This window comes from Dioscorea cayenensis, chromosome 7, assembly GCF_009730915.1.
Source record: "Dioscorea cayenensis subsp. rotundata cultivar TDr96_F1 chromosome 7, TDr96_F1_v2_PseudoChromosome.rev07_lg8_w22 25.fasta, whole genome shotgun sequence".
NCBI classification, from domain to species: Eukaryota; Viridiplantae; Streptophyta; class Magnoliopsida; order Dioscoreales; family Dioscoreaceae; genus Dioscorea; species Dioscorea cayenensis.
In genome coordinates this window covers 24,104,915-24,177,003 of record NC_052477.1, presented here as the reverse complement: position 1 = coordinate 24,177,003, position 72,089 = coordinate 24,104,915, and the positions used below count along the sequence as shown (strand labels likewise).

Sequence of the window (72,089 nt, the reverse complement as noted above, 5' to 3'; positions counted from 1 at the left end):
GATGTATTGGTCCACATATATCTCCTTGTATTCTTTCTAAAAATTTAGGAGATTCACCATCCACCTTACTTTTAGAAGGTCTGGTTATAAGTTTTCCCATTGAGCATGCTAAACATGCATATTCATTATTTGTTAGGATTTTATAATCCTTCAGTGGGTGTCCATGGACATTAGTAATAATCAGACACATCATAATAGCACCCGGTTGCCCAAGTCTTTCATACCATAGTTTAAATATTTTTGGATCATTAACCTTCCTGGTTAAGACCGTATGTGATTGCATCACTTTAATACGTGCACAATATAATCCTAAAGATATACAGGGAAAGCTTTCAAGTACATGTTTTTGGCAAGAAACAACTTGAGTAATATAAAGATATTCTTTTCCCTCCTTATCAACCATCTCTAAATGGTATCCATTGAGATATATATCTTTAAAACTTAAAAGGGTTCTTCTGGATTTTGGAGAATACAGAGCATTTATAATTTGCAAAGGTGTCCTATTTGGCAACACCAGTGTTGCTCTACTGGAACCTTCAATTAGATTAGATGACCCAGCTATTGTGGCTATAAAAGTCTTTTTCATTGATAAGGATGCAACATATATTTGCTTTTGCAATATAGTGTGCGTTGTTCCACAGTCAACAATGCATTCATCATCATCCATATTTTATCTATATAAAAAGCATAACAAAGGAATATTACTTTAATGAAAAGTATAACATATTCAATAAAAATAAAAGCATACTAAATATATTATAAATCTAATCTATGAGAAAGTCTAACACATCTAAGTGTGTATTCTGAATTATATCATCAACAAAGTTAGTTTCTGTGGAGTTGTTTGCAAAATTTGTCTCAACACCTTTACCCTTTTTGTCTTTAAGTGAATCTTGGTAAAGTTGGATAAATGCTTGGGGGTTCTACAAATTTTAGACCAATGCCCCTCAAGTCGACAATGGTGACATGTATCTCTTTTCTTATTTAATCTATCATTATGGTTTGTTGTTTTTGTTGATGCACATTTATTTTACCATTGTGTGGTCCAAAATAATTCCGGCCCCAGCATGACCACGCCTGCTATGACCACCACGATAACCTCTTCCACCTCAATTTTTATAACCATCATTACGATGATGCCATTTTCCTTGCCCATAATTGGTTTCAAGCAAAGGTGTTGATCCGGATTGTCGGGTTTAATGATTTAGCATCAACAATTCATTATTTTGTTACGCCACAAGGAGACAATAAATCAATTCAAAGAATTTAGTAAAATTATTTTCTCTATATTGTTGTTGTAATATAACATCTTGAGCATGAAACGTTGTAAATGATTTTTCAAGCATCATATTTTCTGTCACCGTTTCTCCACAGAAACGTAACACCGAAACTATTTTAAATAGCTCGGAATTATATTCTTGCACACTTTTAAAATCTTAAAACCTAATATTTGCCCAATCATTATGTGTTTTTCGCAAATAAACCATTTTCAGATGTTCAAATCTCTCTTTAGGGAAAACCACAATTCCTGTGGATTTTCAATAGTCAAGTATTCATTTTTCAGGCCATTATCAAGATGATGCCGTATAAATATCAATGTTTTTGATTTATTATCAATTGACTCATTATTTGCAGCCTTAATTGTTTTCCCAGGTTTTTTGGCATTTAGATGGAGCTTAACATCAAGGTTCCATGATATATAATTGCTTCGAGAGATATTAAGAACCTCGAATTCTCTTCTTGCAATATTCGTCATAATATCGAATTCTAAAGGAAATAATATAACAATAATTTAATAAACAATTAAAATAAAATACTAAAATAATGGAAACAACAAATAATAAATTTAATATAATCAATATAAAGCTAAAGCATGTATGAAGTAAATCAAAAGAAGATATATATATATATATATATCAAAAGCAAATTTGTGCTGATAACATTTTAAAAACTAAAGAAATTTATGACATATAAATAAGCAATAAATAAATAAATAAATAAAGTAAAATAAATACCCAAATTACCTAAACAAAATAAATAAGAAATAATATAGTGAGAAGATGAGTAATAATATTCAAGATAGTTGTATATACAAACACATATCGGAACCCCTATATATAGGATTCATGGTGTACATTGTTAATGTAACGAAAGGGATATTAATGGGGGAGAAACACATCCACATTTAATTCTTAATGCATCTATTCATAACAATTATAGGATTTTTTTTCTTGAAAGGTAATAATTCATACAAATTAATTATAGATAGCCCAACTGTTTTATGACTAATATAATTACATCACAACTCCACCTACTTGTTTTTATTCTTATCATATATATATATATATATAATTTTTTTTAAGTATATCACATGATAACAAATAGTTACAAAATACCATAATAATTAAACTGACTACCAAACTGATACCCATCATCATTGTTTCCAAATCGAATAATCTTACAACTTGCTCAACATAGCAATTGTCCTCGACTTCTCCACATGAGCCTTGATCTCACTGCCACGTAAGTTCTCCGCCAGCTCTAACCTCCGCAAGAAATCCCTCTTCACTCTCTTAGCCAAGTGTGGCACAGCCTCCTAGCAATGAAAGTGAGGCTGGGTGGGGCGGGGAATAAGATTCCCATCCCCATCCCTACTCTCCATAGGGCTGGGATTTTCCATCCCAAAATTCCCAGCGGGGGAGAAATCCCCCTTGTCACTCCCCCGAGAGGAATCCCCACCCCGCCAAGAACATTGATAAAAAAAATGCTATATACAATTGAAAATAATAATAATAATAATAATAATGTATGATGACATAAAATAAAAATTCTCACCCAATTTGTTTACAACATACACATCATATATAAAATAAAAATTCACACAAAATATTTCTCCTACAAGTTATAATATAATGTATGATTAAAGAACAATATTAAGGCATAAGTTAACTAATACAAATAACATAAAGCTTAAAACTAAATTAAAATTACAACTCCATTAACAAAATATATAATGCAAAACTAGCACAATAATTTCATATTTCTATCAATTTTTTCCTTCTTTCTTAAAATCATTTAGGTTGAGAATCCGATTCCACTACCATTAGCATCTTTACAAGAGAACCTCTCCTTCCATAATAAATTTCAAAAAATAATTTAATCCTCTTTTAAAGAATTTAGGTTAACTCACATTTACCTAGGGATTAGCTATGGAATAAAACAAGATGGCAATGGTCCCTACCTAAACCATCAGTAATGTTTAAGATCACGAATGTTACCTACAGAATCTAATCTCTTGCCAAATAAAAATCCCAAAAATAACAATACCTAGGGATTAGCTGCGAACAAAAAACAATGACTACTCTACTTAGCTATTCCCTAGGTAATTTTAAAGGAGCTCAATCATGCTTTGCTATTACGTAGTTATTCCCTAGCTAATTACCAAGGGGAAAAAAATATTGGTTAAATTCCGTTAGTAATTACTAGTTTCTTGTGTATTCATATTAAATATGAAAGTTATATTTACTAGAACATTATTAATAAAATATCACAAATATTTTTTAAAAAAACCAAATATTTGATGATTTTATATATAATAATATTATATTAATGTTGAAATATTTTTTTAAATAAATACAATAAAAATAGATAATATATTTTTCTTGGTGGAGAATCTCCGCAGGGAACCCAGCTGGGAGCGGGGCGGGGAGAGCACTCCTCATCTCCACCCAGCCCCGCTAGGCAAGAAAGGATTTTTCCCCACTCCCCGCCCCATCGGGGGAATGTTTTGGGGAACCCTCACCCCAACAGGGCGCGTCCCCACTGGAAGTGGGGATTCCATGCCTCACTTCCATTCCTATCGCCTTCTTCCCTTGCTGTTGCTCCTTTTTCAATGCCGGCAATTCCCCTCTAATGTGGAGTATGTTCACCTCAATATCTTATCTCGCGCTTTCTTGGGATCTCGCTTATCGATTTTGCCTCAAATATGGTTCATTTTGCTGTGTTTTTAATTCTAATTCTTTTGATACAAGTCGTATGTTATTTGATTAGTGAGCTGATGGAATTATTGGTGTAAATCCTTGTTGATGCTAGTTGAAGCTTAGATCGTTGATGATCTTTGTGTTTTTGAGTTGTTGTGAAGGATTTAGTTTTTTTGTTTTGGATCTGGTTTGCAGATCGTGAAAAATTTTGATGTGATCTGTTCAATTTTACTTTTATCTGGCTTGGATCATAGATCTATTGACTATTTACTAGGAATTTATGTTATTTTTTTCTCTATTTGAAATGTAAATCATCAAAAAAAAAATTCTTCTTCATGGTGATTCGTAGCATACATTGAATTCTTTGTTTAGATGAAATATAGTGATGAATTCATCCTCAAATTGAGTTGAATATTGACTCAATTTAGCAAATTTTTAAAAATAAAACATGATGTTTTGCTAGTGGGTTTTTGCTTTGTCAAGGTAATATTTTGATGCATGGATGCAGATTTGATGGTTTATCTGTCTTAAAAATGATATGTTTGGTAATACTTCAATATCATACTAGATTACTGAGTGTCATTCTTGGGAATATATTGGTTTTGATTCTACTCTTATCCTATCATTAAGCATCTCTGAATTTTTTTAAGACCACTTTAAGGTTACATTTTATAAACAATTGTCCATATGGCTAATTACTATCTTGTTGATTGCATGGTTAAACTATCAATTCCTTGATGAAATGGAGTATGATGTTGTGTGAATGGGACAAGTTAAAGGAGATAAACAAATGCGTTATCCAGGCAACAAGTTTGCCTCAAGCTTCATCTAATTGTAGATCTAAAGTATACAAGGAAATAATTTTTCTCTATTGAACTAGGGTCTAATTCAAGCTGGGCTCAAAAAGTTAGCTTTGAATTTAATATTTTCATCCCTCTGTCCATGTTCAAGGATACTATTTTAGCACTTATTTGTTTCAAGTATGGATCAACTATATGTAGCAGAAAATTTTAGTTTTAATTTAGAGTTTACAAGCATAAACCACTATAAAATATTTCTTCATTAAGCATGTGCTTAACCAAAGATTTGACTAAACTCAGCAATGCATGACTGCCCCAAAGTTAAGGCATTAGACTCAGTATATATATATATATATATGTAATGCAAATCTAGCTTGCACCATGAAAATATTAGAGAAGTTCAGAAAGGTTGGATTAAGAGTTTCATATATTTATATGTATGTATGTATGTGTTTGGTGAAGATGATGAAAATAGATGAACCTTTGAGGAAACTCATCTTAGTTTCTCTCTTACCTCTCACTCAAAAGTTCTATCTTTATATAGACTATATGGTATAACTTCACATCACTTGAAGAATGAGATATATGTATATATATATATATTATCTATTTATTTAATGTTTGAATATGTATATATCATCTAACTTCACATCAGTTTTTTTAAATTAATTAATCAGTACATATTGGTCTTTTGTAGTTATATACCTTTCAATATGCTCCTAATTATTGATTTTGTCTTCTAAAATATATCTGAATGTCTTGCATTAGATTAATTTCTTTATGTGCCAATAGACATATATTAAAAGTTCAAAATAGCTTAGGATTTTTAAATTATAATATTTTAGTAGTTTTATTTTAGATAACTATAACTAGAAGTATTTCCAAGTTTTTAATTATTATTCTTAAAGATGTGGCATATTGATCACACTAATTATGATTCATGTTCCACTTAATGTTTGAGTAAGTATGATTAGTTATATAATTAGATCTCTTTTTTATTCAATGTGTTCTTTCAAAATTGAGATTCAATGTTTCAAGGAGAAGGAGAACGTTAGCTTCAAAAACCATGTCATTCTGGTCTTTTTTTTAAAAACTAAATCTTTTTTTTATTCAATGTGTTCTTTCAAGATTGAGATTCAATTCAATTCCCATTCAATTCATTGGTGTGTAATTGTAATTGTAATTGTAAGTGTATGTGTGATTTATAATGGCAGGTACTGGATGGTTTGCTGGGGACCTACTGCCGACTGTACCTTCCCCCTCTTTTGATCAGTTATCCAGCTCATTGCTTGTGCTAGGTGACCTAACCAAACCAAGTTAAGCTCATCATTTAATTCTATGTTATATATATATATATATATGGATGAAAGAAATAGTACATGCTTTTTTTGGGTACCTAAAGTTTGGTTGGAAATGTACAATAATTGTAGTAACATCTACTACATAAATGACCAGTTGAACAAGAGGACCTGGACATAACATCTTTAGAGTGTCCTGCGCCACCACCGTCTTCATTCCCTCTTTCCACAACTACCAAATATGGTCCTTTCTGGTTCTCGACATGACCACCAATACTGCTTGGTATTGATAATCACTAAATAGAGAGTTTAGATAAAGTAGAACAAGTTTCTTATAGAAAACAACTTGTAATTCTCACACACTTGATCTTGAAAATTCACAGAAGCTCAAGTAACCAGTAAAACAGTGAAACAGACATCAATGTTACAAAAACAATGATACCAGATTGTATTTAACTCTGATTCTTCTCAAACTCAATACATATGAAGTTAAGCTCAAGTACAACAACTCTCTTATAGAAACTTTGGATCAAAACACACTCAAAAAAGCAGGAAAATTCATACATCAACCAATACTCAAAGAAAAAACATAACATTCTTACATAAGAACTCATGATATATCACTGTGAAAGTTTAGTGACCGAATTGAACTGAACCTGCTCAGTCACACCACACGCGTCAGATGCTCCTCAGCTGCACCGCTTGAGTTGTTTCCATGCCTCGAACTTAATACAAAGCCCTTGATCATCAAATCTCAGCCATTCAGAACAAACACAATCCACATCTCTTTAAATGCCTCAAACTTAAACCTCTTATCATGATGGATGAGATCTTGGCCACACGATCTTTGGCTAACCCCGTTGCTGAGATTGTTTTTCCCTGCCTCAAACTATGTACTCTCTTGATCTTCAAATCCTGACCATCCATCACATTCCCACCGATTCTTTAACTGACTTAACAGACTTTTAAACATGGGAAAAGACTGACATACCCTCTACTTCTTATCAAATGACACCAAGACACACTGAGCTGCAGCTTCACTGCTTCTTCTCTGCAATTGTACTTGATCTTCAATCAATTTCAACAAAATCTCCCCTTGATTGAAGATGACAAACACCCATTTCACCTCTGAACTGTTTGTGATTTTGGACACTGAGACATTTGGTAAATATATCTGCAACTTGTATATCAGTTGAGCAATAATTCAACTGAATTTTCTTCCTTACTATAAGTTCTTGAACATGATGATATTTAACATCCATGTGCTTTGTCCTTCCATGAAGAGCTGGATTCTTAGCTATAGCAATGCAAGACTTATTGTCACACCAAATCTGAGTTGCTGCTTCACAAATTAATCCATAATCATATAAAATTTTCTCCATCCATAAACTCTGACAGCAAGCTGAACTTAATGATATGTATTCAGCTTCAGTAGATGATAAGGCCACAATTTCCTGCTTCTTCGAAGCCCAGCAAACAGCACCTGAGCCTAGATTAAAGACATAACCTGATGTGCTTTTCCTGTCCTCCTCAGCACTTTCTTAGCAGCTCCCAGATGAATTCTTGTAGGATTTTGCATGTATCTAGATAATTGATTTACAACAAATACCAAATCAGGTCTAGTATGAGTCAAGTATAGCAATTTGCCAACTAATCTTCTATAATTAGTTGCATCTGTGCCTTCTGCTTCTTGAGTGAGTTGCAATTTTGTACACTGACTCATTGGCACATTCACTACCTTACATCCCTGCATATTAAACTGCTTTAACATCTCTTTTGCATACCTCTTCTGTGAAACATGTATACCTTGACTGCTTTGATATATTTCTAGCCCCAGAAACTATTTAATTAGACCCAAATCTGACATCTCAAACTCCTGTTTCATTGTTGCTTTGAATTCTTCCACCATCTCCATTGATGATCCTAAGCAAATTAAATCATCAACATACACAAATATCAACAGCATCTCTCCTTCATTATTTATCTTCCTATACAAGGTATGTTCTGTCTCACTTCTGCTGAAATTCTGTGACTCAAACCATCCATCTAACCTTGCATACCAGGCTCTTGGGGCTTGCTTTAAACCATACAAAGCTTTAAATAATTTATACACTTGATCTTCTTTTCCCTGCATTTCAAATCCCTTGGGTTGTGAAACATACACTTCTTCTTCAAGTGTTCCATTCAAAAAGGCTGATTTAACATCCAACTGAAAAATTGGCCAGCCTCTTTGTGCTCCAAGTGCTAAAATCATCCTCATTGTCTCCATTCTTGCCACAGGAGCAAAGACCTCTTCATAGTCAATCCCAAATTCTTGAGCATAGCCTTTAGCAACTAGCCTGGCTTTATACTTGTCAATCTCACCATTAGGTTTTAATTTGGTCTTGTATATCCACTTTACTCCAATTGCATTCTTTCCTGCTGGTAATTCACAAAGCTTCCAGGTTTTATTTTTCTGAATTGCATCAATTTCAACTGACATTACTTGTCTCCAATGATCTGATTTCTCAGCTTCTTCATAACAGCTTAGATCAGTCACATTTAATGCAAATGAACAACTCTCATACAAATCTTTCAGTGTTCTAACTTTCTGAGTTGGAGACTCATCGATACTAGAATCTGATTCTGGATCTTTCTGAATTGCAGAATTACCATTCCCATTGTTTCTATCAATTCCAGCACTTGATTCAGGTTGATTTCTAGTTGCTTGAGTTTCTACAACTGAATCTAATCTTCTCTTCTGTAAAATTATCATCTTTGATGTTTGATCATCCAATGCTGTCCACTGCCAGAATTCTGACTCCACAAACCTCACATCTCTGCTGATCAAAACTCTCCCTGAATCTGGCAAATAAATTCTGTAGGCTTTTTCATTTAAACAATAACCAATGAAAATCCCTTTTACTGCCCTATCATCCAGCTTCTGTAATTTTTGTATAGGCACATGTACCATAGCTACACAACCAAATACTCTTAAATGAGAAACTTTGGGCTTTAATTCAAACCAAGCTTCATAAGGTGTTCTTCCCCAAACTGCAAAAGTTGGTGATACATTGGACAGATACACTGCTGTTAAAATTGCCTCAGCCCAAAAACTTTTGGGTAAGTTACTAGTCTTGAGCATACTTCTTGCCTTCTCCACCAAAGTCCTATTTTTCCTTTCAGCTACACCATTCTACTGAGGAGAATAAGGAGCAGTTAATTCATGCTTTATACTCCTCTGATCATAGAAATCCTGAAACTCTTTTGACATAAATTCTCCACCTCTATCTGTTCTGAGAATCCTCAACTGATTCCCTGATTGTCTTTCCACCATTGTGACAAATTTTTTAAAACAACTGAGTACTTCATACTTGAATTTCAGAATATACACCCAGCACATCCTTGAAAAATCATCAATGAAAAGCAAAAAATATTTACCTCCACCATTAGATTATGTCTGCATAGGACCACATACATCAGCATGTACAAGATGAAGTCTTCTTCTAGCTCTCCAAGACTTGCCAGACTGAAATGGACACCTTGTTAGCTTTCCAAATATACATTCTTCACAATGATTTTTCTTTTCAACTTCAGGTAAACCCAGAACCATCTCCTGCTGAGCAAGCAGCTTTAATCCCTGAAAATTCAGGTGCCCATACCTCCTATGCCACAACATTGCCAATTCTTCATTTTTGGCTAAATTGATCTGCTCTTGACTTGAAAACTCCACAGGAAACAGATTATTAGTATTCTTCTGAATTTTGAATAAGATTCTGCCAGTTCTCCCATCTCTAATGACACAGCCATCTTCTTTACTGAAATTAACATCATAACCTCCCTCAATTAGCTGTCCTACACTCAATAGATTATGTGCCAACAAAGGTACATAATGCACACCATCAATCAATCTCAATTGCCCATCAAACATTTTTATTGCAACTGAACCTCTGCCACACACATTTAATTCTTTATTATCACCCAGTCTGACCTTGTGTTGCAATGTTTCATCAAGACTATGAAATAACTCTCTTCTTCCAGTCATATGACTAGATGTTCCACTATCCAACAACCATATAGATGAGTTCTCTACACCTTGCCCATCATGAACCATAAACAAATGCCCATACTCACCTTCATTTACAACATTAGATGAACTGCCTGCTTCATTTGTATTTCTATTCTGTGCAGACCAACAATGAGACTGATAATGACCAAATTTCTTACATTTAAAGCATTGAATATTCTGCAATCCTCCTCTACTGAATCCCCTTCCAAACTTCCTCTGACCTCTTCCAAATCTGCCAAAAGCTCTTGCACCACCTCTACTGAATTCTCCTGAATTATGTTATACTTGCATACTTGCTCTTTGATCACCATATCTTAAACTCTCACCAGCTCTTCCTCTACCTCTAGTCCTTCCAAACCTACCTCTTCCTCTACCTCTAGTCCTTCCAAACCTACCTCTTCCTCTCCAATTAGTTCCACCACTTCTAGAACCTTCCTGCATCACAAAAGCTTCATGCCTCTCTGGCCTTTCAGTGAATTGATTAAATCTGGCCTCATGAGCTTGAAGAGAGCCACTCAATTCATCAAGAGTCACCTTTGACATATCCCTTACCTCTTCAATTGAAGTTACTACATGTACAAATCTTGATGACAGGCTTCTCATCACCTTCAAAACTACTTCAGAATCCTTTAATTCACTTCCCATACCTCTGATCTGATTTACCACAGCTAAAACTCTTGTAATATAATGCTGAACTGTTTCATCTTCTTTCATCTGTAAAAGATCAAACCTTTGCCTCAAAGTTTGCTGCCTAATTGACACCATCCTTGATGTCCCCTGATTCTCATTCTTGATATGATCCCAGGCCTCCTTTGCAGAATCAAATCTCACAATTCTATGCAATATAGTCTCATCCACAGCTTGATGTAATAAAAAAAGAGCCTTTGCATCATCTTCACTTTCTTTCTCAGTTGGTTTTTCTACACTAATGCCTTCCTCAATCACTTTCCAAAGCCTTTGGGATCTAAAAAAGGTCTTCATTCTATAGCTCCAATGCTCATACCCATCTCCTCTGAAAATAGGTAGAAGTGTGTGAGATATATCAGGTGTTGGAGCAGATGATGAGCTTGAAGCCATTGACTGAGTAGTTTTTACTTCTTCCTTACTCATCAAGCCTTCTCAAACCACCTCACACAGCCACACAATTCAACAAAAATATAAGAACCACCAGCAGCAAGAAAAACAACATCAAACCACAATCTCTACTTCTCCATCACCTGCTCACAACAACCACCACTTGAAACCCAGATCTCTCACCATAAAGCTCTGATACCATTGATAATCACTATATAGAGAGTTTAGATCAAATAGAATAAGGTTCTTATAGAAAACAACTTGTAATTCTCACACACTTGATCTTGAAAATTCACAGAAGCTCAAGTAACCAGTAAAACAGTGAAACAGACATCAATGTTACAAAAACAATGATACCAGATTGTATATAACTCTGATTCTTCTCAAACTCAATACATATGAAGTTAAGATCAAGTACAACAACTCTCTTATAGAAACTTTGGATCAAAACACACTCAAAGAAGCAGGAAAATTCATACATCAACCAATACTCAAAGAAAAAACATAACATTCTTACATAAGAACTCATGATATATCACTGTGAAAGTTTAGTGACCGAATTGAACTGAACCTCGCCGATCACACCACACGCGTCAGATGCTCCTCAGCTGCACCGCTTGAGTCGTTTCCATGCCTTGAACTTAATACAAAGCCCTTGATCATCAAATCTCAGCCATTCAGAACAAACACAATCCACATCTCTTTAAATGCCTCAAACTTAAACCTCTTATCATGATGGATGAGATCTTGGCCACACGATCTTTGGCTAACCCCGTTGCTGAGATTGTTTTTCCCTGCCTCAAACTATGTACTCTCTTGATCTTCAAATCCTGACCATCCATCACATTCCCACCGATTCTTCAACTGACTTAACAGACTTTCAAACATGGGAAAAGACTGACATACCCTCTACTTCTTATCAAATGACACCAAGACACACTGAGCTGCAGCTTCACTGCTTCTTTTCTGCAATTGTACTTGATCTTCAATCAATTTCAACAGGTACCTTGCAAACACTGCCTTTGTCCATGGCCAAGTTTATATTTAATACACAAATATCTTTACTGTATTATTACATTTATTATATATATATTTACTAATTACTAATTACTAATCCAACTTCTTTCGGTTGTCAGACTGAAGGCGTGACACATTCAAGACCAACAAAGATGGTGCTCTACTTCACCGGCACCACCAACATCCTCTACGTACACTTTCGGCAGACACGCTATCATTGTGTAAGTAGACTTGTCAAACCATGTTTTCTTTTTGTAATTATTAACTAAGCCATTATATGTGTGTGTGTGTGTGTGTGTGTGTGTGTGTGTGTGTGTGTATACATATATATACATACATATATGTCAATCAAATGCAAATGAAAATAAAAAAAATAAGAAAAACTTTGGGTTAACTACGCTTAAGCGACTTCTAAGGCAGCTTTTGCTATGGAGTGGGATGGAGAAAACTAGGATGAGGAAATGATGTAGGAGATTTCCCATCCCACTATACTTTTTAGCACCAATCCCAGCCCCACCTCCTCAAAAATTACCAGCATTCACAGCTTTAATAATAATTCTGCACCGCCGGAGCTGTAGGTCGGCATTTAGCTCCTTTCCTTTGTTTCATTCTTCTTATCAGTGCCATCTTTTTAATGCCAAATAACTCACCAACCAACAAATAAAAAACCTTCTAATGGACTGAAAAAAGTCTATAAGTATGTTTTTTATTTTATTTTTGTTATTATATGGAAATCTTATGATAGCTAGTCCAGAACTGAACTGATGTGCAAAGCTTAGTAGTAAATTTTGCCAAGCTTCAGGTGTAAATGTATATTTCAGATGGAAATGCTATGTCATCAATTTATCAAGTAGCCTTTTTTTTCTAAATTATTTCATTTTGTATTCTGTAGCAAGCCTTGTCACATGGAGATGTATGCTGTTGAAAATTATTGGACAAAATATCATCCTTTCATTATTGGGGTTCTTGTAAATCAGGGAAGTAGGTAAGGAATGACATTTTTTGGGAATGGATATTGATATCATTTATATGGCAGAGGTAACATTGGGTTTACGAGGGTTTCCTTTCTTCTTTGTTCTTTGAAAAAAATACTATTTATATGCAAGTATACCCTTATACATGTCTCCAGAACTTGTCTGAGAATAGACATACAATCACACAGCAAATCTATGGTCCTTGAAGTTATTTTGTATGTCAAATTTCTTTGTTATCAACACATTATTGGGTCCTCTTTGTTGCAGTGTATCTTTCCCTGTGATATGTATATATGACCAGCTAACTTAGAGTATATTCCTTCACTATTTGTAAAAGTGCTTCTTTTAATTTGCATCTTTAGAGTAATTGTCGGGAGAGATTTTGTACTATACGCTATGATCAAATGTAAAGCTATGAAATTTTGAGATTTCTAATTTTTTAGAATTTTCTATGCTAGAAGTTTGCATGTTTCTTTTTATTAAAATAGATATCCATCAGGGTATCTCTTGTATATGTAGTCTTATGGCATTGTCTTTTGTGGTACATGGTCAGGTATGAACTATATGTTGGTCAGCCGCCATGTTACACGAATTTGGTGTATGCACTCATCAGACACATAGTGAAGGTGACAGTCACTTTTGTTTGTTTGTTTGTTTTTCTTTTTTTTTGACTGCTCTATGGTATTTCAGCATAAATAATAATAATATAATTTGTTATGCCAGATAACAGGATCCAGTAAAATATCCTGACAATATGAATCCAAATTTTAGAAGCTTCTTGAAGGGATTGTTTAACAACATTTTTTATTTGTCTGTGTGGAACTTGCCTGATTATACTATTTATTGTTTTAGCTATATTTAGTATCAATATCTATCTGACAGTGATGATGAATGTCATCACAGGTATCTCAAAGTAGACTGAGTTGGCTTGCATTACTAGAACACTCATTTGTAAAAGAAAACCCAGATGATGTGGAGGCTAGGGTCATTTTCTTCTTCTAATGCACAGATTAGTTATTTCTAATCTTAAAATTTTTTCAAATGCTGCTATTACTTATCTGTGAAGGTTGTAGTTGAAATTATAGTTGATTGGCACTTCAAATCAAAGCTTGAAGCAGTAACATGTTTTCTCGTTTATTATGTCTCACTATTTCTGTTATGATGAGATGTAGACTTTTAATTCTATTTTAATTTTTTAAGACAAAACTTATCTGTGCCTTATGCTTCATCCATGGAGCTTAAGTAATTCTCTCTTGCAACAACAACAACTCGGAAAGAACTAGGGATGGCAGTGGGAATGGAAACATTCAGACATAGACATTTGCATTCAAAGAGCTGGCTTCAGCTACAAAAACTTTCAGCATGATTACTTGCTCAGTGAAGGAGGATTTGGAAGAGTTTATAAAGGTCAACTTCAAAGCACTAGGTAGGTAAATGAGTCTTGAATTATTATGCTATCCAATGAAAGAAGCTCTACTTATATGATTGTGCATCTTCAGCTTGTTGTTGTTAAACAGCTTGACAAAAATGGCTTGCAAGGTAATAGAGAATTTCTTGAAAGGTTTTGATGCTTAGTCTTCTGCATCATTCAAACCTTGTTAATCTTATTGGTTATTGTGCTGATGGAGATCAGAGACTATTGGTGTATGAGTTTATGGGCAGGAGACCTCTGTAGAGGCTAATAACCTGGTGAAATATCAACCGACACAGGAGTTTTATGAAAGGAGAGAAGGAAATGCAGGTGTGTTGCAGGTATTCACTATATGTTTGATGAAATGCCAGTCAATGGCGTTTCACACAGTCAAAAGTTAGAAAAAACAGATTATAGAGGAGATAATTCTAATATTCCAACACACACTGAGCACTCAGCTCTACCATCCTTTTTTATAATAAAAAAAGGTGCAAACCCAAAAGTACAATACCAACATCCCATTGGCCAGACATACAGACTTGTGCTTATTGGTCATGCTGAAACCTTAAACCCATTCTCATTGGTTGGACCAAACACTGAGAGATATGGAGAGTAATAAATGCTCTCCTTACAAAACATCTCAGTCAAAGTAGCTGAGATTAAGACAACTCTAAACCACACTTGTCTTCACCTTTGCACGTCAACAGCACCATGCGCCAACTCCACACCGTGCATCCCTTCTCCCTGCCACCGCTGTTGTGCCCATGCTTCTGATTACTTCTCAACATCCCTCCTTGATCGAAGCATGCACAGCCCAAGTCAATCTCTAAGGTAGCCATGTTTCTCGGCTGGTAGCGGCTTTGTAAAAATATCTGCAAGCTGATCATCTATGGAGCAATGGTGAAGGGATATTGCTTCTTCTGCAACCAAACCACGAATGAAGTGGAACTATACATCGATGTGTTTGGTTCTTCCATGGTGCGTGGGGTTCTTCGTGACTGTAATGGCAGATAGGTTGTCACACCAGAGGTTTGTAGGCTTTATCATTTCATGCCCACAGTCCTGTAAGATCCTCCTCAACCATACTATCTGGCATGCAGCAGCAGTTGAGGTAATGTACTCAGCCTCGATTGTCGACAACGCAACAATCTCTTGTTTTTTTGATCCCCAACCGATTGAACTCATGCCCAAACGAAAAAACAGCCCTGAAGTGCTTTTTAGGTCTTACATGGAACCACCCCAGTCGCTATCTAAGAAAGCTTCAAGAATACCTTCATCACCCCGAGAATACCAAAGACCAAGTTCTTTGGTACCAGCGAGGTATCTTACCACACGTTTGGCTACTGTGAAGTGATTCTTATTTGGTTGACTCATGTACCTGGACAAATAATTTACAGTGAAACAGATATCAGGACGAGTATGAGTAACATACAATAGTATTCCTATTAGGCTTCTGTACTGTCCTGGTTCTGAATACTCCTCACAAGCTTCCTCTTGGGTCTTCTAGTTCATACACATGGGGGTCACAGCAGGCTTACAGTGACTCATATTCATTTGTCTTAAGACCCCTTCAATGTAACTCCTCTGCCTGATAAACATACCTTTCTCATCTTGCTTCACTTCTAATCCAAGGAAGTGATTTACTAACCCAAGATCAGTCATTTTGAAAGTCTGCATCATGTCTGTTCTGAAATCTTGTAGCATTGTGGAGGAGGAACTTGTATAAATAATATCATCAACATACAAGCTAATCATTAAACATTCTCCACTGTTGTTCACCTTCTTGTAAAGTGTATGCTCACATTCACTCCTGTTGAACCCATGCTCTTTGAAGTACTGATCTATCCTTGAATACTAGGCCCGCAGTGCTTGTTTCAGCCCGTATAGGGCTTTCTTCAGTTTGTACACCCGATGTTCCTCTCCTTCTATAATATATCGTTCAGGTTGGGCCACGAACACCTCCTCCTGGATGTCACCATTCAGGAAAGCTGATTTGACGTCAAAATGAAATACATTCCAACCTGCATGAGCTGCGAGAGCGAGGACCACCCTTATTGTCTCTAAGCGAGCCACAGGTGAGAAAATTTCATCATAGTCAATGCCCGGCATCTGTGAATAGCCCTTAGCTACCAACCTTGCCTTTAGCTTCTGAATTTCGCCTTCAGAATTGGATTTTGTTTTAAATATTCACTTGAGACCGATAGCTTTCTTTCCTTCAGGAAGATCACTCAACTCCCATGTTTTGTTGCTAACAATGGACTCAATCTCATCATCTATTGCTTCTCGCCACTCTTTTCTTTTCACTGCTTCCTTGAAGTCAACAGGGTCTGCAGCAAACATAGCAAACGTACATAAATTATAGACGTCTGATAATAACTTAGTTTTCCTGGCTGGTGACCCGTCTGTTGGAGCAATACGAGTACTTGGAACTCCTGGAATTGTCACAGGTCCCACGATCCTTGCCTCGCTGCTTGCTTCTCCTTGTATTTTTTGTTGATTCTCAGAGTCATCTGGGACCATTCTCTCGGTGTATATCTCCACCTCTTGATGATCACCATGTCTTTCCTGCCAATCCCACCGAGATTCCTCATGGAATATGACATCCCTGCTAATAAGAATTTTACAAGTGACAGGGTTATATAGTCGATAAGCCTTAGATTCAGAAGAATAACCTACAAACACACATTTCTCAGATTTTTCATCCAGTTTGTGAGGTTTATGTGAGGTCATGAGCGCAAATGCAGTGCACCCGAACACCCTTAGATGATTCACCCTTGGTTTGAAACCATGCCAGACTTCGAATGGAGTCTTGTTGTGGAGAGCTTGAGTGGGTGATCTGTTAATCAAATACACAGCGGTAGAGGTTGCCTCTCCCCAGAATTTGGTGGGCATCCTCCCACTTTTAAGTAGGTTGCGTGCCATCTCCACAACGGTCCGTTTTTTCCGTTCCACCACGCCATTTTGTTGTGGTGTGTGTGGTGTGGTGAATTCTCTCTTGATTCCCAGATCATCGCAGTATTTTTGAAAAATAAGAGAAGAGAATTCACCACCTCTATCACTTCTAATTGTTCTGAGCTTCTTTCCAGCTTGTCTCTCCACCAGGACATAGAATTTCTTGAAGCTCTCGAATGTATCTAACTTGTTTTTATGAAAATACACCCAACACCACCTGTTGTAATCATCAACAAGTAAGAAGAAATACTTGTTACCTCCCAAGGATTCTTCATTCATAGAACCACACAGGTCCATGTGCACCAGCTGGAGATGAGTTGTACCTTTTCGAGAGACTCCGCTAGTGAAGCTTGTCCTTGATTGCTTTGTTAAGGCACAGTCTTCACAAGGTGAGTCTGCCTTTATCTCTGGTATACCAATAACCAGCTTCTTATGAGCCATAGATACCACACTTCTATAATTTAGGTGCCCAAATCAAAGATGCCAGAGTTCAGCTGGTGATTGCTTCTTCACAGTGACATTCAGCCTTCCAATGTTGTTGATGTCCAAAGGGAACATGTTGTTCCTTGTTCTTTGGATTGTAACAACATGATTCACTGTCTGTTTGTCACTTATAATGAACTTATCTTTATCAAATTTAACAGAGTATCCCCTAGATAATAGCTGGCCAACACTGAGAAGGTTGTGGGCCAAACCTGGGATAAATTGCACGTTTTGCAGCTACATTTGTTCTCCTGAAGGAGAGTTCACTCCCACGACTCCTACTCCTTGCACCATCATCTCCTTGTCATTCCCAAGCCTTACACCCATTTTGTGCGTCTCATCCAAGCTGATGAACAAATCCTTCTCACCTGTCATGTGGTTCGAGCATCCGCTGTCTACAAGCCATACGTGAGATGCTGCTGGTTCTGAGGAGCTGCTGACCATGAAAATGTTACTAGACTCCTCTTCTTTCACGACCAGGTTGGCTTCCTTATCGGGTTGCTTGTTTCTTAACCAGCAATCAGCTTTTACATGCCCAAGTCTTTTGCAATGAAAACACTGAACTTGACCTTTGTTTTCAGTGCACCTTCCTCGACCACCCCGAGCTCTCCCTCTCCCACGAGTGAGCGATCTCCCGCGGCCTCTTCCATCTCCCCACGAGCTTCCCAAATTTCCTCCTTTGCTGTGAGAAGAGTTAGTGAATTCAAACTTCATCAAAAGAGCTTTTTCTCCTACCTTCCCGGCAACCCGATTGACTCTAACCTCATGAGATTGTAATGTGCCTCAAAGATCATCAAGAGAAAGCGTAGAGATCTCCTTTGACTCCTCTATCGCCACTGCAACCCAATCAAACTTTGGTGCTAAGCTTTGTAAGACTTTAGACACAACCTCCGGCTCTTTGAGCTTGTGGCTGAGGGCCTTGACTTGGTTTGAGATGGAGACCACCCGAGAGACATACTCCTGGACTCCTTCATCACCTCTCATTTGGAGGGTTTCGAAGTCTTTTCGGAGAGCTTGTATCCTCACCGCCATCACCTTAGAGGTCCCCTGGCACTGCTTCCTCAGAGTTTCCCACGCTTCATGAGCGGATTTGGCTTCCGATATTCGATCTAAATTCGGGCCATCCACAACCTGTTGTATTATGCTAAGAGCCTTAGCATCCCTCTTCTTATTCTCTCTCTCCACAGCCTCGTCCTTCGACTCAGCAACCCCCTTCTCCACGAGATCCTAGAGTTCTAGAGACCTGAAGACCGTCTTCATCCGGAGACTCCACCTGCCATATTCTGGCCTCGTGAACACCAGAACCAATGGCTGAGAAAGGGTAACTGGAGACCCTGTTGCTGCCGGGGTGCTGCTCGACACCATTACTGGCTCTGATGCCAGAATGTAGAGGCTAATAACCCGGTGAAATATCAACCGACACAAGTGTTTTATGAAAGGAGAGGAGGAAATGCAGGTGTGTTGCAGGTATTCACTATATATTTGATGAAATGCCAGTCAATGGCGTTTCACACAGTCAAAAGTTAGAAAAAATAGATTATAGAGGAGATAATTCTAATATTCCAACACACACTGAGCACTCAGCTGTACCATCCTTTTTTATAATAAAAAAAGGTGCAAACCCAAAAGTACAATACCAACATCCCATTGGCCAGACATACAGACTTGTGTCTATTGGCCATGCTGAAACCTTAAACCCATTCTCATTGGTTGGACCAAACACTGAGAGATATGGAGAGTAATAAATGCTCTCCTTACAAAACATCTCAGTCAAAGTAGCTGAGATTAAGACAACTCCAAACCACACTTGTCTTCACCTTTGCACGTCAACAGCACCATGCGCCAACTTTACACCATGCATCCCTTCTCCCTGCCACCGCTACTATGCCCATGCTTCTAATTACTTCTCAACAACCTCTAGAAGACCATTTGCTTGGTATTTTATCTTCTTTTATTTATGCATAAATAATTCATGTTTGTAATTTCATAGCTGAGATTTCAACACATTGGATTGGAAGATAATAATTCATGTTTGCAATTTCATAGTTGAGATTTCAACACATTGTATTGGCAGATATTCCTCGGGATTAAAAACTATTAAGCTAGCACACAAGAGTGAAAATTGCTCATGGTTCTACAAAAAGTCTCAAGTATTTTCCGAATAAAGTCAGTCCACATGATATCTTTATGTATATACTTTGTTGTTGTGAGAGACCAATAATATGTGTGTATGCACATATGTTTGTGTGTTTGCTTATAATATGTATAATAATTATTAAAACAAGTTGTTCTTTAGTTTATCTTTTTTAAAATTTTATGGTGTGAGATTAATAAATTAAAATATTAATGTTGTTTTTCATGTTGTCTTAAATATATATATATATATATTTGTTTATCTATATTAGAAACAGATTTGATTAGCTATTAAAGCATCTACTTAATTTACTAGGTCAATAGCGGCAAATTTTTCCTCCACTATAGGATATTAAACAAGAATTTATAGCGGTAAAATTTTTTGCCACTATAGAAATACTAAACAAATCTATAGGATTTATAGCGACAAAAATGTTCCGCCGCTATAAAATTTATAGTGGCAAAAATTTTTGCCACTAAAGGTCCTTGTGCAACTCCAATCCTAACAGATGAAATAGCAGCAAAAGTGTAGATTTGTTGCAAAAAAGATATAGCGACTAGGGATTTAGTGGCTAATTGGCTATCCACCGCTATAAGGGTATTAAGACCAAAATGGGACCTATAGCGGTAGATTTTTTTCACCGTTATAAGTCTTCTTTCTTGTAGTGTACTGAGACTAGTATGTGAGTTTTATCCTTAAAAGACGTGTTTACTGGTTTGAAAAATCTAATAATTAAAACCTATAAAGATTATGCTTATGCCAAACTTGAGAAGAGCATTTTACAAATAGATAGTAAGGATATTAAGACAGAAAGGTTAGAGTTAATTAACACTAATGTATGGGATCTGTTTCTACAAAATAATTATGTGGGAATCTCTACTATTGACCTTTATCGATGATGTAAACAAGAAGACGTGGATTTATATTATCAAACAATAGTATGTAGTGATGGAAGGCTTTTACTGAACATGTGACAAGGTTGAAGATTTAGGACCTCAAATTTAACAATGATAATAAATATCACTATAGAGGTTTGGAGATTATTTGTTTGAGGAATTAAGGATCAAGATGAACCCGAAAAATCCTCAACAAAATGGGATGGCAAAGAGACCAGGCAGAAATAGAAGTAGAGTTGCATTTTAGATGGTTTGGTGGTATGACTTCAGTTATTGCTCGTGAGGTTATGGGCATGACAAAATTATCAAGAGCAAAGATGTGATTTTCAATGAGGCATGTATATACAAGCATAGAATGCAGGGGTAATTTTGTTGGTTGAGTACTAACATTTCTCTCATTTCAATTTGAGAACTAACTTTCAATTTGATTGCACTAATATGACATTTGGTGCTTTCTAGCGAGGATGCATTGATGTGGATGTTGGAATACTGACATGATGCCTTCCATGTGTGCAAATGACGTGGACCATTGGTACCCACGCAAGTATTTTGGTATCTACGTCAATGCATCCTCACCTAAAAAGCCCTAAATATCATGTTGGTGCAATCAAATTGAAATCTAGTGCTTATTTTGATACAAATTAAAAGTTGGTACTCAAAATGAAATTAGATTAAAGGTTATTACTCAACTAAAAAAATTACCCTAGAATGTAGAGAAAGAACAATATTTAAGAAATGAGCAATGAGGTATTGACTTTGTAGAATTAAAATATGGAAGATTGCCATGTATTGAAGCAAATTCTAAACTTAACCTAAAACACTAGAAGACTTTAGAGATTGTGTACCTACTAACAGTAGCTGAGGAAGAAGCAAGGGGATGCTCAAGTACCCTCTTGGGGTTAGAGAGCAGCACCCCTGCTCCCTTTATTTAATCACTGGGTTTCAATCAATGTTGTTAAACACATATTAGCCTGGCCGGTTCGACTAGAAAAATCAAGAACTGCCTATGACTCATCTTTGAAGTAACTTCGCCAGATTAACGGGTTGAAAAATAAATAAATTTTCAAAAAAAAAGTTCCCTTGACAAGAGGAAGTGAGGTAGAAGGATGAGCAGGCTGGTGTTGAGAGGAAGTCAAGTAGAAGGACGAGCAAACGGCCGGAGCGGCGGTGAGAGAAAGTTAGGAAGAAAGACGAGCGAGCGCGTGGCTGAAAAAGAGGAAGTCAGGGAGAACCAGAGAGGAAGAGACTCCAGAGAGAGAGAGAGAGATAGATCATGGACCTGTTTGATTTTGATTTTGATTTTTTTTATGTTTTTAGAATAATTTTGTAAAACTATAACTATTTTTTAGAACAAGTTCTGGAAATAAAAAAAAACAAAGAACATGTTTGAATGAAAGTTTTTTGAAAACAGATCTAAAAAAACTCGTTTGGAAAAGTTTTTAAAAACAAAAAATACAAAACTTGTTTGATTCAGATGTTTTATGTAATTGATATTAGTGCATTTTTACAATAAATTAATAACCATATTACTTTAAATAACTAATATAATAATATATTTTTGTAAAAATAAGCCTAAAATGAATACAAATAGAATTCAATATGCCATTATAATTCATATGTTCAATGTTCAATAACATTTTTTGGAAATAAAAAGCACAAGTTCAATGTTCCGAATTATTATAATGTAGCCAAAGAAAGTATAAGTTTAATGTTCATAATTATTATAATGTAGCCACATTGAGTGTGCAATATGATCACAATGTATCTCCATTTCAATCACACTTTCCTCGGATAATCTTGATAAGTAATCCTCATCGGAACTTAAGTTCCTAGAACCCTCTGCTTCAAGATAAGACACTATTTGTGTAGAATGTTGGAATCGATCCATAATCACTCTTTGTCTAAGATTGTGGCTTTCGATGTATAAAAACATTGCAACCTTCTCTTCCAACATCAATCTCTTGAATCTTGCAAATAACTTTTACTACTTAATTCATCACATAAATTAATAAAACATCATTTTATCTATTCGCAACAATTCATAACAAGGAATTCCCGATCCTTGTAAAAACCCATGAATAAATTCTTGACCTGTAAGTGCATATGTACGAACTGGAACCTTATTAAGGAAGTTTATTTCATATTCGCTAATCATACTGATTGCAAGTAACTCTGCTATTGTAGATTCATCTTCACTTGAATCAGATGAGGATATAGACCCCTCACAACTAGTTTTACTTTATGATGCCATTATGTACAAAATCTATGAAGCATAACTGAATATAAAACATGAAATGGATGTAAAAGTAAAGATTGCACAAATTGATTCAAAATAATACATCATGATAAATAGTAAATAAAAGATATGCAATTCATAGTTTGTGTACAATATTCAAGAAGACAAAATTACTATCAATCAAAAAGAGATAAAGTAACACAAAACAATACCACAACTTAATAAATATCACTAACCTAATATGACATGGACTACACTAACCTATCCAACCATGCCTTCTTCCTTTCTAAAGGAATAGACATAAAAATTTGTCTCTAAGTTACATCAGTAAATTTCTCCATTGCCTTTACATAAACATCATCAGGGACACCATCAATCTGATCAAGAGTAGACATACATTTGGGAATGGAATAATTAAATGATGTATCTTCAATTTCACTAGCTTCTATTCCCTTTGCCCTTAACCTCTCAGGCTTAGCAAGTTGAACTTTTGCCCTTATCTTAGATGCCTCAGCCCATGCAAAAACATCTCCCATTTGATAAATCCTACAATCTTTCTTTTTCTTTCACTCAAAAAATTCAATTGCGCGTTTTCCATTTGGTGGGGCATGCTCAATAATTTGTGGGGGCATCATCATCATTCCCATCAAGATTAATATGAACGCCACTATTAATATACTCATTTTCAAGTTCAAGCTCATCTGCAGAATTGGGTGGATCTTGTGTAGATGCATGATGAAGTACACCCATAGCAGTGCTTGTATTGAAAATTATACCCAATACTTTATAATACTCTAGCCCTTGCTTCTTATATTTTGCCGCCTCAGGATGTGGCTATATAATATGTTCAATGAATTAGTTTTAGTATATATTTGCTATCTAGAAAAATTAACAAGTCTTGAAATAGTTATGTACCAATAAGTAGTTCTTCCAAACCTCCTCATTTGCAGTGGCTGTATTGGTTTCAGTATCCCAACCAAACCCAGTATGTTGTAACAATAAAGAAAATTCTCAATTCTTAAGACGCAATCTGTTAAACTTATGCTTTATTTGTTTTAAAGTGAAACTACACCTCACAGTGGTATTCAACCTTTCTAAAATAAATTTCCAAATTTTAGGACAAAACGTTCCATTGTTCATATTTCCTTTTGTAATTTCTTCCACCATGATATCTATGTAGGATTTAACCACATTTTTTTACCACAAAGAATTCTCTTGTTCCTTTGTCATTTTGCTAATTGCCATCTATAATGTATGTCATATAAGTAATAAAAGATTATGATAGTAAAAGATTACAAAATAGGTAATCTACCTAATTAAGAAACTTGATTTAACTATTTTTATCGTAAAAACAAGAGAGAAAAAAACTCTGAAAAAAGGATGACGTTATAGAAAAAACCTGTCAAAGGTGTAGCCTAGGGGAAGTACGCTGGAGGTGCTGGAATTGGAACCGGAAGAAACCTGCCAAAGATGGAGCAGAGGGGATGGTGGCGGCCAATATAGATGTATAAGAGAAGGGCTTGCTTTGAAAACCCTATAGATAAGTCTTACTTTTATTTTGGGTTGTTTTTAAAAACAAAAGTTTGAAAACAACCCAAAGTTGTTTTCAGTTTTTTTATTTTTAAAAACACCTTTTTTTTGTATTTTTTTTAGTTTTTTAAAACAATTTTTAAAAAAATTAGAATCTAAATAAGTTTTTCTTTTATTTTTTTGTTTTTAAAAACAGAAAATTGTTTTCTTTCTGAAAACAATAATCCCCATCTTGTTTTTTTATTATTTTTGTTTTTGTGAGTCCTGATGTAAGTTTAATGCTAAGTTTGGATTGAGGGCCGACGAGGGAAAATAAAATAAAGCAAGGGTTTTGGAGGGTCAGAGTCGGCCCTTCCCTCGTTTGGATAGATATTTTTAATTTCACGAAAAGAAAGGAAGGGTTAACTCTGGCCATCCAAAACCCTCCGAAACCCCATTTTTTCTGGGCCCCCAATTTGGGGTGCCGGGGAGGAAGAACCTCCTAAAAATTTTAATTTTTTTAAAAGACTTTAATACCCTTTATTTTTTAAATTAATTACATAATTCCACTTCATAAGTTTCTTCTTTTACTTTTTTTCAATCTAATTTTATTTTAATCAAGCATTCACATAACACTCATGACAGATCCTTATTTTTATATATATATATATTTTAATTTCTTTATTTGTTTATTTATTTGTTTATGTTGTATTTTTTATTTGTCAATTCATCCTTAGAAGAATTTATCTCAATAGAATTATTTGATATCCAAATTTCATTCAAAGTACAAATAAAATTAAAATTTTCTTTGAGTGAGAAAAAACTAATAGTTATCTAATTCAACATAATTATTATGCTATGAATTAAAAAAATTAGAATAGATTTACTAACAATATGATAAAGTGATCTTGTGATGATCTAATAGAGTTGTATGAGAAATTGATCTTTAAATAATGTATGCTATACTTCCAAAGAAAAATAAATGCTGGTAATTGAGAAGAGGCAAAATTAATCAAAATCAAAATAATAATGATAATTATAATAATTATAATATTTATTAAAAAACTATACTTAAAATGTGAATTTATTTGAGATGTGTTTAAATAGAAATAAGTAATTTTTTATTTAATAATAAGGGTATAATTGGTAAATATATTATTATATATTCTTTCTTTTTCTTTCCTTTTCCTTCCGTAACCAAATAAGGTTTATCAGAAAACTCTCATTTCTTTTTCCTCCAAAAAATTTGTCTATCCAAACAAGGGTTGAACACGTCCTTTTTTTCCCTTATTTTCTCTCCCCTTCCTTCCCCTTACTTTTCCTTCGACTTTTGAATTCAAACACTATGCACGGGTGAGAAGAGATCCCCTTTTTTTAAGCATTTTATATTTTTTTAAAAATCAATGATAAATGATAGTATATAATAAAAATAAAATTTTAAATATTAAATTTATATTTTAGATATTTTAAAATCAAAGAAAATATATAAATTTTAAATTTTAAATCTCATAGTAAATTAATTATGTTTTTTAATTATTAAAATATAAGTTATATTATTTTTTGTCATTATTAATTATTATTTTATATTTTTAAAATATTTTATTATTGATCCCGATAAACTCCGGTTTGACCCCATCGACCCTTGACGCCTGAGCTTGGTCAGCTCTGATTACCTAGGTTTCCATAAGATTAGTGCTTGTACATTTCCATAATTTAATAAGATTATTATGTATTATTATTAAAAAACTATTGTTTTCTAAGAAAAACAATGATTAATTTGTATGTGTAAGTGAAAGATATTATCTCCATATATATATATATATATCATAATAACATCCACATAATTATAATATTTTACAGCGGTAGGTATATTATGTATATATATTTTTAAAATGTGAATTACTATAATCTCATGTCTGAATTAATATAAAATTTTTTAACATTTAGAGCCTGTTTGGCTATAAAATAAAAAAAATATGGCATAATTTTATTATGTAGAAAATACAAGTGATTATTACAAAAAATTGTGGCATTTTTTATTCTTACAGAATGAGTGTTTGGCTAACAAAATAAAAAAAATTACAGAGATTGGGCGATCGACGACCGGACTGTCGATGGACCGGTGGCCGATCGACGGATGTCGGTCGGACCACCGGTGGACCATCGGCCGATGGGTTGACCACCAGTGGCCAGTCGTAGGAGGCCAGCCGATAGACATAAATATGCGACGACGGCCTTTTGGTCTTGCTTCTATTTCTACCATTACTACAACAAGAAAAAAAAATGTTATTTGTGAAGCATAAATTTGCAACATGTAAAAATGTTGTAAATTTGGGACACATATTACAATAATATGTGACAAAAAACAAAAAACATCTCATGAAGAATCAAATTACATCACAAAAAAATGATCATTCAAGAACGTTGCAAAATGTGTTACAATATTTTGGGACTCAAAGGCATGCTAGACAAATATTATAAAATATTTTACGTGCAATTAAAAGATGCCGCTTACTTGAAATGATTTGTGATGTTTTTATTATATGCTCAAACTCGCCATCTCGATGAGACGCAAATACCTAATACTAGGATCCGATGTCAATAAATTAAATGACCATTTGCACTAATAAATATATTATGTATGGGAAAATGTTGTATAATTTTAAATATAAATTTATTTTTTATTTAATAAATCAATATTAATTGAAATTCTAAAAGAGGCGTTTGATTATTTAAAAAATTTATAAATAATAATCAAAATAAATAAACAGAATTGATGTGACTATCCCGCATTATCAACCGCACGATAATGAATCCTTATCCCGAGGTAGTGGTATGCCCATTTGTCCAACTCTACTTTCTTTCTCGTGAATCCCTCTCTCTCTCTCTCTCTCTCCTGCTTCTTGAATCCCATTTGCCAAACCCTAGCCCTAATCCCGTCTCTTCTCCTGTTTCGATTCTCAACCGATTCATACCTCAAGGCTTGCATTCCGAGTTCGATTTTGACCTTCACTCCGGCATCTACGTTCTTGTCTCGAGGTAGTGGTATGCTCATTTGCCCATCTCTTCTTTCTTTCTCGTGAATCCCTCTCTCTCTCTCTCTCTCTCTCTCTCTCTCTCTCCCGCCTCTCCATTTGCCAAACCCTAACCCTAATCCCGTCTCTTCTCCTGCTTCGATTCTCAACCGATTCATAGCTCAGGGCTTGCATTCTGAGTTCTATTTTGCGCTTTGAATCCCGTTGCAATCTCATATTTCAGAGTCCATCGCCGACGAAGTGGGGGGTACGAATTATGCTGAATAAGAAGAGATTCGGCAAGTACCTTAAGACCTTCACTCCGGCATCTACATTCTTGTCCCGTTGGTTGACCGGATCGCATATGTCCACACTCTCAAGGAAGAGGCCATCCCAATTCCTAACCAGTTTGCGATCACCTAGGACGATGCCAGCACCCACATCGACGAAGTCCTCTATGTGAAGATCTTATGCTTCTGTGTTTCGTTTCATCTTGTTTAGTGTTTTTGCTGTTATTTGTTTTGTCAATCAGTGTGGTGATTTTTATTTTATTTTTTTAATTTGGTGGTAGTTGTAGATTGTTGATCCAATCCTCACATCATATGGAGTTGAGAACCATATATATGCAGTGATTCAGTCGGCACAGATGGGAGTGAACTGGGGAAGATCACGCTGGACAAGACTTTTGAGAGAGGGGACACACTCCGAGAACAATGTGGTAAGATTTTCAAGTATAGTATAATGAGAAGTATTTTCTAGTATTGTTTTATTTGATATTATTCGTATTTGACTTACTAATTGCAGTTTAGGTTTTTTTTTTCTCTCTTTTAAGTATATATATATATCTATATGATGGTTCTCCATTTGTTGAGTTGAGCATTCCTGTAACTTGTGTTTCTGATCTTTTTCTGAATTAAGAATGCTCATTAAATGCAGCAGAACCATTTGCAATGATAGAGAAGGTAAGTGTTAGCAGCCTGTGTTGTTGTATTGTGTGCAGATAATGACAATAGGGTTTGATTTGATGTACCAACCTGTTCTAGTTCACTTTTCAATAATCTAATGAATTGGTTTTGGGTTGGATCCTTGATAAACCTAAATTAGGGCAAGGGAATCCTAAGGAGAGCTTTAAATGATACTTACCGCATTGATTTATATTGAGGCTTTTTTTAAAAAATATTACTTTTTTTTAATTAATTACTAGAATAGGCATTTTTAGAATTATTTACCAAACTAGGCATTTTTATTTTTTTAATATTAAATTTAAAAATTTTTTAATATCTGTGGGTTCCACTGGTTTTTTAATATTAATTTTTTTTTAAATCGTCAGGTTCCACTAGTTTTTTAATATTAAAATTTATATTTTTAAAACTGAGATAAGTCCTACTAGTTTTTTTTAATTAAAAACAATTTTACACTAAATCCCTTATCATTTCATAAAATTTTTTACAATTAGTTTTATTCTCACTTCTACTTTCATCAATAGTCCATGCAACCCTTGGTCGGTGTTCCTTTCAACTAAAGTAGCCTTTTTTGTTCAGTGTGACAAGAATATGAATTTTGCTAGCTTAAATATAAAATAACTAAAATAAATTTGCAAGAAAATAAAGAAACTAAAATGACTCAAATTTTAGAGGAGAACTTCTCTATATTTATGGATCTTTCATACAATAATGCTTGTGTTTTCACAAAAGGGGCTTGGACGGTTTGTATAGGCCTCCACCTAACAAATGGATATTTATGATCAATTTGATCCAATGGCTCTTATGAATGGGGTAGGTGCCATTACCACCAATAATTCAGCCCATCAACCCCCCAATAATACTCTCCACCTACCCTAATAATTACATATTTAACTATGAGATGATTTTTAGGCCTCCACCTAACAAATGGATGGTTATGATCAATTTGATCCAATGGCTGTTGTGAAGGATGGTTATGATCAATTTGATCCAATGGCTGTTGTGAATGGGGTAGGTGTCATTTGCCACCAATAATTCATCCCATCAACCCCTCAATAATACTCTCCACCTACCCTAACAATTACATATTTGACTATTCTAATATTGGAGATAATTTTAATTTTTATGTATATAAAAAATTTTAACCACAACAATTTTTATCTTTTAAATTTTTGACCGAATATTACCCATAATTTTTATCTGTTAGGATTAGTGAAAGTAGAAGTGGGAATAAAACTAGTTGTAAAAAATTTTATGAAATAATAAGGGTTTTAGTGTAAAATTGTTTTTAATTAAAAAAAATAGTAGGACCCATCCAGTTTTAAAAATATAAATTTTAATATTAAAAACTAGTGGGACCTGCCGATTTAAAAAAAATTAATATTAAAAAACCAGTGGAACCCACAGTTATTAAAAAAATTTAAAATTAAAAAAATAAAAATGCCTAGTTTGGTAAATAATTCTAAAAATGGCTATTCTAGTAATTAATTAAAAATAATAATATTTAAAAAAAAAAAGCCTTTATATTGATGTGTCACAATCAATCACGGTTCTTGATAATTATCTAAATTCTTGGTTTTTGTTTAAGAGGAAAAATATGCTTTAAGAGCAGCCTATATTGTATGATTTTTAATTATTGAGAATGGTTTAGAATGGGCTATATGCATTATAACATATTTACACCAACTTATTCAGTGGGATAAGCATAATGAAAATTGGTACCATTTTAAAAAAATATTTTTAAGAAAAATATTTATAAAAATTTATTATTTTGGCTTGATATTTTACAAATTAATTTATATAGTATAAAAAATTATATTTTTAGAAATTATTTATGAAAATCATTGCTTGACCCTTGATTTTTATAAACTATGATATAACACATATATATATTGAAAAAATATTTGTAAAAATCTATTGTATGAGCTATTAACTTTTTACTTGATCTAAAAAAAATTATGACTATGTCTCTATATTGCCCCTCTTCTGCTTTTATTTTTTTTTAAATTGAATGGATCTAATTTTTTTTAGTTCCAAATGGTGCAATTTTTATGAGATATTTTTTACCCATACAATACTAGTCTATGTTATTAAATTTATTTAATAATATAATCAAGTAAACTAATATGAAAAATAAAGTTTTATAAAAAAATTTTACAAAATGGATTTAAAAAAATGATAAAAAAGTGTTATAATAATTTTATGCTAACCAAATATTTTTGTTTACAACTTTTTATCCAAACATGTTTTTGTTTTCAAAAAAATTAAAAATAAAATAAAACCAAAGCAAAAACAAAACAAAACAAAATCGAAAAAAAAAAAAAGAAACAACCCCTTAAATATCATCCAAAAGCATCGTTCTCCTTCATCCCTCATAGTCATACTCGATGCCGCTCAAGCCCTCTTTGTTTGCACGAGTGGCTACCCTGAGGAGTGGAGACATCGCCCTAATCACAGTCATCTCTTCATTTGCTCAAGCGACAACTCCAAGGAGAAGAGACATCAGAACTGTAATCATAGCCATCTGCTCCAAGTTTTGTGGTTATTTTTTCCCCCTATTTCAATGCTATTTCTGCTCTTTTTTCCCCTGTTTGTAGTCTAATTTTGGTTTGGTTGATGGAATTGATTTGGTTGACTTGCAGAGAAGAGGAGGGCTGAGGCTGCAAGGATCCTGGAGAAGCATCGTGATAGGATTGCAGTGAGACATTATATGAATTTGATTGAATTGCAATCTTTTTTTATATATATAATTTTGTGACGGATTTCATATTGTTCGGTTGTGTTTCTTGTGAAATATGTAGGTTATTTGTTGAGTTTTGTTTCTAATAGTTGAGTTAGCAAAAAAAAAAAATTAATTAATTAATGAGCTTGTTTCTTTTTTGAAATGCACTTAGTTGATGTTTGTACTTTGTTGTCTATCTTTTTGCTTTTTAAATTCCACTATGATTCATATTTTATCCTGTTTGATGATGTTTGATACCTGAAAATTCAAAGCATTAATTTCTACAAGTACTCCTAAAATTTGTAAATCACCACCAAGCTTTCCAGAACTAATGATTGATTTTGTAAAACTCTTTGATAAGCATAGTCTCATGGCAATTAAATATGATGTGATATCCTCAAGCAAAATTCTTTCCTAATTTGGTTTCGTGTTTGTTCATGCTAATATGCATGGTTGCATGACAATCAGGGATATGGACAGCTGTTTACAGTGGTTGATCAATGCTTAGTAACTTAGTTAAGTTCTTTTTTTTTATAAATTGATAAGATACTCAGCTATGTTTGAAATGGAATTTAAAAGGACAAAGACATAATAGTAGAGGAATGATACGAAAACAGAAAACATCTTAGATTTACAAACAGCGTGATTTAATTTGTAACTTTAATAGGTTTAAGATAAATCAAGAATGAAATTGTCTATAATGAAGTGGTAATAATTTAAATTTGCTCTGTCATATATGCATACCCAAGAGATCACAAACTAATATAAATCAAGCAGAATATGGCCTTCCAAGTACAAATTTGTGATTATTTAACCAAGAAACTTTTGAGGTGTTAACAATTTAAAGATATGAAGTCATTATTTCATATTTACAATTTGAGGGCAAACACAAGTCTGAAAGATTTTTCTTACCAAAGCGTGTATGGTGAAGATTACATAGATAGGAATATACTTGCTTAGGCGTATTTATATATAGACAATTAAGGAATGGATATGTCACAAATTCTTAGGTACAAATCAACACCAAACTACACTCTGTGAAATCTTTTGATGCAAGTGTATCTTTCTGTGAAACTATTTATGAATTTGTTTTCCATATGAGCCTTGATGGGAACAAAACAATGGGTTAGAAGAATATTTTAGGTATGAAAAATGGAAAAATATACTAGTAGATAATAACTTGTTGGAGAATGGGGATAAATGTCTTTTGATTTTAAAGTAGTGTGTTGTTCCTTATTTGCTCACTAGAACATGCAATTAACGGTATGATCATTGTGAACCATTGATCATGCAAATCTTTTAACCTTGCATCATAATCCGACTTGTTTGGTTATTATAATCACATTGGTAGGTCTTCCATTGGATAAGCTAGCCTATTTCTCTTAATTTTGAGGCATTTAATCTTGGTGTGTAATAATATATATATAAAATAGTTAGTACACTTAATTATGATTAAGTGTCACATCATTTGACTAAATAAGTGCACTTTTAAATTGATTAAGTTAAATATTGTGACTAAAGTAAAAGAATTCAATGGCTCTGGACAACTACTTTTTTGAATGTTGCTATAATTGTTTTTTTATTATGTTTTCCTCAGAAAAATAAACACCTGCTGTTTATTCGGGATGAATTCCTGATGGAGTTCAACCTGTTTCAAGATGCTGCAAAAAATATGGCTTATAACTCAATTCACCAATGTATTTAGAATTTTATTTAATTTAAATAGAAAGATTGAAATATGTCTGTTCTATCACTACATTCTTTAAAAAGGTGAGATCATCTAAGGACCATGTTTACAAAATAATTGCCATGGTCACTGTGATATATTAGCAACTTGCATTACTTCTTGCAATAGTTTGTATATATCTTCCTGCTATGTTGGTGATATAAAGACATTGAAATTCAGAATCATAAAGTTGTTTATTTTGCAAGTTTTGTGTGAAAACACAAGTTTGTAATTCTATTAGAGCAAATCCCTTGTTGGTTGTCTTCATTGCCAAGCTTGTGAAGTAATTTAGATTTTTAGGGTCAGTTTTATTTGGATTACCAAGTGTTTTCGTGCTGATGAAACATTTGGCTTTTGTTGGTAGGGTTAATGAATTCCAGATCAGCTACTACCTCTGTATGGTTTTACAACTTCACTAGCCATCTTTTATTGGTTTACCTACTTTATGATAAAATTACTTATGACATTTTCTATTGGACAGAAAACAAGAAGCAGTCTTTTTTTTCCCGTGTTTTGTATACCATTAGTCAAATGCAGTAATTTTCTTCTATGATATTTATGATTGTGCATTAATTGATGATCTTGATTATAGTTCTGTAGAGTTGGCAAATGGAATAAAATTAATCCTTATAATAAGATTCATTTTTTAACATAGTGATTGTGCCTTAATTGATGATTATTCCTAAATAAAAATCATATTTCAAATAATCATTGTGCGGGTTGTGACATGAAAGGAGAGACAGGTTATTATTGACAGCGAGAGGGATGGCGAGTTTATTGGTGCTGATACAAATACATTACATCATGGAAAAATACATTATATCATTGTGGGCATCCATTAGTTGTTTCATCACTATCTCGTTTGTGTCTAACGGAGTCTAAATCTTTAAAAAAAAATGTGCTTTTGAAATGTTATAGCTGTTAGATGTATTTTAGATGTGTATGCATACCTGTATGTGTGTATATGTGTATATGTATACATATATATATCATATACTTGTATTGTTGTTTGTCTATATGTAGACCTAAAGGGTTGTCCATCAATGCAAGGCATCTGATCCACTCTCTCTCTCTCTCTCTCTCTCTCTCTCTCTCTCTCTATCAATAGCATCCAACAAAAGTACATTTTTTTTTTATCATTTTTTCATATCCTTTTAATTTGATTTTGAATTTCAAAATTCTTGCCATTAACCCGTTCATTTTGTCATATTATATCCTCTTAGACCAAATATGCAAGTTCTGAGTAACCTATTCATTGTGGAAGTAGTAGCAGATTGAGAGCAGCAGAAGGTAGTGCATGTTTTAATTCTTGATTTGTTTCTATAATAGTACCAAACATTCACCTAATCCTGTGTCATTTGATATGTTTTTATAATTTATTTAAAGAAATTTTTTTAAAAAAAAAGCTAAAGTAAAAACTTATATACCTACATTATGTTAGGGTGCAAGACAAAAGTACTAACATGATGGCAGTACATGTTTTAATTCTTGATCACACTTCATTATGGAACATGACATAAGTGCTTCCAAATGCTCACATGTTTGGCCTAGTGCTTGTTAATTCATTGGTTAATTGATTCAAACATGTAGAATATTACTTGAAAACAATAAAGTATTGGTCAAAAGAAAATCTTATAACAATGGGAGGTTCTGGAGAAACTTCCGCTTATACTGATTTAAGTTGCACAATATGCATGTAGTTAAGTTCATAAATTTTGTCATTGGATTGTAAGTTTCACTTAAATGGAAACAAAAAATAATCTCTTCTTATCTTTGGTTAATTTTATCAATTAACGATTTTCGATCTGTGAACTATTTGATTTCGGAGGAAGCCCAAGCTAAAATTTATAAAAAGTAATTTTCTGGGTTCAAAGTTTGATGTAAACCCTGTTTATGATGTTTGCTTTCTTCTATATCTTAGTCAACCAATATTTTTCTGAGCTTGGTATCATGCTTTGGAAGGATGCTTGTCATCCTGAATTTTTTAAAGAAATTAAATAACAAATTTGAAATTCGACTCATGTGTACCTTTGTGTTGGGATGACATACTAATGAATGGGGTTAGAGTGAAGGCAATGTAAATTCTTAAGGCTCTCTGCCCATTATGGTTGTAGTGGATTATGTTTTCATGGCCGTTCAAGAGATCATTTTAGTTAAGCATGCTTGTTTCCATTTACCATTCATAATGTTCATTAATTATATCTTTGGACCTTATTTGTTATTCTTTCTTCTTCTTCCTTTTTTTGTTTTTTATTTTTTTTTATTTTTTATTTATTTTTTATTGAAAGTTAACCATGCAGGTTTTCATTATGGCCATGTATTTAGTTTCTGCCATGCCGAAAATCCTAGGACTAAATATTCAGAGCCCACAAATATTCAATAATTGATGTAGGACCATGTAGATTCCAAATGACAGTTTCATGAATGTTTGATAACTTCAATCCAATCTAAAAGCTTTAGCTATTATTTCAATTATGCTAGATTAAATATTCAAGCCAAAATGTATTTGATTAACCTATAAGGGACTAATTATGCCCATTGTCACTAATAGTGAAAATATAGCTCATGATTGCTATAAGTTCAGCATCATTCTCAACCACTGTAAAAAAATGAACCAAAACTAGAGGTGACAGAAAATTTGAGTTTCATGAATGTTAGATGGCATTTATCATCTAAAAGCTTTAGGTACCGTTTAAAAGAACCAAGATTAAATACTCAGACCAACATATTTAATTAACATATATAGGACCAATTACAATCATCATCTCTACTAGTAAATAAACAGTTCATGATCACAGGAAACTCAGTTGATCATGCATCTTTATTGCTTTTGGAATTGAACATATTGATTTTGTTTTCATTTCAAGATATTAATTCATGGAAATAATTGTGCCCTATATTGGTTTGGCATAGAAATGAAAGCTTGTTTTTTTCTCTATACCCCTGCCTAAGCTTGAAGCTGCTCACTTTTCTTGGTTTGAAATTTCTCTTCTTTATTTTACTTCAAATCATATAGAGAAAAATTGTATATTGTTTCTGTTGATTTGATTTTTCTTCTTATCTTTCGTTATATATTTTTGGGAGAGAATTGAACAGTATAGAAATGGAAGTCTTTGTTTTGCTGCTTCTCAAAACATTTTTCTGAAGATGAATGAAAGCACGACACAACTCTAATAGACTAATTCATTGCATAACTGTGGATGAATGCGCTTGTCCAATAATAAGTACACACTTTTAGATTCATCTGTTTTGATCTTATTTTTACTGTCATTTCTGCACATGTTTACTATGGATAAGCTCTGCATGTTGACCAACATTGTCAGTGTTTTACAAGTGTTCTTGATTTCTTACTCTTAATCTCTGTTTTTTAACTTTTTGGCAAGTTTTAATTATTGAAGAACATTTATCAGACCATGCATCTAAATTACTATAAAACAGAGTTTTTTGCACTAAATTTAGACTCCTTTTCCCTTCAAATATCTTTTGGAAAATAAACAGAAAAACTGAGTTCTTAGCATCAGCTTTGTCCAAATTGAGAGAGCTTAAGGTTTCTCACGAATCATGTCAAAACTAATGGTGCTGTGTGTGATGAAAGTGCATTTAGATAGACTAGATATGATGTCAAACAGCTTTCAAAGTGGTTGAAAGATTAATATTTGACACAGCAAAAAAGATGTGCTTACATATCATCACCAAAATAGGAAAATAAAATCAATAAGATTTAATTCTCATTTCTCACTAATAACACATGCCAATGCTATAAATATTTGAAACTTGATCAAAGAAAAGGGGTTAATAATATTGTGATACATCATTAAGAGACACAATTGGCGTTCCATGATGTTTTTCTCATTTCTACAAAAATATTTAACACTGTGCATGTTGAGAATTTCATATATGAGCATCTAATAGTTCTTTTAAGTATATAAATGGTTGCCATGAGCATATTCACTATTATTCTCACCTTTTAAAAAAAAAAACATTTAAGAATATGCATGTTAAGATTTCATGTTTCAACATTTAATGGTTCTTTATTCAACTGTAATTACAATTGTGGTTCATTATTTGACCATGTATATGTAGTTCATTTGAGCAGATGGTGGAGATCCCCTTCTTTGCAATCTTTGTCCAAGGGCTTTCCATCCAGGTACAATTATTACTATTTCTTTGAGAAAGGTATACAGCTTGATTCTTACAAGGAGCAAAAGTTATTCGTGTGTTTAAAAAATTAGGCTTTTATCTATGGCTGTTTTTACCATTTTGTTTTGTAAGGATCAGAGGCTTTAATTATAGGCTGTGAGGTTTGCTGTTCCTTCCTTTGTTTATATTTTCTTAAACATAACATTTAAACAGAGCTTGTATAGAAACCCAATTTTTAAAAAAACAATGTCAAAATATGTGATGTGCTGATATTCACATGCTTTTCTTTAAAAAAGGCCTACTCAAAGTTCTATATGCAACATTTCCTTAATGTTAGTGACTTTTTTAAGAAATATTTTACATTGAGTGTGAGATTCGTAATGGATGGATAACATGGTAATCTATTTTTAAATGCACCTATCCATCTGTTTTCAGTTATGATTGCACATCATCATCTTATGTTTTTTATATGTTTATGCTCTAGTATTATATTTTAAACACTTTTTTAATCACAGATTTTCTTGTTGTCAAGTATTCCACAAGGATACTGGTATTGCCGATATCGTCATAATCTTCATCAACGAGAGAAGTGTTTGGATAGTAATACTAATGCAATTGCAATTGCTGCTGGGAGGGTTGCTTGAGATTATCCTATATATATAGAGCAAATATTTAAAAGATGCATTCATATTGTCCAAACACAAGAGAATGATGTTGGAGGCTGCGTCTTCTGCAGGTCAGAAATCCATTTTGCTTAGTTTGAATGAGCTTACCATAGGATTACCTCCACGTATTAGCTGATTTATGTGTTCCTAAACTGTAATGTTACTCTTCCACTTGTAATTCTCTGATTGTTAATCCCTGTGGCTTTTATTATTGTTATGGTTATTGTTATTATTTGCCTCACCTACAATAGATGCCATACCCCTTATGATCTTTCAGATGTCAGGATTATAGCAAATCAAGATTTAGCCACAAACTGTGATGCTATGTGACCAAGTATGCTTTCTGTTATTTTAATTTTACTTAAAGTGACACATGCAAAATTTATTATATGTGTTCTGCTTTCTTGTGATTTCTTACTTTAATAACTGATTCAGTGTGAGGAGTATCATGTTGGGTGTCTAAAGGATCACAACATGGCTGACTTACAGGTAAGAATATTTATGCTGTTGGCTTTATTTTGAATCTTCCTGTTTCCTTGATGAGCATTTAAGAACCATAAATTACTACTAAAATACCTATAATATTAACCACACTTGACATCTTAATCTCAATTAAATAACTGATTCTGATGAGTAATTATAAACTCATCTCTTCTCAACATTATTTGTAATAATATTCAATCCATGATCCATCACAGTTTGTGAATATACATACAATCGGGGCAAGATCTATACAAAGATAATTCATTTATTTATTTATTTATGTATAAAAAAAATACCAAATATTGGCCACAAGGTAGTGCCTTTTGTATCTAGGAATGTCAGTATGCATGTTTGGTCGAGGTCTCTATACAAACACGATTCATTTATTTACTTATGTATAAAAAAATGAGAAAACAAATATTGGCCATAAGCTAGTGTACTTGTTATACAGAAAATTTTAGTGTGCAAGTTAGGAAAACAAAAATAGAGAACACAAGAGAGAGGAGCTCACAGACTCATCATGGTGCAGATCTCATTCAAGCGCATGTTTGCCTGTGACTTAGAATTCTTCCTTCCTACTAGGGTGGCGCCTCCGGCTAATATTTTCTTTTGCTCTTGGAGTTGAAGTACCATGTCTTCAATACTATTTTTCACGATAAGTCTAATGACCCTCACTTCCTCATTCTGCCCAAGCCGATGAACCCGGCTAATTGCTTGCTCCTCAATAGAAGGGGTCAACCAGGGATCTATTAAATATACTCTTGACGCTGCTGTGAGATTTATTCCAGCACAAGCAGCTTTAAGTGTAGCAAGTAGTATTGTTGATGAATTAGAACCATTCTTTCCAAACTCTTGAATTACTTCAGTCTTCTTCTTTATGCTCATGGAGGCATCCAAATGCAATACTCTAAAACCTGCAGCTTTTAGTGGCTTCTCAAGCAAGATCAGCATCTTTCTAAATTGAGAAAATACAACTGATTTTATTGAAGGGTTTGCTTCCTTGGATGCCATAAAGAGCTGCAACAGTTTCTTGATTTTTGCGGAAAGATTTGGTTTGGAATTGATCAACGTTTGCAAATCATCCTCAACATTGGAATTGATCAGTTTTTTCAAATCATCCTCTTTCACTGTTGGTTGTGGAACATCGTAAACCCGTGATCTAGATAATGGACGCCGACAGATTGGACAGGGAGTATAGATTGGAAAGAGAAAACGCTCTTCTTTCACAATTTTTAAAATGCAGCTTTCGCAGAAAACATGATTACAGTGTGTCCGAACAATTTTCTCAGGCTGACACAGACATATTGGGCAATCAAAGTCATCTTCATCTTTAATCACCGAACGATATTTCCTTATTAATTCCATCTTCTTTGAGACATATTCTGTATAAAATTCAATTTTTCTCATTAAAATAGACTAGTGGGACTCATTCAATAATGTATTATGATTTAAAATGCTGTAACATGCATGGATCAATTCAACATCTATATATATATATATAATGGTAGTTAACAAATATATCAAATACAATACAAGCAATGTAGGGTCATAAATAAAGTTTGAAAACAATTATCAATATTAATTACCTTCAATATTACTGGCCAGGAGACGAGATGAGCTTTTTGAGCATAATGCTGGATGATTACAAATCTGCCGCAGTTGTGATATGAAAGAAAGAGCAATCTGATAGTTGTGGCGCAAGGTGCCTTCAACAACAAACGATTTAATGATGATTTGTGATTGTCTCTCCATTTCGTCATAGCATTTACGTTCTTCGGCAGAGAGCTCCACAAAACATGTTTTAACAACTTTTGGTGGCATTGTAGCCAATCTTTGGCCATCACGGCATGATGTATCTTTCATTTTTCCCAATGTTATATCCTTCCTATCAAGGACAGAGAATAGAAGAGTTAAGAAAAATATGTAAGAGCATATCATAATGCTAATAACATTACTGTGATATCTTGCCCTCGATTTGATATTAAGAAGCTTTATGAGAAAAATTCGGGTAAATTTTTTAGTAAGTCACTAAACTTTGGCTTATTTTCACTTTGATTACTCAACTTTAATTTGATTTGAACCGGTAATAAATCAAGGATTTCAATCCCCACTTGATTACATGCCTGTCTAAAAATCTAAATCAGTCCTCCCATTGACACATTATTAAGTCTATTAGAGATGTCCACGTCATCGAAAAAAAGCCACATCATTCATTTGTAGGTTGAAATATCTTGATTTACTACCAAGTGAAATGAAATTAAAATTGAATGACCAAATTGATACAAATTGAAGTTCGGTGATCAAAGTGAAAATGAGCCAAAGTTTAATGACTTACTAAAAAATTTATCCAAAAAATTCACTAACATAAACAAGGGTGGAAATAATCCTGAGATTTTTAATGGTTGTGCATGTTTAATATAATTTAAGTAATATAATGGCACTTTGCTTGCGTACCATAAACTAGGCATGCGCATAAGTGGTTACTGGTCATGATTAATGATCATGTCAATTTTACAAGGATATGTTAATAAAAATTATATATAAAAACGGAAAAGTTATTAAATTTATAAAAAAAATTAGTAATTACAAAAACAATGCCACTTACGTGGTTTTTAAGTACAGCATGGCAAATATATGACAGTTGTTTTAATATAATAATAATAATAATAATAATATTATTATTATTATTAAAGTCAATGAGTAATAATGTAGCCCCCTTCATCGAACGGAATTCATTTACAATAATTTCAAAACTGAAAATTTGTGAAATGCGCTACCTTTGCATGTCTAACATCGGAAAATCTATGCATATAGTAATTGATATTGTAAACTTTGTGAAGATTCTTAATTTTTTATTATTTTTAATTTTTTTTGTGGAGTCATGTATTAAATGATTCATTTGTCGAGTTATTCAGTAAATATGCTAGGTTAATAAAAATGTTTTAAACATTTATTTTATAAGTATAAACTATGTTTTAATTATATATATAATATTCATTAAATTTGAAGAAAAAAAATAATTGTTAATCAACTTTTGTTTATATTAATTATGATATCAATAATTAAAAATTTTAATAGCACATATTTGTTTGCATAATAAATTTGTTTGCATAATAAATGTTCATCGGATCTTTCAAAATCAAGATATGTCAACAATTTTTATTGTATGGAGTTATTTAATCGTAGTGGTAGAGTTTTTATCGGATGTATATATAAAATATTACTTCAAAATTCTCAAACTTATAAAAACCCCCCATGCAAAGAGGGAATTTGTCTTGTGTGATATATAATCAAATGCAAATATAGAGAAAGAAATTTTCACAATAATAACAAGACGATGAATACCCTTATTTAACCTATTTTAATTAAATATAGATTTAAAACATACCTTTGATATTATAGGTTTCTAGTGTCGAATAAAAGCCTCACGCCTCTAAATCGCAAGTTGGAATTTAGTCCTCTCTTTTCCCAAAAATAGAAACTAGAGAGATCGAGGAATTAATATTACAAGAGAAAATTGAGGAATTAATCTCAAGAGGAGAGAATTGTTTTTGTAAGGTTAAAAAGGAGTCATATTTATATAAACTTCATGATAAACATTGAAGTCCTAATACAAATATGAATACTAAAGCAACTAAAATAATTTTTGTTTTCCAAGCCCTTATAATTTTAATTAATTATTTAATTTTAATCCAAATTTAAACTTACGATAAAATTTTAGCCCAATTTACAATTTTAATTCCCATGGAGTAAAATTTTAAATTTACAATTTATTAATTGAAATTTTTACATTAAAAAATCATTAATATGTACGGATGTTTTATTTGAAGGTGGTTTAAAATCTACTTATAATTTTTCTAATGCTATAAAATGTAAATAATGCAAAAATGAATATAGTTTAATATTATTTTCATAATCTCTTTATAATTATAAAATCATTCTAATTATATCATAGATTAAAAATTTTATCATAAACCATAGTGTAATTGTTAAATATATAAAATAGAATTTCATATTAATGATATTTTACTTTTATTGTAGAATAATAAACAAGAAAATTGTCTTTTGATTAAATAAAAACTTAAAAATCTAATTTGTTAAAATATCATTATTTTCTCCGTGATAAAAAAACAAAAGCCATCTATAAGTAAACCGATTTTAAAGATTCTTTGTTTTATCTTTTATTTTACATTCAGATTTTAATTTTAAAATATCATTTTAAAATAAATAAAAGTATTTTTAAAAATAATCTGAAAATAAAATATTTTTATATTTTTTGAAATATTTTTTAATTTAATAAAATTTGATAAAATGCCTATTTGTGATATTTGTCTTCTCATGGGTAAAAATAAAATTCATTTCTAATATTTGACTAAAGTGCCACTACTCTACTCCTTCGCCAAAGCTAGTATTTAATTGACAAGAGCGGATGGATGACTTATCCGAAAAGAATGCCTTAAAAATAGTAAGAAAGAGATGAAATGAATAGAAATTGGAGGACTGATTATGAATTGGGGTATTTTACTTTCCCGCCAAAAAAAGCTCCACATATATCCTAGAAACTTGAGTATTTTACTTTCCCGCCATTTCAAAAATTAATTCTAAGTTCAAATCATATTATTATTATTCTTGTAATTGGATTTTTCATTAACATAAAATTACCCCACCATTACAAACATAAAACCTTTGACTACAAATAAAAAATAAGTTGAGAATTTACATGAAATTAATCTTACCAAATCAAAAGTCTCATTCTTAATTTGAGATTTTTGATGATGAGACCAACTATCTGATGTATAATATAACCTGGTGAAATTTGCGATTACATCCGAATAATTAAATAGTAGCATATTGAAGTCCTCACGAATTTCAGTTCAGCACCAAATTTTTTTTTTATTTGAATGAAACAAAGTAATAGTTTTAAAGTCTACACCCCTGAGAAATAGAGAAATTGCTTTGTTACTCCTAATTAAGAGGGGGCTAAGTAATTTAATTTTCTCTCATTAGATCACAAATTGGATTGGATTGGATTGGATGAGTTTATTTTTAAAAATCAAGAGGACTTTAAGATATTTAAAATTAAAAGATAACAAGGAACAAATGTACAAATTGGTCTTCTCTGTGACCCTCCCATTTTCTATGTGATAATAAAACACCTTATATGACACCATTTTAGGCTGCCATCAATTAAACGCATTAATCATAATTATCAAAATTTAAGATCTTAAGCTAATTAAATAACTGGTTCTGCTGCATAATTTTAAATTCACCTCTTCTTGACACTATTTGTAAATTGTAATTTAATCCATCATTGCTTGTAATTATATGATCAAGACAATATCAAAATCTTGGAGGCATGTCTCTTGGCTGCTCTGTTCTTACCACAGTTAGTGGTAGTTGTACTTTTTGCTTTATCTAATATTAGTAGTTTATCCACATTTAAAAAAAAATAAAAAAAAAAAATAAATCTTGGAGGCAATATTCCCAAGATTCAGATGAGGTGCTATGTGAGCTTGAGAACTCACAGCGGTAGGAGAATACTTTATCCATGGTGAAAAGGCTGAAGGTGCTGGAGCTTTGACAAACATATTCCAGTATGTTCAAAATAATGCCACATTTCATCATATAAATAGGTATCTGTTAGGAAATTTTTAATGTTTAAGTGGTTACTCTAAATCTTTTTAAAAAAATATTTAGAATGTACAAAAAAAGATTTTTTAATGCAATAAAAAAATGTTAATAATGTGCATGTATATCATTTCTTGTTATTTTATAGTTTTTTTTATTAAGCAGTCATTTTTAATGATGTAAAATTTTGTCATAAAGATTAATACTAAGCTTTATATGATAAAATAAAATTTTATATGAATGGTTTTTTTTTTAACTTGCTCTCACATCATTGATGTATGTGAGTTTGAGATCCAATATCACTGATCGCTACCACATCTACTGTCGTTTCTCGCTATTTATGTAAGTAAGCGCTTACATCTACTTTTTCAAATCCAATATCACCTATAAATTAATTCCTTTAATTCCTCTAACGATGACTCAAACCCCCACCTCTCTCTAAGCCACACAAGGAACCATGCTAATGCCGTTAACCATTTGAAACAAGTAGGTTTAGCATATCATTAATTCATTTGTAGATTTATTTTAATTATAAAATATTAAAATAAAAATTACCCTTTCATAAAATAAAAATTTAAAATTAAATTTGACATATATCATAAATTTTATTTACTAAAAAAAAAAAATCTTCAAGAACCATACATGTTTCATTAAAAAATGTTAATAAGTCAAAACTTTTATGATTATTTATTTTTTCATCAAGAATCTGCCTATTTATTTATTTATTTATTTATTTATTTATTTATTTATTTATTTTGTATGATTATGTAATACTAAAAATTGTCAATTAAAATATCACAACGTGGATAAACTTCCGATAAAACATCATCAATCATTCAGAGGAAAGAAGTCTCAACGTTTAACCTAAACTGCTTCTCTCTTGAATCATGTTTACTGTGCATTTAACACTTGCGAATCAAGGTTTCCATAGAATTGTACATCGAATTTTTAGCACAGATTTTAACAAGACACACAATCGAATTATAAAATCTCAACGTTTTATTTTGTTCTATAAATCTTAAAGTGGAAAACAGTCCCTATTGATTAATTGAGAGATCCTTGTTCATGCTAGATTGCCCACGCTATTAATGTCTTTATTCTTCTTAGCAACAATCATGCATATCAGAAAATATTTAACTATTATATTATAATTGTCACGATTAAAATAAATATGATCTTGAAACCATGATACAAGTAAAACGGCATGCACCCCTTAATAATCTATACATATATTTAAAGTAGATGTATAAGTTGGCTTGAGAGCATTTCAAAGAATAATTATGATTTTTAAAAAAATATATATATATTATTGCACTTAGTTAAATATTTATTTGCATTAATTATGAAATTAGTAATATAAAAGTTTAATTGCTTTCATTAATTTTGCATTAAATACTCTATAAAATCTTTCAAACCAATTATAGTGATTGAAAAATATTTGTTTTGTGATAAATGTATGTCTATGGGAGTTATCAAATCATTTTTTTTTTTTTTTGTCAATTTGCAAGACACAATTGAAACCCGCCATTTATCTTGGATTATATCTAAGTAAAATAGAAAAAATTAAAGATATCAACATATAAAATATTAAATAATGCAAGAAAATAAAATTTCAGAAACTAGATGTATTTATAAAAAATGATCATTGATTTAATTTTTTTAATTAGCTATAGAAGAGGGTGTGATATCTATTATTGAGTAATTAAATTTTATTTACCTTTTCATTTCTATTCTATTTTTTATTTTTATTTTTTTGAATAGTTCTTCTGCTGGGTATTACTTCATTTGCATTTGCTTTATTTATTTTCTTTTAAAAATTCTCTCCATGATATTATAATTTCATTAATTAAACTATTTTATTTTAAATTATGTCTATATATAATATTGTCTTATAACCATGAAAATTATAAAGAAAAAAGAAAATCAAAACCGAAGCGAAACAAGAGAATTTGCCAAGTTGATATTAAAGGAATAGCCATAACAGATACATGCATTAATGCGGTCTAAAACACATAGGCTTTATGAAGCAATCTCAAAGTCAGAAATGCAAGAGTAGAATAGTTTAGTACACCAAGCATGTCAAGGTGTCTTATCAGTAAAGGTATTTTAACAATAAAAATCAATAAATTACTACAAATTTAAGTAAAACCTGACCAATTCAAACTTCTAGATATGTAATTCATGCAAAGCCTGCTTTCTAAATTTCTCATCGAATAGAAGACGTATGAAGTGTGTGTGTGTGTGTGTATATGTAAAAAAGAACACTAGCCTAAGTAGAAAATATATCAATATTGAAAGGTCTACTTTTTATCATTTATCAGTATATATCATTGTTATGTGCAGTCTACTTTAACTAGCAATATTGCAGACAAAATGACTAACATAACTGATGCAGGATTATTAGTCATTCCAATAATAAGAACCAAGTTCATGTACTGGACAATCTCAATCTTAGATATGTAGAGATAGGACCAAGTGCTTATGGAGTGCAGGAAATGAGAATGCTTAACATAAGCTGACCTCTTTTGGTTAAGATTAATCTTGTCATCTGCAGCACATCCAGAAACCAAGACATCCAAAATTTTAGCAACCTTAGAACATCCATCCTGCAGACACATATCAGGATTTAATGAAATGCAAGTGATAAAAAGATGAGATGCTACCATAAAAAAATGAATTTAATGTGCATGGCCAAAGAGTACCATCTGAGTTCACACCAGAAACAAATGCCAAAAAAAATTCCATTCTTTAGTTCCAAATTGAACCCCCAAGCATCATTATGTCTGTGAAATACATCACATGAATTTTCTCTAGATGATCTCCTTCAAAATCTAGAATAATAATCAATAAAAACATAGTACCTGATTGAGCAAAGGAATATCAACTTAAAACACCCAGAAATTCTTTCCATGCTGTCTTGGTTTTCTTCAGCTCCTTGTTTCAAGTTAGAACAAATCTTTATTTTTGTCTCTCTTATCTGGTTTGATAAAAAAATGACTTCTGTAACAAAAAATATTTCCAACATAACACAGATATCCTAAACCACAAAGACTAGAATAAAATTGTGAAGAATGCTAAACAAAGCACAGGAGCATTCTTGATATTGGTTCATAGAAAAATAGTGGTGCACCATTATTCGTCTATTTCTGATTAGGTTACCTCTTCTTCCAAACACTCAGAAATACTTTTATTGACAATAGAACTGATCTTCCCTTTATCCTCTTCAGTTTGCAGACAAAACAAAAAAAACCATGATAAATCCTAAGTATGAGCTTTCAAAGGTATAACCCATATATACACCAAGCATTAGACAGTGTAACTGTTAAGAAGTCATAATGATGAAGATTCACAATAAATAAAAGAGTTCATACAAGAAAGAAACAAGATTTAGAAAAAAGGAAATGACCTTTGCAGGTGGAATAATAAAAGAAATTGGATATGTTAAATGTTAAGCATTTATTTTGGTTATCATTCTTAGCGCCAAGAGACAATGAACCAGAAGAAATCAAAACAGCTGATGTAGATCCAGTAGGAGCATTCTGCAACATGAAAGTAAAAAAGAAACTATTTGCTGCCGGGACTATAAATATTTGAAGCAGTAATGAATGAATGAAGTCATACCTATGGAAGCTTATCTTTGGAAGGTGAATTGACATAGAATGCTTCTGATCCACTCCAAAATTGAACTCACTTAGATGGCATATTATTAGGCATACCCAGGAACTAATGTGGATGATTAATAACAGCCATTTCCCATTATAGAGCCATCAGGTTCAGAGAAAAATTTCAACTGAGTATGGTCCTGGACATTAGAATGAATGGACATAATGCGAGTTCATGCATGAGTAACTGAAAATAAGGCTTCGTATTGCACTTTCAGTACTGGATATTCAGCACTTTATGAGATTTAACTTGGTGGCATAGCTTTTGGTCTAACTTTCATTCAATAAACAAAACAAGTGCTTCATTTTCTCCAAAATCTGAACATTTACATGATTGCAGAAGGTACAATAGTAAAGATTAAACATCATGAAAAAACAATTCTTTGTTGAATTCAACACAAGAAACTCTTTCGCGTAGATCAATGTGCCACCAACCATAACAAGAAATTATTTCACAAAGGAAATGGAAATCAAATATCACTATTTGAAAAAAAAAAAATCACAAAATTAGCAGGTTTAGCAATTAGCATGATCCTGGTGTCATTCTGATCTTAAATTATTTCCAACAGATGTTCTGCATTTTTACATCCTTAAACTTGTTAGCAATCACACATAAGTAGGTAGGTCTGTCAACAACCATGAATATTGGTTTAACGATCGCAAATTGACATTGGTCCCCAAACCTTGAAAAACATTTATCAAGCATATGAATCCCTTCTTTCTGCTTATGCTAATTTTCTCCAAGTCAAACAAAATATGAATGGACTATGAGAAACAATATAAAATCACTGAGCATGTCACCTAGTTGTGTGCATAAGGATACAATTATACTAGAAAGCCCACTTTTGTAACATGGCTTGCAACACCAATGCCCAATGTTAATTCACAGTTTTTAAGTGATGTTGAAGCTCAATCAAATCATCACAGTGAAATTATAATTACCATCCAGGTTTCTACCAAAGTAACCCAAAGAGCATATTTTTATCAAACAAGAAGCATACCTTCACACAAAGTTGAAATGTGATTAATTCCACTTATTTTCATTACTTGCTTAATCTTAGTGTCAACATCAGCCTTACAAGAATGCAAATGTCATGAAATAAAATTGCTGTCAAACCATAAGTATAGCAAACAGAAGTCTAGAGTATTTATAGAATAAGACCTGACAATGTTGGCATGCTGCATTTCCTTCAAAAGAGAGATCTTTAGAATGAACAGTGCTGGGGCACACGCTCATCCTCCTGCTAAAACTTGATTGTCTTCAAAGCATCCAACTAAAACGCACAAAAATCAAAGCAACACCATCTTGCTTACCCTGTCCATTACTCTCTTCTTCAATCCACCATATCCAACACCTAACATCACACAACAAAGAAGTTAAATGCCAGTAAAAATCACAACCATATGCGAAACAACTGGAAGACAAAACAAATCTAACAAAAGCCCAAGACCCACCTACCTAAAACCCAAAGCCACCATTAACCCCACTACCCACCACTCCGATCATCCAAAAATAAAAATAAAATAAAAAATAAAAAACCTTAGAAAGAATGTCATAAACTCCAATCCGACCTAAATATCAATGATCGGATCAAATTTCCCAAATCCACAAACTCCAATAGATAATACAGATGTCCTGAAGCAAAGATTCCCAAGATGTGAGCTCCCAATGGCCTCATCGTCTCTACCTAGGCTTTGGGGACGCTCAGCTTGAGAGAGAAGAGCTAAACAGTAGAATTGGGGGAGATATAGCGGAGCTTAACTAGTCTCAGGAAAACAGGATTGAGGGTGAGGAGGGAGAGAGAGAGAGAGAGAGAGAGAGAGAGAGAGAGACAAGAGACAAGAGACAAGAGAGAGAAAAAGAAATGACAGAGTGGGCAAAACTATTCTCTGCCTTCATTGCATGGATAATGAGATTCAGTTAAAAATTAAATGGGATTATCTCGGGAATGTGAATTAGTTAATTTTAACCTATTTAGGTTGTTTAGAATGAGATTTGGTCAATATTACCGGTATACACCTTTTAAATAGAATAAAATCTTAAAAATATAATTTTTTTTAAAAAAAAAATTAAGACTAAAAAAGTTTGCCTTCCAAGCTTAAAAATCAATTTTTTTAAATATAAATTGGTCACAAGTTACTGCACTTTTATCAAACCATGTCGGTTTTGCATGTTGGCAAAGGATCTATATTCATTTATTTATTTATGTTTTGAAAAAAAAACGTCATCAAGAATGTCAATGTGTTTTTATATAAAAAAATAATGTCAATGTGCAATTGAGAACAAAAACTCACAAAACCATAATGATGCGTATGTCTTGCAAGCACATGTTTGCATGCGACTTAGGGTTCTTCCTTCCAAGTAGGCCACCAGTCAATATTTTCTTTGAGTAATGCTACATCAAATAAACAGGTTACCCTTTTGCTCTTGGAGATGAAGTAGTACTGTCTCTTCAATACTATTTTTCACAATAAGTCTAGTGACTCTAAACTCTCTTTCTGCCCAAGTTGATGAACCCTATCAATTGCTTACTCCTCAATAGCAGAATTCCACCATGGATCTAAAGAGTAATGAGAATGGAATAGTTTATTGATTGGAAAGGCAAAGCTTAAATACAAGAAGACATCTAACAAGACTTCTTTATGATAGGAGTATTATCATAACTAACTTACAAATAAAGCATGGCATGAAGAATAAATTAAAGTGAAAGATTTCAAGTATTAACCAAAAGAGACACATGTACTAATACGCCCCCCTCAAGTGAGGCGTAGTGGAACGACTAACTTGTGAAGATGGCGATCAAAAGCACTTTTGGACAAAGCTTTAGTGAGTGAGTCTGCAAGTTGATCAGCAGCATGGATGTGAGCAACAGTAAGAAGCTTGCGATGGACTTGGTCGCGAAGGTATGTGACCCCCAATGTTGTCACAATAGATGATAGGGGACTTAAAAAGGGGAATGCCAAGCTCAAAGAGAAGATTCTTAACCCAAGTTGTTTCAGCTAGAGCACTAGCAACTGCACGATACTCAACTTCAGTGGAAGACCGTGCAATAGTAGTTTGCTTTTTGGAGGACCAGCTGATTGGATTGTGACCAAGAAATTGTACATAACCCGTAGTTGAGGTGCGATCATTGATATCACCAGCCCAGTCAGCGTCAGAGAACATTACCAAGTCTAAGGCGTCATTTTTCCTTAAACAGAGGCCATGATGTATGGTGCCTTGGAGATACCGAAGGACTCTTAATTTTAACAACTTGCCAGTGTAGCGCAGAGGGAGCATGCATAAATTGTGAGAGCTTATTTACCGAGTATGATATGTCTGGTCTGGTAAAACTAAGATATTGAAGTTTACCAACAACCTGTCTATACTTGGTAGCATCTGTAGGTGGATAGCCATCACAAACATGATAAATCACAGAGGAGCTCATGGGTGTCTTAGCTGGATTACAATTTTGCATATTTGCATCTTGAAGAATATCAGAAATATAACGAGCTTGAGACAAGAAAAGACAATTGGAATGTCGTAAGACTTCAATACTAAGAAAGTAATCAAGGGGACCAAGATCTTTAAGGGAAAAACGAGTAGCAAGTGATGAGATAACCTGTTGAACCACCACATGATCGCTGCCAGTAACAATGATGTCGTCCACATAAACTAGAAGATAAACAGTAATGGCAGAAGTATGCTTGACAAACAAGGAGCTATCAAATTCAGATTTGAAGAAGCCCATGGAAAGGAGATGAGCCTTGAGTGCATTATACCAGGCACGAGGGGCCTGTTTTAGACCATAAATGGCTTTCCTTAGTCGGCAAATATGAGAAGGATACATGGGATTTGTAAAACCGGGAGGTTGAGTCATGTACACTTCTTCATCAAGGCGGCCTTGAAGGAAAGCATTGTTGACATCGAGCTAACGGATTGGCCAATTGTACTGAACAGCAAGAGAAAGCACCACTCGAATTGTTGTTGGCTTAATGACAGGGCTGAATGTGGAGTGGTAGTCAACCCCAGGTCGTTGAGTGAAGCCCTTGGTGACAAGCAGAGCCTTGTATCGATCAACAGTACCATCCAGCCTTTTTTTAATTCTGTACAATCATCGGCAAGCAACAATGTTGTGAGAGGGATCATGTGGCACAAGCTCCCATGTTTGATTCTTCAGTAATGCATCATACTCTACTTGCATAGCTTCCCTCCACTTTGGGTTTTTGTTAGCTTGTTGAAAAGTGTGGGGAGGGATGTCGGAGTGAACTTGAGCTAAGAAATCAAAAAAAAAATTTGGTTTGTGAATGTTATGTTGAGAACGGGTAACCATATGATGAGATGGTAGAGCAGGATCACTTTGGTTCGTGGGGTTAGAAGAAGTAGATGGCGGTGGTGTGGGAGGTTTCCTAGAGTAGACTAAAAGCGGTTTGGATTGTGGTGGAAAGGGGAGTGGCACTGTGGAGGGTGGAGGAGAAGGCATTAGAGGTGCCGGTAATGTGGTAGAGGAAAGAGGAAGCGACCCAATGCAGCTGGTGAACAGCGAGAATTGTTACATGGTGGACAAGTGACCGGATTTGGTGCTGAAATCGAGGGCAAAGAAGCCATCATGGGAGTTGGAGGAAAAGAAATTGGATTGGGTAAATCTGAAATTATTATTGGTTGTTGTGGATTAGGTACATTTGAATTGAAATTGGCAAATTTGAAATTGAGGTGGTGGTTATTTGAGGATATTGTGAATTTGAAATTGGCGGATTTGAAATTGGGGTGGTTATGTGAGGATAAGGGGAATTTAAAATTGGCGAATTTGAAATTGGGGTGGATATTTGTGGATAGGGCACATTTGAACTTCGAGTGGTTAGTTGTGGAGATGAGTGATCAGATGATTAAGGCAGATGAGGATCATTAGAGGACAAGTCATCCCATGCTAAATTTTGAAATTTATTTGAAATATTTGAAAACATGGTTTTGAAGGGAAATACGTTTTCAACAAAAAAACACATCACGAGACAAATAAACTTTAGATTTAAGCGGGTCAAAGCATTGATGGCAATGATGAGTGAGAGAGAAACCTAAGTAAACACAAGGAGTTGATCGCGGTGCAAGTTAGTTCCGGGAATATGGCTTGAGCCATGGATAACAAAGACATCCAAAAAATTTTAAAGATTTGTAATCTGGTTTTTCCTGGAATAGGATTTCAAAAGGAGAATGATAGTTTAAAATGGAAGTTGGTAGACGATTGATGAGATATACTGCATGGTGACAAGCAAATGACCAAAGAGTGGATGGAAGAGAAGCTTCATAGAGCAATGTTCTTGTTGTTTCTATAATGTATCGATGACGACGTTCGGCAAGGGCAATTCTTTGTGGTGTGTATGGGGGAGCAATGAGATGTTCTATACCATTGGAACTTAGATAGGAATTAAGACTTTGAAACTCACCACCTCCGTCAGTGTACAAAGATAATATTTTAGAATTGAAATGTTTTTCCATTAAAGGACGGAATTTTTGAAAAATTGCATTGACCTCACTTTTACGATGTAAAGTGTAGATCCAAGTATATTTTGTGTAGTGATCAACAAATAAGCAATAATATAATTTTTTGTCAAGAGAAAGCACAGGAGACGGTCCCCATAGATCACTAAAAATGGTTTGAAGAGGTTTGGAACTTGACAGAGTAAGTTGAGAAAATGGTTGTCGATGAGATTTATTTGATAAGCATGAATTGCAAAAAGTAAATTTGTCTCGTGTGGATAAAGGAAGAGAAATTATTTAAAATAAATTTCAAAATTCGAGCATGAGGATGTCCAAGTCGACGATGCCAGGTTGCAAGGGAGACTTTGGAAGAGGCGATGTGAACTTGTGGAGAAGGTAGGGAAGAAACCATCGGCCACTCATACAACCCGTAACTACTCCGGCCGTGCACCAGCGGCGTCCGCGTTGCCAGATCCTTAACAACAAAACCAGAAGGAAAAAATTCCACAGATATTAGGTTATCTTTGCAAAAAGTGGAAACTGAAATTAAATTATGTTTAATTTGAGGGGCACATAGAGTATTGGACAGCTGAAAAGTAGTGTTAGATGCAGATAACCGAGTTGAACCATTATGAGTAATTGGGATTTTGTTACCATCTCCCAGTGTGACTTCGTCAAAGCCATTGTATTCGGGCATATTGTGTGGCTCGGTGGTAATATGATGTGAAGCACCGGTGTCTAGAATCCATGGTGTTGTAGATGCATGAGAGCTAGCAACAAAGTTTGCTTTAGCCTCAAGATGGTTATGAGACTTACTTCGGCAAATTGAGGCGACATGACCGGGCCGATTACATAACTGACATCGAACACCATTATTGATGGTGTTAGAATTTTGTTGGCGCCATTGAGGTTGGGGATTGTACTTGAGATTAGGACGCCATGTTGGAGAGGTACCGTTGTTGTTGTAAAAACGGCGAGTATTCCGAGAGTTGTTGCGATTGCCCATCATGTTATTGTTGTTGTTGTTGGTCCTACTTGCGACTGCAGCCGTTATTGGTGATGAAGCATGTTTTACTTGATGGTGGAGAAAGAGTTCATGATCAAGAAGCTTTTCATAAAGCTCAGGATATTCAATTGGAATACTACGGTTGCGGATTGCCGCTGATACTTCGCGAAAATCAGGACCAAGTCCGTTGAGGATTTTGATTGTGAGTTCTGCTTTGACCACTGGTGAGTCGGCTGCGGCGAGCTCATCGGCAATGGTGCGAACCTGATGGAGATATTCAAAGACACTCTTATCATCCTTAGTGATGCGACTGAGTTGATCTCGTAAGCTATAGATGCGGGTGTGACTTTTATTGGCATAGGTGGTGTGAAGAAGGGCCCAAGCTTTCTCAGCATTAGATGCGCTAGCGACTGTGGATGCAATAGTACTGTCAACAGAGGCCATCATTGCTTGGTGAATGAGACGATCCTGACGAACCCAAAGGCGATACGCCGGATTGATTTCAGATGTGTTGTTGCGAGTAGTTGTTTTTGGCGGGCAAGGTGTAGACCCATTGAGATGCCCAGTGAGTTCATGACCATCAAGAAGCAACGTCAATTGGGTCTTCCAAGTAGAAAAATTGGAGCTACCTTGTAATTTAATAGGCAACTGTGAAGAAGGATTGAATTGCACAATAAGGTTGTTGGTGTTTGTATTATTAGCATTGAGAATAGGAGTTTGCCAAGCAGAGGAGGCCATTGGATATGTGGGATGTTTGGTGCGTGAGGCTGGTAGGAAACTCGTATGAGGTAAAAGGCTCTAATACCATAATGAGTAATGAGAATGGAATAGTTTATTGATTGGAAAGGCAAAGCTTAAATACAAGAAGACATCTAACAAGACTCCTTTATGATAGGAGTATTATCATAACTAACTTACAAATAAAGCATGGCATGAAGAATAAATCAAAGTGAAAGATTTCAAGTATTAACCAAAAGAGACACGTGTACTAATAGGATCTACAAAATATATTCTTGATGCTGCTGTGAGGTTTATTCTGGCACAAGTAGCTTAAAGTACAGCAAGTAGTATTGTTGATGAACCAGAACCATTCTTTCCTAACTCTTTTTCATCCTCATAGAGCCATCCAAATGCACTAATCCTAAACCTGCAGCTTTTAGCGGCTCCTCAAGCAAGATAAGCATCTTTCTAAATAGAGAAAAAATAACTGATTTTATGAAAGGGTTTGCTTCTTTGGATGCTATAACAGTTTCTTTACTTTTGCGGAAAGATATCGTCCAGAATTGGCCAACTTTTGCAAATCATTCTTATTGTCTTTTGAGAGCATTGTTGGTGGAAGAAAGTATATATCTGATTTAGATAATGGTCGTTGACAGATTGGACAAGGAGGATTGATTCCTTTTCAAAACTTCTAAAATGCAGGCTTCAGAAAAAATATGAGCACAATATGTAATAACAACCTACTCAGACCGAAAGAGACATATTGGGCAATCAAAGTCATCTCCATCTTCAATCATTTTCAATCACATTATATCAAGTATTAACATAGCCAAGTGGCAACAAATCATATAATGGTGATAAGAAAACTAGTAAATTTAATTTAACTTCAACAACACGTACAGTGGAATGTTCTATGCTACCCAGTGATTATCTTTTGCAAACCAAAACCCTATTGCAAGGTGCTTGAAATAAGGTCTGATGAAGTTGACCAGTCAGAGTGGGAAGAATTTGGAATTGAAAAAGCTTTGAAGAAGTTGACTTGTCAACTGACCAATGGAGATGAATGATCACCACTAACAGCCAAGGAGACATGCTATTAATTCTCACCTTTTAAGCAGCCAATGAAAGCATGAGACAGTGATCATCCTTGTACTGACAATGCATTTAATGTGTTAACTTTTGTACTATGTTATCTTATTGGATGGTTTGTATTGGGACTCTACTATGATGATTAAAAACTTTTGAGAGGTATTAAATGTATTGATCTCTGCCCAGTAGAATTTGAGCGAGATCTTCTGAACATTCTCTTCCACTTGAAAATTCATGTTATTATTTTCTCTTCTTCTTTAGCAGGCCGTGTATACATTTGGTGACTGAACTTTTACTAACGATCCTGAACAGTGGTATCAGAGCTGGTTTTTCCGGCAGGAGCAGATGGCGTCAAACGGCAGCATCTCAGCAGGGGTCGCAGGACCAGCTGTACCCGTCTTCGATGGTGAAGACTATGACATTTGGTGCTTGATGATGAAAACCCTGTTTCGTTGGCAAGATCTATGGGAGCTGGTTGAAAATGGCTTCTCGGAGAAGGAGGAAGAAGCTAAGGTGAGGGAGAACAAGAAGAAGGATGCTAAGGCATGGTTTTTCATCCAGCAAGCTCTCTCAAGGCCTATTTTGGCTCGTATTGCTTCAGCGAACACTGCACACGAGGCATGGATTGCTTTGAAGAAGGTGGTTCATGGAAACCCCAAAGTGAAGGCTGTCAAGCTCCAGACGTTGAGGCAAGATTTTGAAAATCTCAGGATAAAGAACACAGAGGCTGTTCAGAACTATATCACAAGGGTGATGGAGCTGGGAAATCAAATGAAAAGCTTAGGAGACACTGTACCAGAAGCCATGGTAGTTGGGAAGTTGCTTAGAAGCTTGGGACCGAAGTTTAATCACGTTGTCACCGCCATAGAAGAGTCCAAGGACCTCACAACGCTCACCATGGAAGATGTGAGTGGGTCTCTGATAGCTCATGAAGCCAGGTTGCAGAGGCAAGCTAATGATCAAACCGAAAAAGAAGAGAAAGCTCTTCATGTCAAAGGTGAATCATCAAGTAGCAGAGATAAAGAAAAGGCTCCTTGCAGAGGCCGCGGAAGGGGTTTCTTTCGTGGAAGAGGACGTGGAAGGAGCAGAGGAAGAGGAATGGATTTTTGGTCAACACAAGGAGAGCAAAGAACAACTCAAGGAGAGCAAAGAACATATCAAGGAGAGCAAAGAGTTTACAAAGGAAATGTACAATGCCATTTGTGTAAGAAATTTGGTCACATGAAGGTTGATTGTTGGTATAGAGATAAGCAAGGTGAAAAACAATCTACTCTAGTTGCTGAGGAGAAAGAGGTAAGCAACTTGTTCTTGGCCGAGGATGGAAAAGATGAAAGAATTACATCAGTGTGGCTGGTGGACAGTGGTTGCTCCAATCACATGTCCGGTGCGAAGGAGATGTTCAGAGACCTTGATAAAAGCCAAAAGGTTTCAGTCAGGCTGGGAGACAACAAGGAGATGACTGTACAAGGGAAAGGAACAGTTGCTCTCGTTACATCTGGTGGAAGAATCAAATTATTGCATGACGTGCAATATGTCCCGGGGTTGGCTCACAATTTGTTGAGTGTTGGCCAATTGTTAGCATCAGGTTATTCTGTGGTGTTTGCTGAGAATGAATGTGTGATTCGAAATGCTAATACTGGAGAAAAGATGATCAGTATATTGAAAACTAGAAACAACATGTTCCCCTTTAATGTCTCGGATGTTGGGCAAGTCAATATAGTACTGAATGTGAAGGAGAACACAAAGTTATGGCATCTGAGGTTAGGTCACCTAAATTTTGAAGCTTTGAGAAGCATGAAGCTCAATGAAATGGTGCTGGGACTTTCTAATATTGGCATGCAACATCACTGTGAAACATGTGTCCTGGAGAAGCAAGTGAGGAAACCATTCTTCTCAAGAGAATCTGGGAATGCTCGTGCTCCTTTGCAATTAATTCATGCAGATATATGTGGCCCAATGCAGACTATCTCTCTTGGTGGGAACAGGTATTATTTATTGTTTGTTGATGACTACAGCCGCATGTGCTGGATCTACTGCTTGAAACAAAAATCAGAGGCATGTGAAGTATTCCAAACATTCAAGCAGATGGTGGAGAAGCAGTCGGAGTTTAAAATCAAGGTGTTGCGCACGGACAGAGGAGGAGAATTCACTAGTAATGAATTCAATTCATTTTGTGAGAAGTGTGGGATCATCAAGCAGCTCACAACCCCATATTCACCACAACAGAACGGGGTCTCGGAGAGGAAGAATCGCACTATTATGAATATTGCTAGAGCTTTGATGAAAGAGAGAGGTCTACCAAATAAGTTTTGGGGAGAAGCTGTGACAACAGCCGTGTATCTCATTAATCTCTCACCAACCAGTGCATTGAAGAGCAAGACACCTTATGAAGCCTGGCATGGTTTCAAACCTAAGGTGAGTCATCTAAAGGTCTTCGGGTGTATTGCCTATACTCTTATTCCATCAAATAAGCTGCAAAAATTAGATACAAAATCTGAAAGGTGTGTATTTATCGGATATTGCTTGAATTCCAAAGCATATCGATTGTTTAATCCTATTACTTCTAAGGTTATTATTAGTAGGGATGTAACCTTTAATGAAGGTGCAGGATGGGATTGGAGTTGTGACATCAAGACAATGACTACTCCACTGGTGATATATGATGATCCATCTTTGGACACTAGCTGTCCAACAGAAATAAGCAACTCAAATTCAAGAAATGTAGCTGCAGATCAATTCAGGCGAAATGATGCAGTTTCAGTTGAAGACATGGAAGGAGGAAGCAGTGATCAGGTTGTATGTTCAGATGGAGGATCACCAGGTGGAAAATTTAAATCTTTGAAGGAAATCTATGAGAAGTGTACCTTTGCTCTCAATGTGTCTGATCCCTCTACATATGAAGAAGTAGTGAAGACTGAAGTGTGGAGAGAAGCAATGAGGGAGGAATTGAGTGCAATTGAAAGAAATGATACTTGGGAACTGCTGGAGCTTCCAGCTGATAAGAAGATTGTGCAACTGAAGTGGGTTTTCAAGACAAAGTATCTTTTAGATGGAAGTATTCAAAGACACAAGGCTCGTCTAGTTGCAAGAGGGTATACACAGCAGGCTGGCATTGATTTTCATGAGGTTTATGCTCCAATTGCTAGAATGAAGACCGTACGTCTTCTCCTAGCTATTACTGCACAGAGAAGGTGGCCAGTGTACCAGTTTGACATCAAATCTGCGTTCTTAAATGGTGAAATACATGAGGAAGTGTATGTTGAGCAGCCACTTGGCTATGAGAAGATAGGAGAAGAACACAAGGTGCTTAAACTAAAGAAGGCACTCTATGGTCTGAAACAAGCTCCTAGAGCTTGGTATTCTAAAATTGATGGATATCTTCAGAGAAGAGGATTCATTAGGAGTGTGAATGAGCCTACACTCTACAAATGAAGCAATGAGAATGGAAATTTGCTACTGGTGAGTATCTACGTGGATGACATAATCTATCTGAGTTCATCTCAGGCAATGGTGATGATCTTCAAGCAAGAAATGAAGGATAGTTTTGAGATGTCCGACTTGGGTTTGCTGAATTACTTCTTGGGCTTGGAAGTGAAACAATTAGAAGGGAAGATATCCATCACTCAAAGGAGATATGCTGAGGAAACACTGAAATTGTTTAACATGTATCAATGCAAGCCGGCCTGTACACCCATGAACAGTAGTGAAAAGTTACAATGTAATGATGAATCAGGAGATGCAGATTCAAAGAAATATAGGAGTTTAATTGGGAGATTGTTATACTTGACACACACTCGTCCAGACATTTCATTCGCTGTGAATTTATTGTCCAGATTTGTTAGTAAACCTACTAGAATTCATTTTGGGGCAGCAAAACATCTTTTGAGATACATTGTTGGGACAAGCAATTTTGGTATAACATATACAGAAGTGAAAGAGTGGAAATTGAGAGGGTTCAGTGACAGCGATTGGGGAGGTTCAGTTGAAGATAGGCGAAGCACTTCAGGGATGATTTTTTATCTCGGTTCGGGGGCCATTTCATGGAGTTCAAAGAAGCAAGATGTTACTGCTCTTTCTACAACCGAGGCCGAATACATCGCCGTCACTGCTACAACCTGTCAAGGCATCTGGTTAAAGAGAGTGTTGGAAGATTATGAAGTGAAGAACAATGAATCTATTGAAATTTGGTGTGATAATCGATCTGCTATTGAGATAGCTAACAATCCTACTCATCATGGAAGAACTAAACATATTGACATACGTTTCCATTTTATTCGTGGCTTGGTGGGGGATGGATCGATTGTACTAAAATATTGCAAGTCTGAAGAACAGAAGGCTGATATTTTTACAAAGTCTTTGACAGTGAAGAAGCATCAGTATCAATGTGTGTTGCTGGGGGTTGGAGAAATTTCAAGCAGGGAAGGATGTTGCAAGGTGCTTGAAATAAGGTCAGATGAAGTTGACCAGTCAGAGTGGGAAGAATTTGGAATTGAAAAAGCTTTGAAGAAGTTGACTTGTCAACTGACCAATGGAGATGAATGATCACCACTAACAGCCAAGGAGACACGCTATTAATTCTCACCTCTTAAGCAGCCAATGAAAGCATGAGACAGTGATCATCCTTGTACTGACAATGCATTTAATGTGTTAACTTTTGTACTATGTTATCTTATTGGATGGTTTGTATTGGGACTCTACTATGATGATTAAAAACTTTTGAGAGGTATTAAATGTATTGACCTCTGCCTAGTAGAATTTGAGCGAGATCTTCTGAACATTCTCCTCCACTTGAAAATTCCTGTTATTATTTTCTCTTCTTCTTTAGCAGGCCGTGTATATATTTGGTGACTGAACTTTTACTAACGATCCTGAACAAATCCATGACTGAACTTATGACAAAAATCCAATACTTCTTATGGTAGAAAGACAAAAGTGGGGGATGTGAATCATATACAAAGTGGAAACCTAACCATCGCCACTAGAAAGAAATTTGTAAAAAGTTTTTCTCGTTAAAATAGACAAATGGCACTCCATTAAAAAAACATCAGAAAATATTGCTAGAATGGTTGGTTTTCGTTTAGTTTGCAAACAACGATTCAAGTATTCAAGCACAATTTGTGTTGTAAACAAAGCTACATTGTATTATAATTTAAAATGTTGTAATATAGAAACAAATCATCATCTATATTGGCAGCAGATAATAAATATATCAAATACAAAACATATAATGCAGAGTCATCAACAATAGTTTGAACAACAGTATCAGAATTAATTACCTTCAAGATTACTGCCCAAGAGACAAGATGTGATTTTTGAAGGGCATAATGCTGCATCATTACAAATTTGTCACAACGTTCATATGAAAGAAAGAACACGTGTGATAGTTACGACGTAGGGTGCCAGCAGCAATAAACAATCTAAAGGCGCTTTGTGATTGTCTCTCCATTTCATCATAACATTTACGTACGTTCTTCAACAGGGAGCTCCACAAAACATGTTTCAACAACTTTTGGTGGCAGTGCAACCAATCTTTGGCCATCACAGTATGTATTTTTCATTCTTCAATTTTGGAGGTTGTTGCCCCACTCAAGGACTGAGAAAGAAAGTTAAAGAAAGATGCATATATAAGACCATATGATAATGCTAATAACATTATTGTTAATATACTTCTGCATTGTCCATTCAAGAAATGATATACCATGCCCTCTATAATTAGTACTAATAAGCTCTAGGAGAACAATACATTGCATATACGTGGTAAGCCAACTCTGTTATAGATGGATATAGCAAAATATAAAATAGAATTATATGCAAGTGGTAACAAAGAACTTTTCGTGATATCAACCAAAGGACAAAAACTCTAATTTAATTTATTTTAATTAAAAAATACCTTTGATATTCTAATGTCAAAACAAATCCTTACACCTCTAGATGGCATACCAATTTATAAACGTCTTCCATGTCTCAAAAATATAGCAGTTTCTAAAATATAGCAGTTATGGTTGGAAAAATAAGGGAATTAATCTCATTATTCTTGTAAAGTTAGAGGAGAGTATAAATATAAAGTTAATGAAAACTTAATAAATTATAAAGTTCTAATATGCATATGAGTTCTAAAGTAACTAAAATAATTTTTGTATTCAATTTCTTATAATTTCGATTAATTATTTAATTTTTTAATTAAAATATTTAAATTTTACTTCATAGATAAAATTATAAATTGATAATTTATATCAATGATATTTTTACATTAAAATATTATTAATATGGATGAATGTTTTGTTTGAAGGTTGTTTAAAATATATTTATAAATTTTTTTAAAAAAATGGATAAACCACTACATTAAGAAATAGTGTTTTCAGACCCGGACCGGACCGGGCGGTCGAACCAGGTTGACCCGGACCCGGCCTTAAAACCGGTCTGGTTCAATATATAAAACCGGATTTTAATAAAACTGTGATTGAACCTGCAACCCGGCCGATCAAACTGGTGACCCGGTGACTCGGCCATATCATCGACTATTTTTTTTTATAATATACTAATGTTTGGGGGTTATAATGTAGAATTGTAAAACTGAGAAAGGGATAGACCAAGAGAATATTTTTATTTTTATTTTTTTGGATTTCTTAGTTGTGTTTCCTTGTGAATATTTTTATGTTTCACAATTAATTTTGTATTAGTTTATTCTTATATTATTTGGTGTATTTCACATTTTTAATGTGGTGTACTTCAATATTTATTGATGTAAAATACTTGCTTAAATTTTTAAAAATCATGTTTTTATTTATTTTATTTTTATTCTTTGATATTTAATTTTTTTTAATTATATATAACTAAAATTATATTATTTTTACTAAAAATTATTGACCCCGGTTCAACCCTGGTCGACCCCTGGCCCCTAATTTTCTCCGGATTGATGCCCGGTCCGGGTTTGGAAAACCTTGTTAAAAAAACCAAAAACAGTACAACAGAATTTATAATTTTTTTAATGCTACAAAAGATAAATAATGTGAAATGAATAAAAAAAAATTAAGAGAAAAAATGGCGAAACTCCGAGGGATTCTTAAGATGATAAATATCACAGAAGAAATAACCAATAAATAGTCAAAGAGGCTATTGGTATGAGGTAACAAGGTAAGAACATTATATATATATTCGAATTTTTTTAATTAAATTAATAAATTAAATTAAATTAAATTAACTTTTCCCCCTGGTTTATATGCCTTAATTCTTCTATTTTCAAATAATTTTGCTGCCTATATAAATATTATTATATATCCACACTCATTTTGTAGATTTTTCAAAGTCCACCTTAAATTGGAGTTTTTAAGAAAAGTAATTATAATTGTAATAAAAATTATATTTAAAAAGACAATAATAAAAAATATATATAATTTTTTAAAAAAGACAATTAAAAATGTCGAGAAAAAATAAATAAATAAATTGATATTAAAAAGAAGGAAAGAATCAAGAAGATTTGAGAAATTTAAAAATGAATAAAAGATTTTTTTTAAAAAAAAATGATAAAAAAAAATTGAAGGGAGAAAATCAAACCATCTTTATCATTCACCAAATCTGGTTAGAATTGAAAAAAATTGAAGGGAAAAAAACCAAAAGGAGAAAATATTGGAGAGAAAAAGCTGGAAAAGATTTTTTTTGAATTGATCATATAAATAAGATTTTTTAAGTTGAAAAAATCACTGATATGTATTAAATATGAATGTTTTGTTTGAAGAAGGTTTAAAAAAATATCCATATTTGTTTAATGCTATAAATTTAAATAATGAGAATGAATATGGTTTGATATTATTTTGATAATTATTTATAATTAATTAATCATTTTAATGATATCATATTATAAAAATTGTATGTAAAATATTATTATAATTGTTGTACTGAATAAAATAAAATTTCATATTAATGATATTTTACCGTTATGATTAGTATTATTTCAATAATTCATTGTAAGACGGATGTTAACGTATAATACTAAATAATAATAAAAATGTCCCTTGATTTAATAGAAATTTAAAAATTCAATCTTATAAAACATCATTATTTTCTTCGTGATAAAAAAAATTCAAAAATCATCTATGAGTAAGCCTATTAAATATTTCATTAAAAATATTAATGAATTTAAATTTTATAATAATTTTTTTAACAAAGCACCTGCCAAATTTTTGAAGAATCTTTGATTTTTTTTTAAATTTTATATCCAAATTTAATTTTAAAAATTACCATTTAAAATAAATAAATGTCTTTTTACAAAGTTAATATGAATATAAAATAAATTTTTATATAGGAATTGTTGTAAAATATACAAAATAATTTAAAGACACACTGAAGCAAAAACAAAGTTGCGACATTAACTACTTGATTTGATGAATACACTGAATCATCCTAACTCTTCTAAGGTAGAACAATAGTACCACAACTCTTGATCACAGGTTATGAAGCTACTATATATATAACTACTTGATTAACATTAACTACTTGATTTGGTGAATACACTATAACTAATTCAAATATATTTTTTGACGTTGTTGGATCGTCATAGGTTCAAACTACATGAGAACATATATCTTTAATAAAAAAATTTCAAAAAAAAAAAAAAAAAAAAAAAAAAAAATCACCAAGTGAACTCGAGTCATATTTTGGGAAAACCCAGCCCATAACTAGGCCCGCTATAAAATGGGTCAATTATGAATTATCAGCCAGCCAAGTCAATTAAATGGCCCAGTTTGGACAAGCTAAACCAAATATCAATGCATGTCCCCCTCTATTGCAAAAGATTATATATGGCAGTTACTAAAGAAAGGTAAGAGTTGGTGTGCTCTTCCAATAAAGGAATGGTGTGACTATATCATTCTTAAAAGAACTTAATTAGAAATAAAAACAAGGGACTTTAAACTCTAATAATCAAAGTGCTATATATCTAGCAATGAATCCTATTTATCATGACATAACGAAGCATATATATTTATGTAAGATACCATTATATCAGAACAACCTTAGAAAATAGAGTGTTAGTGCTTAAGAAGATCCCTTATTGTCATCCATCAGATATATTAATATTATTCCTCTTAAGAAAATGAGGTTGTAAGCAACTTCAATTGACTTCTCTTTGAGTAGAATGGGTTACTATCACTACAATTTGTCTCTAAGTGGAAAATTATTGAATCATGGAACTCAAATCAAGCAAAGAAAGAAGGATAGTGGATTATCATTGGCCTCCATGGTGTTGGGACTTGAGCGCCATAGGTCTAAACAAAAATTAGATTCCTCAAGCCCAAGTCCTCCATGTTGTGGCACTAGCTGATAAGAATACATGAAGATTGTCTCATGACCTATGCTGCAACTTTATCTTTTTGTTTTTCTGTTTTATATTAGTCTAAGTTAGTTATAACAGAACAGATTTCTAGGCTGTATTTTGTATATTAAAGACATGGCAATCAATGGAAGAGTATGGAAAAATATTTTACTGTACATCTTCTCTTGTCTTCATCCTTTTCTACACTAGCTACTTTGCGTTGTGTGCCCAGATTGACAGAATGTACACTCTGTTTGTTTTTCATTTTTTATTTTTAAAATGGTTGATGGTGTATGGTGTAAAACTTCTTATAAGAGATTTTAGATAGTTCTAGAGTCCAAATTGTGCGGAAAAACTAATTTGGGCCAACTTGAAGGTGTGGTACATTAGAATGAGTATGTGCGGCCCATTTTTTATACTATTAATCATTATTAATAGTGTGTTATGTGACAATAGCAAAAAGGGGTGTAACCTATTCTAAGGTGAGTTTGTATATCTCATGCTAATAAGCAAATAAGCAATGTGCCATTGCAAGCATAAGAACGTTGTCAGTACAAATTGTGCTCATAGTTTCTGCAAACCTTGCATTTTAGAAGTTTTAAAAGGCGCCAATTCTCCTTGTCCATTTGTTTAGGGCCATTACTTAGACCTTAACTTTAATTTTCATGTTAGATTATTTGGAAAATATGGTCAATTCTGCTTATCACTACTAAAACTCCTTAAAATAGTTGATGTTGCTTGAGGAGCTACTATACTGAAGGCTGAAGGTTTTTAGTCTTTGTATTTATACACTTCTATGAGATCGTACAAGAGGAAAGATGTAATAGAGGAGTTTGAAAACAAGAATCTGCGAATCTGCTTCACCAACAATATTTATAATACTTGTTCAACTTAAAGCAGAATTATTGGTGTTTATCTGACAGCTAGCAACATCAAGACCATATTTGATTGATTCATAGAAAAATAATTGGGTTCAGGAGGAAGAAATTAATAGGATTGAAAAATTGTATTGAAGAGAGAATAGTTGAGTGCCAAGAGTTCAAATTTCTATAGCAAACAAGACACATCCTCACCCTAATGAAGAAACATATAAGTTCTCCTCTTGTTTTCATTTCATGTCCTAAATCACACATATGTTCATAATACAAAGTGCGCGCACAAATATTCTTGTTCTTGACCTATAATATGGTTGCTTGATTAGCTTGTGAATAATATGCATCTTGTTAACATAGGCTAGTTCTGACCTCCTTGACAGAAGAGTTTTTTTTTTTTTTTTTCTCTTTCAATTATATATGGTCCTATAACTTTAACAAGACAAGTGTGGTACTTAATCATTCTAAATACCATGCACTCACTGGGAGACTTGTGCCTAGTTGCTTAATTATATGCACAAAATCATGGGAACCAATTCCATGTTTTCTTTTCTTTAATGTGGGATAGTAATGTGATATTGTCCCATAAATATATCAAGAAAAGAGTGGCTCTTAATCTTTCTAAGTCTTTGAAATATATCTAGCATACATGAAGGCTGAAGTTTTTTGAAAACATGCACTCAATGGGAAGAGATAGTATTTGTGTTTAGTATTATGCTATAAGTTATGGGAAGCAATCTCATGTTATTAGTTGCTAGTTTTCTTTTTGATTGGTTTACTTGTTTTTATGTCGACATTTTGCTGAAATTGAGAATATGTATAAATCTTCTACATAGTGATATTTATGATTTCTTTGAAGTTGTTATTTTGCTTACTTATGGATGGGAATATTCTCATAATTTAGGGATTTTATGAATAGAGATAAATGTTAAGTAAATGACCATTTTATAAATAAAAAAACTTATAAAAATTATGGTGCATTAACGTGGTTGACCCCTTGCATATATAAAACATTAATATATATTTCTTTTGTTTTAATTTTTTAAGGGTTGACTATAAATAATGAGTTTACTAAGGAGAGGAAGGTAGAACAATAGTTTGACTTAATGAAAAATATAGATCAATTTTATTTTATAACCTTTTTTATAACTCGTGATGAAGAATCAATCTAAAAGAGCTGATATTTTTTTTTTGTTTATTGTAAAGAGTTTCGAAATTTTATTTTAATCGTCACTATTATTATATGTGTTGTTATTATAATCAATGATCTCTTAGCCTATTGGTATTGTGTTCTCTATATAAAATGTTTGTGTTATATTTCTGAAGGGATAAGGTCAAACCTCACCTCACGAAGATGAAAGGACCGGAAGATTGAAACATTAACTCAGCATTTATGCATGTTTTAAAATAGTTTATTCATTTTGTCAATAAAAATTTGTCAAATACAAAGAAAGGAACTCCAACCATATACTTGTTCATTGTACACCCTTGTTGGTTAGAATGTCTAGATTTCCATTAAGTTTAACACAGAAATGCCAAGTCTTATATTAATGATTTAAAACCATAAAATGCGGCTAAAATACTTTTAATATTATCCACACTTGAAGTTGTATCACTCGTTTATGTCTAGACTCATGATTCAACATGCATCATTTCTCCCTTTTCTTTTCTTTGAGTGATTAATTTGATGTTTCCTTTCCTTCACGTTTTATATAAAAGAAGATAACAGCACATTGACAAATAAACAAACGTACAAATTGGTCCTATCTAGTGGTCCATTTTCTATGTGATAATAAAACACGTTATATGGTACTATTTTAGGTTGCCACCAAAAAAGATTCATTAATCATAATTATTAAAATTTAACATTTTAATCTCAATCAAATAACTTACTTTTTGAAGCCTACTTTAAATTCATCTGGTATACCATTGGATAGCCCAATGATAAAATACTTGGGAGCAAGAGAAAGGGCAACGGTTCAAATCCCTCCCCTAACAGTACTGTTTTTGTACTGTTTGTGCACTATACATATCTGGGCCAAGTACTGTTTTTGTACTATTCACACACTGAGTGTGGGTCCCCTGTGGGAGAAATAGTGGTTTCACCTCTCCAGGGTTATAGGGCATGGGAATTTTCTTAGGAGATTAGTAAGTCACTGTAATTGGTGCACCTCCGTATTTGTCTGTCTTTTTGGTAATCCTTTAAATGGGGAGCTGATTTGCCTATTTGTCAAAAATTCATCTCTTCTCCATGACAGCTCTTGATCATTTATTATTTTTATATAAAAAAAACAAACGCATCCCATAAAAACGATGTTCAAGAATAAATATGTAATTCTGTAAAAATAAAATTATTTTCTTTTTACAAAAATTACTATGCATTTGCAAATTTGAGCTCCTCCAACTGTCGCTGGCTTAAGTTTTTTTTTTTTTACAAAAGCGACAAGCGCTGTCTTATAATGGGATGTCAAGGGACAAATAAATACAGATGTACACCAGTTACGGTGGCTTAACGATTTCCTAGTGATTTATTAACGCAGTCAGATATTACATGGGGCAATTAGATTTCTACCATGTGCACGGACAGAAGATATTTCAGAAACTAAATCAAATTAATAAATCCTCCTGCCTTACAAACCTAGATGGGAGAGAAACGACATACTCCCACAAAGGACTTAAGAACAGTAGATGAACAATACCGCTATAATATTTTATACAATATTTTTAGTATATATACAATATTATAATAGTACTACTAATCCAGGGATTCGACTCTGGTCAGTCTATTCACTGTCGAAGTAACATACCCCTACAGGGAACCCATGCTTAAGTTATGCAATTTTTTCGAAATATATTCAAAGATTATTCATTAATTTATTTAAAAGCCCATCCTTGTAAAAAGTGGGGCCAAGTACTACATAAATTGGATGAAAAAGTTTATACGGAATGAAGAGGTAAGGCCTACGATATTCCACACGTGTCAATCGTGTGGAACAAATCAGACACTTGTACATCTTAAACTTTTCGTAAATTCAATTAATTAAAATAAATAATCATGAAATATGATACCATTCCATTGCAAAACATAGGCACGTGACATCAGTGAAGGACGTTTATACGATGGACAGTTAGGATTTCTTGATGAGTTTCTTAAGTAAATAAGAACGGTAGGATGAGTGCCACGTGGTCCGACATTAGACGACAAGGAACGGCGATCTCAACATAGCGGCAAACCGCGGGCGTGCTTCACGTGCTACTATGCCGCCAAAAACATCGTTGTCTGTTTAAGATTTCTTGTTTTTTTTTTCTCAATAAATCCCTTAATTTCTCAAAATTACATTTAACTCCAATTTTTATCATCTTTATCGGATCCAAATTGGTTAAGAGACTAGTTACTTGAAACCCGTTTCCCAATTTGATCAGGGTTCGTTTCCCATTCAGTCAGACGCGTTCCCTTCCTTTGACTCGCCAACACGCTTGACCAGTCACCAGGCCGGTAGTTTAGCACGTGAAACCGCAAGCTTGGAAGTTTCATAAATTATTAAAAAATAAAATTGATGAAAATTAAAAATACATTAAAATTTACCGATTTTAAACTAAACTTTAATTTTATAATTTAACGGAAAAGTTCACAGTTTTGTCAAGGGAACCGAGTCAACAATTGAAAAAGTAGAACATAAATTAATAAAGCATTGATAATTGATTTACTTTGGTAATTTTTACTAGAAAAAAGAAATAGTGAATTGGGAAAGATGAAATCTTGTCCGTCCATTTGAGGGAGATGACGTAAGTGATAGCGTCAGCAGACCCTACAATATTGACGGTTAGATGCAAAAGCAAAACAAGATATCACACAAAGCACAAACTGGGAACTAATTTAACTTCAGTGATCGAATCCACGCAAAATCCCCCCCAAGAGATTTTGTCGAATCCAGACCGTCAATCATGCCTGCCCCATCAGATCAATACCCATAACTTAATAATTTCTAAAAAGAAAAACAATAAAGTTCAATATTAATAAATAATTAAATAAAAAAATAAAAAGAAATTCTACCTGTTAGAATCAAACAAAGGCCCTCTCTCAAAGTCTCAACCACCGAACTTATCCATGGACCATGCCTATTATTAATTTTATTATTATTATTATTATTATTATTATTATTATTATTTGTAAGAAATATAAAATAGTACTCCTAAATATATAACATCCAATTGTTTTATTTAATTTTCTAATTAAAAAAAGGGGGAAAAAAAAAAACAAAGAAAAATAGAGAGATTAGAAGGGAACCGGCGTGTGGGATTCCATTATTATCTCTCTTTCACGCTGGTCCCTTTCAGTTTCCGAGAGGAAGATAAGGAATTCTCGAAGCAAAGTTGGGAAAAAAACGGAAGGGAGAGATCGAAAACCTTTGGTTTTTGGTTGTTTGATTGGGATTTCAGGATCAAAAACTCATCTTTTTTGTTGAATCTGGCTTAAAAATCTTATCTTGGAGTGAAGGGAAGGCATGGCGAGTGAGCCGAGGACGATGGAGTGGTGGAGGAGCTTCTTTCGGAGCTCCGGCGTTGATATCTTTGAGGTTGTTCAGCGATCGATCGTCGTCGCTGTGTTGGACTATCCGAATGTGTTCCAATTGAGGCGTGACGAGATTGCGGAGACTTTGTTCACTTGCCACTTGGCCCAGCGCGGTGGAGATGGTGATGTGCTGTCTGAGAAGACTGTTGATGAGGTGGTGGATGAGATGAAGAGCAAGAGAGGTCACAGTGATGGTGAGATGAGGGAGAACAAGGTGGATGGAATGCCGAGCAATTGTAGTTATGATGTGGCGGAGGCACTGACGGAGGAGATGGAGGAGGAGTCTTTGATTGTTAGAGAGGTTCTTAGGATCAAGGAAGTGCTTTGCAATAAAGATGAGGTTTGATTTTTTTTTATTTCTGCATTGAATTCAGTGAAGAAATTCTGGTTTTTTATTTAGGGTTTGTGTTTTGATTCTTTGTTGTTTGGTTTGCAGTCTGATAGTGTTCTGTTTGAATCTTTGAGGAGGCTGGAGTTGATGGGATTGTCAGTGGAAGCTCTCAAGGTATCATCTTTGGTCTGTTGATGCAATATTTACCTGGAAATTTTGCTAGTTTGAAACTGTGCATTGGTTTAGGTTTAAATTTTGTTTGATTTATGTGTGTTTTGGAAATTTAGGAGACTGAGATTGGAAGAGCTGTTAATGGTTTGAGGAAACATAACTCGAAGCAGATTCGCCATCTTGTGCGAACTCTCATCGAGTAAGTTTCCGATCATATTTTAGCATGACCTTTGGTGCAATTTTTTTTAGCAATGGAATTGTTCTGTAAAGATTGTAGTTATCACTCTGTTTCTAACTTGATATAATGCATACTTCAGTAGTTTTTTAATATTAATTAATGGTTCCTTGAGAGTTGTTGTAGAGATTGACTTTGTTCATCTGAGTGATTTTTCTTCTTGTGTCACAGCTTAGAACTTTTCTGCTTTCTTTCTGTATTATTAGCAAGACCAATTTTTAGTGACATTAATTGTTCTCAATAATCTCATAATGATTTTCTTGAATTTATTTTGTTTCTTTTGTAGTGGTTGGAAGGTTTTGGTTGATGAATGGGTCAATGCCACAGCCGCCATTGCTGGTGAGGAACATGCTGTAATTGTTGACGAGAAAAATAAATTGCTTCATTGCATCTGAGCTTAAGATCTAATTGATTGTAAATTTTCAATTTGTAGATAATTCACCAGTGTCTGTCCATTTACCTATTGCTGATGAGGAAGAAGGCCTCCCTTCTCCTCCTCTTGACGAGGGAGCT

The 72,089-nt window shown here is 33.7% G+C and overlaps 3 protein-coding genes across 11 annotated transcripts in view; 2 read left to right on the top strand and 1 right to left on the bottom strand.

Moving 5' to 3' along the window:
* The first annotated feature begins 27,658 nt into the window (after nt 1-27,658).
* LOC120264982 lies at nt 27,659-38,049 on the top strand. Its single transcript, XM_039272918.1, has 6 exons — nt 27,659-27,851; nt 28,040-28,285; nt 28,456-28,544; nt 31,431-31,486; nt 37,333-37,383; nt 37,892-38,049. The coding sequence occupies exons 2-6, from the start codon at nt 28,104-28,106 to the stop codon at nt 38,018-38,020; spliced, it is 507 nt and encodes a 168-aa protein (XP_039128852.1). The 5' UTR covers nt 27,659-27,851; nt 28,040-28,103; the 3' UTR covers nt 38,021-38,049.
* A 967-nt stretch (nt 38,050-39,016) lies between these two features.
* Nucleotides 39,017-49,652, bottom strand: LOC120264981 (putative SWI/SNF-related matrix-associated actin-dependent regulator of chromatin subfamily A member 3-like 1). 9 transcript variants are annotated; one of them, XM_039272913.1, is made up of 9 exons: nt 49,355-49,652; nt 49,129-49,169; nt 48,977-49,055; nt 47,774-47,954; nt 47,014-47,691; nt 46,855-46,935; nt 46,673-46,758; nt 40,111-40,409; nt 39,017-39,906 (listed from the first exon to the last, which is right to left on the bottom strand). In XM_039272913.1, exons 6-9 carry the CDS (start codon nt 46,855-46,857, stop codon nt 39,032-39,034), a joined length of 1,263 nt encoding a protein of 420 aa, XP_039128847.1. In that variant the 5' UTR covers nt 46,858-46,935; nt 47,014-47,691; nt 47,774-47,954; nt 48,977-49,055; nt 49,129-49,169; nt 49,355-49,652; the 3' UTR covers nt 39,017-39,031. The 9 variants fall into 9 exon arrangements, with proteins under 9 accessions (XP_039128847.1, XP_039128846.1, XP_039128848.1 ...); XM_039272912.1 differs by having other exon boundaries at nt 49,387-49,652; XM_039272914.1 differs by lacking the exon at nt 49,355-49,652 and adding an exon at nt 49,274-49,347.
* A 20,910-nt stretch (nt 49,653-70,562) lies between these two features.
* Nucleotides 70,563-72,089, top strand: part of LOC120265768 (probable mediator of RNA polymerase II transcription subunit 26b) — a 2,876-nt gene continuing 1,349 nt past the window's right edge. The window contains exons 1-5 of the mRNA XM_039273731.1: nt 70,563-71,179; nt 71,276-71,344; nt 71,458-71,540; nt 71,863-71,915; nt 72,010-72,089. The exon at nt 72,010-72,089 is cut by the window's right edge and continues 39 nt beyond it. Coding sequence (XP_039129665.1) covers nt 70,772-71,179; nt 71,276-71,344; nt 71,458-71,540; nt 71,863-71,915; nt 72,010-72,089 — 693 coding nt within the window. The 5' untranslated portion in view covers nt 70,563-70,771. The remainder of the gene's footprint in view (nt 71,180-71,275; nt 71,345-71,457; nt 71,541-71,862; nt 71,916-72,009) is intronic.

Bases quoted from the DNA above. Each gene is read 5' to 3' on its own strand.
- LOC120264982 (XM_039272918.1), top strand. From the start codon at position 28,104: ATGCTGAATAAGAAGAGATTCGGCAAGTACCTTAAGACCTTCACTCCG. The intron at 28,286-28,455 runs GTGAAGATCTTA...ATATATATGCAG, and splicing joins ACATCGACGAAGTCCTCTAT to TGATTCAGTCGGCACAGATG. The intron at 37,384-37,891 runs GTACAATTATTA...TTTTAATCACAG, and splicing joins TCCAAGGGCTTTCCATCCAG to ATTTTCTTGTTGTCAAGTAT.
- LOC120264981 (XM_039272913.1), bottom strand. The intron at 40,410-46,672 runs GTCAGCTTATGT...TGTCCTTGATAG, and splicing joins ATTAATCTTAACCAAAAGAG to GAAGGATATAACATTGGGAA. The intron at 39,907-40,110 runs GTAATTAATATT...AATTTTATACAG, and splicing joins CCTGGCCAGTAATATTGAAG to AATATGTCTCAAAGAAGATG.